The sequence below is a fragment of the Lissotriton helveticus genome, chromosome 6 (assembly GCF_964261635.1).
Source record: "Lissotriton helveticus chromosome 6, aLisHel1.1, whole genome shotgun sequence".
In the NCBI taxonomy this organism is placed as follows: Eukaryota; Metazoa; Chordata; class Amphibia; order Caudata; family Salamandridae; genus Lissotriton; species Lissotriton helveticus.
The window spans coordinates 410,421,178-410,493,266 of NC_136067.1; positions in this window are offsets into that span (position 1 = coordinate 410,421,178).

Below are 72,089 nucleotides of genomic sequence, written 5' to 3' on the forward strand. Positions count from 1 at the left end.
GGTGGAGGGCAGCAGGTAGAGGGACAGATGGTGCAGTCAGAGAAAAGATGATGCAGAGAGAGGGTGAGATGGTTCAAACAGAGACACAGATAGTGGAAGCAGACACAGACATGGTACACACAGATTAAAATTGTACAACAGAGAAGAAATGCTGGAAACAGTGAGAGAAATGTTACATGCAGCGGCTAATTGGAGCACACAGAGAGGGAGATAGTGAAGACAGAGATAAAATGGTGCACGCAGAGAGTGCGAGACTACAGTCAGAGAAGGAAAAGATTTTACATGGTAGCGCTCTGTAATAGACACCAGCAACCATATCATAATAGCCCTCTGCAGATAAACATGAGAGGGTGCAGGCAGAGGGTGCAGGCAGAGGGTGCAGGCAGAGGGAGAGGGATGGTGCAGACAGAAACTGAGATAATGCAAGCAGAGACTAAACTGGTACAGGCAGAGGATAGATGGTGCAGTGCTGCATGCAGAGAAACATATGCTGCAGTCAGAGAAAAGAGGGTGCACACAGAGAGTGAGATGGTTCAAGCAGAGACACAGATAGTGGAAGCAGACACAGACATGGTACACACAGAGGATAACATGGTACAACAGAGAAGACATGCGGGAAACAGTGAGACAAATACTACATGCATAGGCAAATTGGAGCACACAGAGGGGGAGATAGTGAAAACAAAGATAAAATGGTACACGCAGAGGGTGCGAGATTACAGGCAGAGAAGGAAAAGATTTAACATGGTAGCGCTGTCTAATACACACCAGCAGCCATATCATAATAGGCCTATGCAGATGCACATGAGAGGGTGCAGGCAGAGGGTGCAGGCAGAGGGAGGGGGATAGTGCAGACAGAAAATACATTTCCAAATTACAGCACTATCTCTATACTAGCATTTAATCAAAACACGAGACACAATATCAAAACAAAGAGTACCCTATAAGCAGAGAGATGCAAACTGTGAGGAGACACAGGTGACATTATAGAAAAAGGTGCAAATACAATTCTTTAATTTACACAGACACTCAGTGTGATCCTAGTCAAAAATGTTAAAACCATACATTTTACCAAAACACATATACCACAGTACATCGTTTAAGAGACAGAACACAGCCCATGTAAATGAGCACTACATTACAGTGCAGAAACCTGACTCATTTCCAAAATACATTTCCAATATGGACCATTAGATTTTTACCAGCATTACATCCAAACATGAGCCACAATGCAAAAAGAAAGAGGCCCAATATGCTTTTTAATCTGCCCAAGAGTGTATACAGCACTCTATCTATATTAAGTGAACCATTGCTAAGAGGAGGTGTAATAAAACAGAGAGTATTATGAAGAAAGCAGAGGAGGGAGTACGAAAATAAAGGGAAACATTAGGGGACAGTAAAGACAACCACAACAGAGAGAACACAAGAAACAGTTAAAAAAATAGCACTCTAAAAAATAAGGAAAGAGTGCAAATTTCAGAAAACAAAGGACAGTATAAGCAGAGAGAGGTAGACTGTGAGGACAGACAGGGGAAATTGTAGAAAAAGATCAAAATGTAATTCTTTCATGTAGACAGACACTCAGTGTGATCCTGGACCATAAATTTAAAACCATACATTACAACCAAAAACAATATATGATGCAGGGCTGCAGGCAGTTGCTGCAGACAGAGGGCAGATAAAACAGAGACAGGGTAACATGGTTCACACAGAGAGACACACTGTGCACACAGACACAGAGATAATGCACACAAAGGGATAACATAGTACAGCAAGAAAGAAATGCTGCAAACAAAGAAAGAAATGTTACATGCAGTGGGGAGATGAAACACACAGAGAGGGAGATAACATACAGAGAGAAAATGGTACAGAAAGAGGGTGAAAAGCTACAGGCAGAAAGACAAAAATAAATTATTATGCCAGAATCTTCTAAAATTAATACTGACTCACACTGTCATCTTAGACACATAACAGAAATCCTCGCAATTCAGTCAAATGATTACTACAGTGAAGGGGGGGGGTTCCTAGTAGTGTTGTATAAAGAGAGCAAGGGTGAGGAAGAGAGAAAGAGGGAATAAATCAGATGGAGAGAGGGAGTTAGAAAAGAGGAGTAAAGGAAAGGGATAATGACAGTGAGGAAAGAGATATGAGGGTAAGGAAAAGAGAGTGAGGGAAATAAAAAGCATATTAAGAAAAAGGATAAAGGAGTAAGTGAAACAGAAGGATTTATAGAAAAAGAGAGGAAGGAAAAAGAACAGTGGTGGAGAGAAAGGAAGACAGTGAGAGAGAGTGAAAAAGAGGGAAAGTGAGTAACTTCCACATTAGAACACATTTTTATTATTAACTTATAGTGCACAACATATATCCCCTTACAAATTAATAACTCACCTTTAGAAATGCTTTTAAAGATTTAGAACAGTGTCAATCACACACCAGATTTTCTTAAGCAGAATCTCTGAAATGTACCGCAGACATTGCAACCACAAAATGGCCCTGATTCCCTCTCATTTTTCACACATATCCCTGTACATAACCAATTAAAATTCTTCCCACACAAATTCAAAACCAAACTAACATTTTAATTGTTTGTACATTTCAACACTATCAACCTTCCCCAACTGCTCTCTCTGCCTGTTACCATGGTAACTCTCCATAGAACACCTAACTGAACTCAAAAGGTTAAAAGTTCATCTCTCAATGTTGCAAACCAAAGCAGCAAGTGTGTTTGACTTCTCAATATTCCAGCTTATCGTGTGCAATGTTCTTTTCAATTACTTTTTCTAAACCAATAGTATTATTCCTTTTAAAAACCAGTAGTATGCACCCTAGTTTTCAATGTTAAATTATCAGAAACCACCAATCATTTCTTTGTTTTTCAAGTGCACTGAATCTCATCCACATTTTTTTCTAAAGTCCAAGATTTCAAACTACCATTTCATTTCCAGAGCCCAACCAGATCTGCCTTCAAGATGCTTAGAGTGTGGATTGTAGGACACAGTATAATATTCTGGAGTGAAAGGTATGCAGCAAATAGATGCTTTCTCAACCTTGATTTACCAAATGTGGATATTGTGTGGATTGGCCAGAGAGGATTGAGATGTCACCAATTGATGCCATCGGTAAAATCCTTTTTGCATCTCCCACACCCTGACCCCATAATTGTGCAATGTGGTGGAAATGACCTGTGCACTTTGACTGGGGTAGGTCTGGAAATGCTTTTAAAGGACACCTTTGGGCAATTGATGTCACTTTTTTCACAAACTGCATTTGTATATTCTAATAAATGCCAAAGGCAAAAATGGAACTGGTCCAACCAAAATTGTCCGCAGATTGAGAAAGCAAGGAAACATGTGAATAAGTCTGTTTCTGCTTTCCTCAGAGACTATGGTATGGGTTCTATATACCACAACAACTTACGTTACAACATGCAAGGCATCTATAGGAGAGATGGTGTACATTTCACAGATGAGGGGAACAGAGTCTTCCTTTTAAACTTTAGACTCTGCATCGGTACTTACTTGTAGGTACAAAAAACACTCAATAAACACAAGAGCTCTTTTTAGAGCCAACCAACATCTAAACACTCAAACTTATTATTTAAGTTTTTTTCCACCGTGCGCGGCTAGGGGGTCAGGGAGACTCTACCCTGACCCCTTTTCACGTTTTCCACTTTCGTTTTTCACTCTCTTCTGAAAGTACACAAAATGGCAGCTGAAGGGTGCGCGCAACGTGCGCGCACCTCGCAAAGTTTTTTTGCCCTTTGGGGTCCTTCAGGGACCCCCTGAGAAGGCCTAGGGGGGTCAGAGAGTCCCTACCATAACCCCTTTTCACATTCTCCACTTTTGTTTTTCACTCTCGCGAGCCTCGAGGGTGCGTGCACCGTGCGCGCACCTCGTGATTTAAAAAATAAATAATAATTATTACTTTGGCATTCGGGGTCCTTCAGGGACCCTCTGAGAAAGCCTAGGGGGTCACGGACTCTCTACCCTGCCCCCTTTTCATGTTCTTCACTTTTATTTTGCCCTCTTTTCAGCCTCACACTGACAAAATGGCGGCCAACACTTCCTGGTTACCACCGAATCGAATGTTCACAGACGTCTAACAGCGAATCAGAATTACCCTGGCGCACGCCCAGTGCGCGCACGGTTCGCGCATAAAGATATATACATTATTTCACATTTGATTTTCTCAACAACTACTGAAGGGATTTACACCATTTAAACAAAAGGGCAATCTGTGAATCAGACTCTACCATTTTGCCAAATTTCTTGTAATTCCGCTCAGCCATTCGGGCTGTAGCCATGTCTAATCGCCCTATGGAAAATAACATGGGGAAAACATGTTTTGGGACCCCCTTTTTTCTCAGCCCCCACTTCACGAATCCCCCCAAAACTTTCAGGAAGGAGCGGAGCAGAGCGGGCCATCTTCTTTGAGAAATTCACAAAGATTCATCAACCGGCGCCAAAGTTATTCCCAATAGAATGTTGTGGATTCCCTATGGAAACTAGGTCCTAACTATAACTACCTACTGGCGACCGCCAGTAGGTAAAATCTATATCTATATCTATAAATATATATATATATATTTGTACATTTTTATATCATTTTAAATTATAAAAGAAATTAAAATTAACGGTTTAATAGCTGTTTTAAAGTACATATATGTGAATTATTATGTATGTGTGTTTAACTTTTTTAATTAAGTTTATTTATTATAATTTTACAATTTATATTAAAGCTACTTTATTTTTTTATATTAATTTTATTACTTAACATATTTATTATTATTTTTTTATTTTATATATATTTATACAATACTATATTTGGTACAACTATATTTTTAACATCAATATTTTTTTCTCAATATTTTTTTACTTACCCGTTTAACCCCTTCACTGCGGGGTTAAATCCCTCACGTCGTGGGAGGAGGGAGGGGCAGCAGCGCTTCGGTGCTCGGGACAAGCCCAGCTCATCATGAGGCACAGTGGAGCTGTGCTCATGACGAGCTGGGCTCATCACGACTCCACACACTGATTGATTCTACCGCACATGCAGGGAATCAATTGTGCATGGGAGTGCCGCGGCCGTTATGACGAGCGCAGCTCATCATGAGCACAGCTCCACTGTGCCTCATGAAGAGCTGGGATTCTCATAAGCATGGAAGGGGTTTAAGCATAGGTAGTCGATATTTATGAATTCTATATTTTTGCATATATATTTTGTACTTCTATATTTTTAACATAGATTTTTTGGCAGTGAACCATGTGTAACCTGTACAAACTTGTGCACATGTGTGCTCATAAAAAAGGTGAACGGCGCAAGGTGACAAGTGAAACAGCAGAAAACGGTTCAAGGGAAAAAATAATGTCAAAATATACAGACAAATTATTTTTAGTGGTTCAGATTTATTTACAAGGATTTAAGGGAGGTAGGTTATTTGATGAACCACAGAGATTGTCCCAAATAAATGAGCTGGGTGGTTGACAGTGTTTCGACCTTTAGTCAGTTCAGGTGTTCTTCAGGACCAGGTTACAGATTTATAAGTGCTGAGGAGAAAGAGAGAAAGGGAAACTATAGAGTACAAAGTAGTGAAAGGGCCACTATGGCCAAATAGGTAATGGGGGTAAGACTAGGATACCTGCGTAATGGCTGGAGGACAATTCCAAAGGGGGCATCGAGAATAGGATCCAGTAGTGGTGTGCTAGGGGACGAGGCAGACTAGACGCCTGTGAAGGTTCTCACAAGGAAACCTGCAAAGGGAAAGAATTCTATTAGTGAGGGGACTGCTGAGGGAGTCCAAACAATTAAAGACCTGATATCAAGAAAGTGTAGGTAACTGAGCCACCTGATGAATGCCAGGGCAGTCCACTTAAAACAGAGTCAGCGGAGGAACAGGGTCAACTGGCCGGTCAACAATCTGTAACTGGGGTTTGGGGCACTGTGGATATAGAGAACTCACCAGTGTGGTCCAGACATGTACATTTGTGCTGGCAAATTGGTTCAGGAGAAGGCTAGGATAGTCACCGGATTGTCTGGAACAAGTGGAAGTACACCAATGAAAGTGGACCACCGTAATCTTGGGACCAGCATTGTGAGGAGGATGACGGGTGATGGAGACTGAATGGGGGAAAAGGGGGAAGGTCCGCATGAAGGGGACAGTATGGCGCAATTAATGACTCAGTGGAAGTCGCCTGATGACAGCCGCACACACCTTACAAAGCGTTCTGTGGGGGTTTATATTTACGGAATGGAGTTCAGCCAGGGTGACAGGCTCCTCTAGGTGCCTCAATCACTTTGGCATAATTCCGAGAGGAGCCGGTATGCTCAATCTGCTAAAGAGAGCAGGGACAATGGGATAACAACATGATGGCATGAGTGCACATCATCAATGGGACGGGGCAGTGGCATGTTAAATAATGAATATGCCAACAACTAGTTGGGTTCTCCAACAGTAAAAGGAGGACCGAGGTGGGGAGACATATAAAGCAAAACAACAGTCAGGAAATATGGTCATTACTATACATAACTGGTATTTTTTCATGCATAACCACAGTAAAGCATACACAAGGAGATGGTGGATGGAGTGCTAAAACTTTTCAGACACTCACCTCCAGTCACAGATCTGGCTTGAATCTATCAACATTCTTCAGATCACTTCACCACTCCAGTTTGGACCCAGCCATATGTAAATCAGGCTTGACCCTGTCCCTTATAGAAACAGTCCAGTCCAGGTCAGGTCCTCACTGGACTGGAAACTATCATCCTGGGACAAGTTTCGGGGTAAAACCCCTCATCAGCCAGGCTAGCTTGAATCCAGTGGCAAAATGAGCAAGGGACCTATGTCTGGGCATACCCTGCCAGCTTAGGGCAAACAAAGCAAACACAAGGAGAAGATGGATGGAGAGCTGAAACAGATCTGGGTTGAATCCATCATCATTCGCCACCTCAGTTTGGAACCAGCCATATGCAGATCAGTCTTGACCTTGTGCCTCATGGTAACAGTCCAGCCCCAACTGTCAGCCAGGTCCTCACTGGACAGGAAACAAGCATCGTAGGACCATTTTAGAGGTAACACTGGGGTGAATGTATGACATTTTTCTGCAATCTGTCCATCACTTGTTCTTTTTGCATTAACCACAGTAAAGGCATGCTGAGGTGTAAAGAAAAAAGGTTACTGGCAAACTGTTTCCTTTGTACCACTTTTAACTGCTTCACTTGTCACTTTGTGCTGTTCACCTTTTTCACAAGCACACATGTGCACAAGTTTGTACAGGTTACTCGTATATTCAATGTAATATGGTGCTGTCATCCCACTTTGTTTAAATACAGACTGCTCTTTGCTTTTATTGCAACAAACAATAATGCCTCCCTGTCTCCTTCTTCTTGCAACTGCTCTGCATGTTTTCTAAAAACTGCCTGTAAGTATTACCTGTTGAGACATTGTTATATACACTTATTACCCAGGTCTCAATTGGGTTTATGGGTAACCTCCTCTGGTCTGGTCTCATTGTCAAAAACAGGGACGTAATTGTATCCGATTATTCCCCCATTTTACATCGTCTGGCAGCCATTGAATACAATGTGTGCAATATCAAGCAACTGTCGTCTCCAGTTGGGCAGGCTCCAAGTTTGACCTCTAGGGTCGGTAAGGTGGGGACGGTGGCAGAGTCTCTTCCTCCGCTTCTAGAACCGGCTGATGCTACGGCTAAGAGCGAGGCTGCATGATTGTACTTTGACCAGGACTAATGTGACATTATTTTAATCTGGAATTATTTTAAAAACATAACGAAACCATTTTTGCTGAATGGTAATTTTAACTGCCTGACTGGTATTAATACCTCCCAAGGTGTCTGCGCTCGATCATTTGCCTGCACGCCTCGTTCCGACTCGGTGATTAGCACCGTTGAGCGGAGGGCGGACAGGCGAGAGCCAGACTCACTTCCGGTGTGAGAGCGGTCAGCGCTCTAGTTTACACAAGGGAGAGAGCCTTAAAGCCCCTCCTCTATCTCGAGCGCACAGTGATCGCGCGCAGCGATCACGCGCAGTGGATCACCTGCGAGATCGCCTAAGAGGAGCCAAAGAGTAGCCCGTCTGCGCCCGTCCGCGCCAGAACGGGCCAGGGGCCATGGGGGATTATTCATCTTTACCTCATGTACTCCCCCTGGAAATAACCACATACTCCTCTAAGGTACTGCAAAGCTTTAGCTTAAATACTCATTATGCGTCAGGTATAAGCTGCAACATGCAGACTGAGGTTGAAGGCCCTTTCTCATGTCGCATTTGTCACACTCAGTTCACTACGCAATTGAGTAATACAAATTGCGGAAGATGTCCTGATTCACTAACTCCCGCCACCTCACTGGTCGTGGATGACCTTTCAATGGGGAGGAAAAATATCTTATGCAATATCAGATCCCTCTCGAAACATACTGCGGAGGTCTGGGAACTAATCACCTCCAAACAACCCGATATATGCTATCTCACGGAAACGTGGCTTAAGCCACACTGTACTCCAGCTATAACTTTAGCCATTCCCTGTAATTACAAAATAGTTAGATTGGACCGCCCTTTGAAAACTGGCGGTGGAATTGCTATTGTACATAAGGAAGAGCTGGTAGTCCCAGTCCTGGAGGAATTTAGCTCTTCCGACATTGAAATCCTAGTTTTTAAAATACATATATCTTCTAAAGAAAACTATAAAGGCGCTTTAGTTTATCGACCACCTGGTCCCTATGGTAATTTCACAAATGTTTTGGTAGAATTACTAGCTCCTCACATTAATAATGATAGGGAGTTTATATTAGTTGGAGACTTCAATGTACATAGTGAGAGATCAGACTGTAATGAGGCACAATCTCTACTAATAGACCTATCATCCATGGGCTTAATATTAAGGAACCATGGACCTACACATCAGGCAGGTCATACCTTAGACCTGATTTTTTCGAATGCTCCACTTGTCTCCTGCCCACCCGCAATGCCGGTGAGCTGGACTGATCATTTTGTTTTGGAATTTAATACCTCTCTCCGAATACCCACTCCTTTATGCCCCAGCCTACTACCTTGCATTCGTAGACAGTGGCATAAAGTTACTAACCTGACCTTTGGTGAAAATTTTAATCCTCCCATCTTCCTACCTTTGGACAATATTGAAACTGCTCTCAAAAAATTTGATGAAGGAACTAAGGAAGTTATAGATAAAATTCCCCCATTAAAACATTTTAAATCTAGGCCAGCCAAAAAGCAAGAGATCTGGTTTTCTGATCATCTAAGAACACTTAAATTAGGGGCTAGGAAATTAGAAAAAAGATGGAGAACTTCCCATCTTCTAGAGGATAAGATCAAATATTGGGATGCATTGTCCTTCTATCATAAAGCGATTCGTATTGCTCGGAAAGCTTACATCGCATCACAAATACAAGAGGCAGGAAATTCCCCCAGTGTTCTCTTTCAAATTCTACAAACATTTGTTAAACCCACTGCCTGCGAAGCCCCTGACATATCTTCCCAACAGTTGTGTGATGAAATTTCTTGTTTTTTTACCAACAAAATTGATAAAATTGATGAGAAAATAGTGTGCTCGAACCAGGCTATATCTTCAAATGTAGAACCTTCCCCTAATTTTACTGAAATTATATCAGACAGACACTTTTTAGATACCTTTCCTCCCATTTCACTACAACAAACATCTAATTTGATAAAGCAAATTAAAAGCGGGAGTTCAGAGGACACTATTCCTGCCAGACTAATGCCTGAACTGGATGAACAATTATGTCCAACGATTACTGAACTGGTGAATCTTTCACTTATTTCAGGCGTCGTCCCTAAGGAGTGGAAGCGAGCTCTTGTCAGACCTATGAGGAAAAATACCACCATACCTTGGTCTGACCTAACTAACCTAAGACCTATCTCCCTATTACCATTCTTAGGGAAGCTCATAGAAAAGCATGTGATTCGCCTCCTATCCGGACATATCGAACTTGCCAATGTTCTGGATGATTCCCAGTCAGGATTTTGCCCCAAATATAGTACTGAATCCACTCTTTTATCTGTGACCGATGACCTCCACATGTACCAGGACAAGGGCTTTTCAGTCATCATCGTTCTTTTAGATTTGTCGGCAGCGTTCAACACCGTGTCTCATACCATCTTAATTCAACGGTTGTCGAACGCTGGCATTAAGAACAAAGCCCTTGACTGGTTGAAGAGTTTCCTTTCCGATCGCACCCAGAGAGTCACCATGGGTGCGTATCGCTCAGCTGAAACAGAGGTTTCTAAGGGGGTGCCACAGGGCTCATGTTTGAGCCCCACTCTTTTTAATATCTATGTGGCACCCCTAGCGGGAGTATTGCGTAGGTATGGCTTCATCCCCATATCATACGCAGATGATACACAGCTCCTTTTTCCTTTCAAAACCCTTTCTGCTGAGGTTACGAACTCTTTCTCTTCAGGAATGAGGGAAGTGGCAAAATGGATGTCTACCAACTATCTCCAATGTAACATCAGCAAAACTGAGGTCATGTTGTTTGGGGAGGCTAAAATACTATGGACGCCTGAGTGGTGGCCATCGGAATTAGGAGCAGTCCCTGAACCAAAACAAGTCGTGAAGAATCTGGGAATTCGGTTTGATCACGAACTGTCACTAAAACAACATATTAACTATATCTCAGGGATATGCTTCCATACCATCGGTATGCTCCGTAAAGTTTTTCCACTGATACCTGACTCGGTTAGGAAAACATTGGTTCAAGCATTGATCATCAGCAGGATCGATTACTGCAATGGCCTGCTGATTTCTGCAAATGAGGGAGTGCTGGCTAAGTTGCAGGTCATCCAGAACACGGCAGCCCGCCTTGTTCTGAATGTTCCTGCGAGAACCGCCTCTAAGCCTCTCTTGGAACAACTTCATTGGCTCCCAATTCGACAAAGAGCCAAATTTAAAGTATGCTGCTTGATCCATAAGTGCTTGAATGGACAGGGGCCGGTTTATCTTGAGCGGAAATTTGCCCCTTACATTCCAGCACGATCTCTTAGATCGAGCAATGATCTCCTTCTGGTAGTTTCTCGAGTTAAAAAAGCCAGACATGGAGATAGGGCCTTGTCCATCATCGGTCCCAAGTTATGGAATAAACTCCCTCTACATCTAAGACAATGTAAAAAACATCTTACTTTCCGGAAATTATTAAAAACTATTCTGTTCAAAAATGAAATCTAAAATGTCAGCCTCATATCATGCCTGCTAATTCACCAGTTCTAAAAAGCGCAGAGATACTCCAGCTGGAGTGGATTCAAGCGCTATACAAACCAATAAATAAAATAAATAAAATAAATAAAGGGTCAATAAGGTCCCTAGTTAATGTAACCTGATGTGTTCTGTTGGGCCTGTGTTACCAGCCAGATCCACAACTCTTCAAATTCAATTTCAAATCGGCCTCGGAACTATTCCTGTCTGCCTTTATGCTCATTACAAGGCGAGAAAGGAATCTGTCAGGAAGGCCATAGGCACGATGAAGCAGCCTCCTTGGAGAAGACTGTGGTCAATGGATCTCCCGCATATTGCCCCTATGTGGAAATATTGGCTGGAAGTCCTTCTTTGCGCAAGGATCAAAGGGGATCACAGGAAGAATTAACTTACAACATATTGAATTGACTAGTATGGTGCAGGAACTTTCCTTTTCTTCTGGCAAACAATATTCCATTGACTCGCAAGGTGGGAGGGATTGGATCAGGGCTGGTAGATCACCCTGTGTTACTATTAATTTAAAAATCACCTTTCTAGTGCGAAGCCTGCTTTTTGGAGATTTGAGTAAAAAGCTACCTGAGTCAAACATTGATTTGTCACAACTGGGTTATTTCTATAAACCAAGATACCTGCCCCACTTGAATCCTACCTTGCAGAACCAAGGAGTTTGTATAACGCAAGTGAATGATCATGAACTTATGCTTCTTGAGTAACTCTGATGTATATAATGTCCCTGTTTCCTACCGCTTTGATGCTCTAGCAGTTGTGGATTGGCTCACTAATGAGGAGGAATCTCCTGGTTCTAGCAACATGGGAAGTTATGAGGGTGGATTTACTTACAAGGTCATGCAAACCTTCAGGCCTGACCTTACATGTATGACTACATGTGTAACCTCGGTGTTCACACATTGTCATCAATCAAATATGCATGTTAATTCAGTCATACCTAACCCCCTGTATATACCTGGAAGTCAACCATCAGGCCTGTGAAGTATTATGCAATTGTATTACCTGGAATGTGTGTGGGCTTCAAAACAGGCTAAATTCCCCAGATTGGCTTCTTGTCACCTCTTGCTCTGATGTAATATGCATTCAGGAGGCCTGGTGTTTAGACCCAATCTACAGTGAAGGGTTCTATTCCTATTTTCTGGGTGCCATACCATCCACAGCCAAAAGGGCTAAAGGGAGTTTTCAGAATTTAATATCAAATCTGTCAGCATTAGAAGGGCATTTTATGTCCCAGCTCACCCTCAACTTCTCTGGTTATCACTTAAAGGTGGGCAACAATTTGAAGTCAGGAAGGCTCCCTTGGGGCAATGCTAACTCTAGGTAACTGCATAGCTGAATTTAAACTCCTCCAAACAAGGCTTATTGAGTGGTACACAGGAAAGCATTGATGGCCTTCCAATTTGCTGACCTATAGAGATCATTTTATCGGTACACTCTTCAGACTTGAGAAACCCTTTATGGGCTCTTCTTCAAGCTGTGCTTCTTGGCTCATGAGAAACCTCATGAATACCTTTCCCAGTGTGAGGCTTAGTGCCTTTCTCTGAACTTGAGCAGTAATGGTTGGATCAGGGTGAAAGCGGGTACCATACGGTGTGATGCACGCACAAGAACTTCCCCAGTGTCTACCCCCACCGCCCCCTCTAAGGGGCATATTCTCAAGGTGGTATTGGCGCGTTAGTGGCACTTTTCTGCCGCTAAAGCAGCAATATTTTTATCAGCGTATTCTCAAGCGGTCGCTAACAGCCGTTAGCGACTTCTTTCAGGCGATAGCTGCCACTAATAACATCGCCACCGATGTTAGCAACATCTAACGCTAATCATATGCAGTGTAGGCTTTCCCGTGTTAAAACGCATGCTAATCCCACTTCACAATATTTCTCACCTGAGCACGTCACAATGTGACTGTCCTTAGCAATCATATATCAGTTTAAAATGACCCCAAGCATAGCACATGTAAATTAAAAACTCTACACACATACCCCGTGTGATATGTCACCTCTGAACAGAGATGCTGTTTAGGATGACATTTGTCCTAATCTAGACATGTTAGGGTGTCAAACGCTGTACGAAATTCTACTGTTCAGCATGTCATATTTTGATAAAAATTACATATAGGGTGTCAATAGTGGTAAACTATGAATATCAGGGTGTGAATTGGGCTCAATCATGTAATTAACTGTGTCATTCGGGGTCAATTATGAAAATGAGGGTGTCATTTGTGGTCAATTATGAAATGAAGGGTGTCATTTGCGGTCAATTATGAAAATAAGGGTGTCATTCGGGTTCAAATATTAAATGAAGGGTGTCATTTGGGGTCAATTATGAGGTTAAGGGTGTTATTTTGGATCAATTATGGAATTAAGAGTGTAATTTGGGGTCAATTATGAAATTACAGGTGTCATTTGGGGTCAAATGAAGCTTTTCATGGTGTTCTCTGGGCCAAGAAATGAAATTTCATCTAAGACTGTTCATCTGTGTAAGAACTTGCACTTAGCGTGAAAAACTGCTCGCAATTCCGAAAATGCGATGTATTTTCCATATCAACGATAGAAAATACATTGCTAAACACATTGAACTATACAAAATGTTACCCCAAAGCCTTTTTGCATGCAGATTTTCATCGCTATGTCAAAAACAGGCCGCAAACACACAGGAAGTGGTGTTTGCATGCTTCCTGTTTACTGGAGGCGTGCTGTGCATTTTCACTTTCTCTTTTGAGCACATTGCTGGTGATTGTGGAGAGTGCTGGAGATGTTAGGTGGTGTGTGCTGCAGATTGGTGATTTGGAGAGTGTTGCTGTGTCCTATGTTCTGTCGATAGTGTCCCTTTGAAGTGTGGTGTACTTGTTTTGACATATTTTATAGTCTCTTGTCCTCAATCTTGTCGGGTGTTTGTCTTGGGGTAGTTAACTTACTTTGCAGTTGTTGGGTCTGTTATATTGGGATCTGATTTGTTACAGTGGGTTTGGGTGTGTGAAGGGAGATGGTGGGTGTGGGTGTGGGCAGGGAGGGCAGGATGTCCAAGGGGGTATTGGGGGACTTCTTCTGGCTGATACATTTTTTCCTACTACTGATGGTGGAGATGGGAGGCCGTATCCTCTCCAGATATGACGTAAGGGTGCGAAAGGTCAGATGGGAGCATGTGCGGGTGCAGATGCTCCATGTCTTTGGGGTGGAAAGGACTGTGCCCCAATTGAAGCACCGCTAGCAGGATTGCCTTGCCTGTGAGAGTGACCTGCTGGACCACCTTGGGGTTATCGTTGGCCTACAATTTGGTACATTGAAGTCCAAATTTGATAATGAACACTGTAATGTAAAGCCAGGATTTACTTGTGTGAGACACTGGTGCCCAAGTGCAAAAATGTGGCAGAGTGAGGCGGGAGACCGAATGCATTTACATCTACCGTTGGCACATCAGAAACACAATGCTGCATTCTATTGACAAGTATAGGGTGCAGGTTGGTGTTATCGACTGAGCTTGCTCAACACTTAGCACTGTAGTGCTAAGGCTGGCACCATTGTGCAATACTGCATGCAGGACAAAGATCGTTTGTGCACAGGAAGTATGACTGTACATGAACAATCCAAGGCATTGATTCGCAGACCTACGTGCTGCACAAAAGTAAGTGTAAAAATCCTGTGCACATGAATATTGGCATGTTTGTTATGCTTCAGTTGTACATAGGCTACGTTTGACAATGTTTGGAACATGTACAATAGATCAAAGGTAAAAGGACATCACCAGAGTGTCATACACCACCAACACGTGTGAAACAGCCTTGTGCGATCTGCAGCTAAGCAATCATACACAGAGCATGCATAACATCATGTTGTGTGTAGAAATGGGGCATTGTATTTTGTCACAGAACTAGTATGCGCAGGTTTGATAGCATTGTCGTCGTATTTGGCCCGACTCAGCATTCACAGGTCTTGTGAGAATGGCAGGCAAAGTAGACCCAATCATTTAGCAAACATATTACGCTACTGTACAGTTACGGAGCATTGTCTGTAATGGTGATGATATGTAAGATAAATATGACACGTGTAATTTCACGTCTGATACCAACACATAATGGGTTTTCTGTCTCCTAGCTGGACGACCTCCCAGCACGCAGAGGGAAATCGACAAGTACAAGGACCCACATCCCACTGGTGAGTTTAAACATCATATATTGGCATAGTGCAGTGTCATGTATGGCTGACTAAAACATGAGATGGCGTAGTATGCAGTATGGGTGTGTATCACATGAACCTTGCCTACAGTATGATTATGTTTTATTGAAGTCTTAAGTGTGTATGAATCAGTAGGTTAAGATGAAGCTGGGCATTTGTCTTCCAGTTGTAACTTTGCACATCCCCAGTCAGTGATACACATGTGAATTAGGTCTATGGGTTCTGTCACTACAGCACATGCATGTGGATGACAGACCACATTGATAGGATAGGAGACATGCTTGTGGTGTGGATGATGAGTAACAGCAGACATGGAAACATGTTCATCCTTGACTGAGATGACTGTGCAAGTGTGACCAATCATGCACAAGGAGGCTGCGGTTTTCAGGACGTGCGTTAATGTTAATGTTAATGTTAAAAATGTCTTCTAAAGCGCAGGTACACCAGGCAGTTTCATGGTGCGCGCATGATGCAGCACAGATTAAAGTGTAAGTGGGGCTACCCAGTACTGCTCCTGTGCCGGTAGAGTAACATTCTTACACATTAACAAGCCACCCTGCACACATACACCCTTGCACTCTTGTACAAGAATGCCTGTGTTTGCAAAGACTTGATGCACTGCACACAGTCGCTGGGGGACACATAGGGCTGCACATGAGCATCGTACATATGATGCTGCACTGTGTTGCAGGAGAGGATGAGAGTGGCGCTACACATGGAGGGAAAATGCCTCCTTCCTCCCATTCCTTGTACATGTCACCCTCAGTTAGGGTATGTTACAGCACCATTATTTTACAGTGACAGTCTCATTTGGTTGTGACTATATATGTCCCATGCCATGCACTGGCATGTCAGTCTCCCCAGCATGTAGTGACTGATCCTGGATTCAAGATTTTGTTGTGTGGGCCACTCTCTGAATACACAGTTATGTCAGAGTGTAGGCTCGCCATTTTTGAGTGATCACGTATGCCAGATTTGTATGGTGAACTTTGCCATAGTCCAAAGGACTCACAAATTTCCATTGTTCATATTTTACAGACAACATGATGCCAGAGGAGTCTCAGGCCTTCCAGGTGAGGAAGGACCGGTACCTCAACTTAAAGAAGGTCACGAAAGGGTACCCCAACATGGAATGGAGGTACCAGAAAGACAAGGGCGCTGGCACTTGGAAGTTGGTGCCCGAGGTAGCAACACAAGGGAGAAAAAGTGCCACACAGACCATCCCAGGACCCTCTGGCGTTAGCGGTGGGTCCCAGCATGGACAGACAGAGCCCTATCCCCCTTCAACCGCACACACACAAGAGACAATGCCACCTGCACCTGCCGATCAGGTTGTGACTTTCACTTTGCTGTACAGGAGGACTCTGTTGGACAACAATAATGCTGGCAGAGATTAGGAGGGAGATGTCCGAGCAGACCAGGCTCAAGGAGGGCATGAGGAAAGCCCTGGGACTCCCACGATGCCTGCCCATGTAGAGTCCCATCACCCTCTTCTCCCTTCCCCCAATGTTTTATCTGGGAAACAACCATCACAATGCAACTTTTACAACGCATTACCATTACAACGCAACTTTTACAACGCAAGATCTATTTCTACGCATGCTTTTACAACGCATGCCATTATAATGCAGATGTCATTACAACACATGCCTTTACAAAGTATATATGGGTAAGTATTTATTTTATTTTAAAACGTTTAGATTATATTAATTATTTTTTATTTACCCTATAATTTTTTTTATAAAACAGTTTAGCTTTAATTAATTTTATTATATTAAGTAGATAATATACCCATAACAAACTTTTTCATGACTTGATTAATTTGTGAGTATTATTTTTAATACATGAGTATGTATGAGTATTAATTTTAATACTATGGAATTTAATAAATTATTAAAAGTAAATAAAGTATGAAATAATAAGTTATTTTTAAAGTAAAAAACACGTTTTTATAAGAATTAAAAATATAAAAATGTATTATATTTACTCTAAAATTATTTTGAAAAAAGTTTTGGTAAAATTTATTTTAAAAAACATCTAGAAAGTTAATTACATTTAATTTTTATGAGCTGAATAATACATGAGTATTCATTTAAATACTCAAGTACTTATTTAATTATTTAATGTCTTGATTATTTTTCTAGTATTATTTTTGACTCGAGTATTAAAATAAAACAATAGACATTTTTTTAAGAAAAATAATTTTGAGTAATTTTAACTCATCTACTTTCCAACACTTACTCTCATTTTACACTCCCCGTGGAGTAAGAATATTAATTTATACTCCTCCACTATCCAACACTTACCCTACTATTACACCCTCCTGGAGTTAGAATTCGTAATTTAAACCCCTCCACTATCCAACATTTACCCTCCATTTACACCCACCTGGAGTTAGAATAGTAATTTGAACCCCTCCACTATCGAACACTTACCTTCCTTTAACACCCCCCCTGGAGTTAGAATAGTAATGTATACCCCTCTACTATCCTACACTTATCCTACTATTACACTCCCCTGGAGTTAGAATAGTAACTTTTTACTCCTCCAATATCCAACACTTACCCTCCATTTACACCCACCTGGAGTTAGAATAGCAAATTGAACCCCTCCACTATCCAGCACTTACCCTCCATTTACACCCCCTGGAGTTAGGATGGTAATTTATACCCCTCCACTTTCCAACACTTACCTTACTATTACACCCCCCTGGAGTTAGAATATAAATTTATACCCCACCACTATCCAACACCTACCCTCCATTTACACCCCCCTGGAGTCCTAAACTTACTCTCCATTTACACCCCCCTGGAGTTAGAATATAAATTTATACCCCACCAAAATCCAACACTTACCCTCCATTTACACCCCCCTGGAATTAGAATAGTAATTTATACCCCTCCACTATCCAACACTTCCCCTCATTTACACCCCCCTGGAGTAAGAATAGTAATTTATACCCCTCCACTATCCAACTCTTACCCATCATTTACACTCCCACGGAGTAAGAACAGTAATTTATACGCCTCCACTGTCCAATTCTTACCCTCATATACACCCCCCTGGAATTAGAATAGTAATTTATACCCCTCCACTATCCAACACTTCCCCTCATTTACACCCCCCTGGAGTAAGAATAGTAATTTATACCCCTCCACTATCCAACTCTTACCCATCATTTACACTCCCCTGGAGTAAGAACAGTAATTTATACGCCTCCACTGTCCAATTCTTACCCTCATTTACACCCCCCTGGAGTAAGAATAGTAATTTATACCCCTCCTCTATCCAACTCTTACACTACTATTACACTCCCCTGAATTTAGAATAGTAATTGAAACCCCTCCACTATCCAACAATTACCCTCCATTTACACCCTCCTGGAGTTAGAATAGTAATTTAAACCCCTCCACTATCCAACACTTATCCTCCTTTAGTACCCCCCCCGGTGTTAGAATAGCAATTGGAACCCCTCTACTATCCTACACTTAACATACTATTACACCCCCCAGGAGTTAGAATAGTAATTTATGCCCCTCCACTATCCAACATTTACCCTACTATTACACCCCCCTGGAGTTAGAATAGTAATTTTTACCCCTACACCATCCAAAACTTACCCTCCATTTACACACCTCTTAAAAAATGTATTAAATTGTTTAATATTAAATGGTAAATTAAAAACATTTTTAGGAAACATTTCTTTACTAATTGATTAATTTTAGCTTAAAATGCTGTCTGGAAAAAATTGTATAAATTAATTTAATATTAGTTCCCACGGTTATACATTGCTTTCAATATAAAGTTATCTCCTTCTTTTATTTCCATATCTGACTACTTGAATGTCGCGTCTATGAAATAGGAAGCTTGTTGGAGAGTAACGGGGGTTGGAACACAAGGAAAAGGGAGCATGCTGAAGGTAAGAATAATATTTTATAAAGATATACTTTTGTAAAATTAAATTTGAACATTGTATATTTAAAATTAATGTATTAAAAAATGGAATACGACACAGTTTTTGTGAGTTTAATTAAAACAATATTTATTTAATAAAAGAAAACATTTTTATTATTTTTTGAACATTTTGAAAAAAAATTTCAATACTGTCTTAAATTATAACAAATATTTTTAATATACTATTTTAATACATAAAGTAAAAAACAAAATGTGTCCTTTGTCTTTGTTTGCAGCTTGAGATGACGTATACGCCTGAACGTCAATTGCATAGGCAGCCATATTGAGGAGCGTCGCTGGACAGAGCAGAAGCAAGGAGACCTGCGCTCAGGTAGGAAAGTTTTAAAACATGTTATGTTAAGTAATACATGCATAGAGTGATATTTATTGCAAGGAGAGAAGAGGGAGTTTTAGATTAGTGAAATTAAAGTTTTGAATTATTTTTCAGCAAGTCCCAGATCATATTGTCAGTTTATGTCCACGTTGGATCACATGTTTATTTCACTATCATTTGTAAAAAAAAGGAATGTTTGTTTTTATTTACTTAAAAATTAGTTAAACAATGCTTTTTGGATGTATTATTGGAACATTGTTTACTTTTGAAAAATCGGACACAGAAGAAGATCGATTTACGAACATTGGATTTGGAGAGGACAAAATGGATCGTTTTTCGTGGAGTCATTTTGGAATCGAGGAACACATCTATGGAATGTTTTTTGGGTTGTTTTATAAGATGGATACCAATCTTAGTATATGTTTTTTGAAGGATTGCTGATTTCGAGTACAGGAATAGGATGGATTGTGTTATCGATTTTTTGGCAGTAGAAGATAGTTTCGATTTGGAGAAGAATTACTTTCTTGGCTTTGGTGTTGTAAATCGATCTTTTCAAAAAGAGGACTTTTTTCTGGAATGGGTTTAAAAAAAAGATTTTGAAAAAGAAGATTTTTTTATAGTTTTTTTTGTACTGGATTCTAAAATTGGAATAAAAATCAAGCATGGCTTTGGATTGGATTACAGAAGAAAATGGAAGAAAAAAGAAGACATCTAAGGTAAGGTGACCTGACTTTAAATTAAAAAAAAATGTTTTTAAAAATGCCAATTTTAATATGTGGAAATGTAATGTAGGGCAAAACAGGAAAGTAATAGTGTAGGGTGTATTAGTAATGGAGTATGTGTGCAACATTATCCAGGCAGTCGGAAACAACACACAACGAAAATTGTTGTAATGCAGCCAATAGTCGTTCAGACATTTCTTTTGATCTTTTAGAGATGTGTGGGTTCAGATTACCTGATAATGCTTGTGACATTCTCATTTCTTGATAACTTTGCTCCTTCCTCAAAGTTTCTAAAAAATGATAACAGTTAGGGTGTGGTTTTCCAATGGTGTGGTTGAAGGAGTTGTGTCATCCCTCTATGACATTGTTTGTCTTTGCCTCTCCTTCTAAGCATCTCATATAGCAGTTCCACCACTCCACATGGAAACGTGGCTTCCTCCTGCGACCCGACCTGCTTAGATGTCCAATCCATGTGTCTTCAAAATAATTTAACAGTGGTGCCTATTTTTCTTCATTTGTTGTAAAAAAATCAGATTCTGTAATTGCAGTGTAGTACTCGTCTACACTATCAGGAGGAACAAAGCAAAGAGCTGTTAGTTTTTTTAATTCGAATTGCAGTTTGCTATCTGATCCGTAATCTACAACTAGGGATGTTTTTTGTATCTCACGCCAAAATGCCTGGGAAAAATTTAAAAAACATCCCTGAATTTGGGTATCCGTGTACGTTTTGGTAATAACATTTATCATTGCGAATTCAAAATCAATAATAATTTTCCTACGACTTTTATTCAATGTTTTAGATTTAACCACTGTTAAAAGTTCAGTGTAGGTTGTGGATTGTTTATCAGGTAGCAAACTGTAAACTAGGGGCACTACTGTATGGTTCATTTTAGCATGGATAGTGTATATTTGGGTGAAAGGATGGGGCGTGCTTTTAAACGTCCCATCCATCATCCAAATATCATTATTCTCTAACTTGGCTAGGTTACGGGGTGTGCTAAAGATAATTATTCGTTTTTGAGGGTTTTGGTTGTCATGCAGGATGAAAGGTTTGTTAGAAATAGAAAGAGAGAGTTCAGGAGGAATTAGAATGTCAGAGAATGTTTGTGGTGTAACTCTTTGTGGGTTACTTGCCTGTTTTTTATGTTGAATAATTCGTCCCAGATTAGGTATAATGGACATACTGCTAGCAACGTGACTAGGGACATGCTGAGCAACCTCTCTCAAAATAGAACCAAAGGAGTCATTGGAGGTGCTTGCAGAGGCAGAGTGGTTATGCTCAGATGTTTTAACAACTGTGTCACCCAGAGTCACCGCTCTGCCTTTGCAATGGGATGAGTAGTATTGCACGCACCTCCAATGTCTCCTTGGTTCTGAAATTCTCTCCTTGCAATAAATATACCCTGCATGCTGTAGGAGACGGTTTCCTTTGCTGATGGATATGTATTTGGCTGCTTTATCAGTTGACATGTTCTGAAATGAAAAAAAACTAATGGAAAAGATGTTGAAATTAATTACTGTTTCAATTTTATCAATATTGTGCAATTTCATTTGATTGATTAGTTTACATTTACTCTATCTGTAGAAAAAGGGTATGATTTGTTTGAAAAACATGGCTCTATTATATTTACCTTGTTCTTTAACTTTAAGTTGTCTTTATGATGGAGGTTGTTCTTTGGATAGTTTGTTGTCTGTAGGTTGTTTTTGAAGATATCTGTAGTAGAATAAGAAAAATATAGGCTGTTGTTTTATACATTATTAATTCCCTTTTTTATGGAATTTAAAAAGTGCTTCATTTCATGGTTAGTATGCATGACAGTTTTGTGATGAAAAAATTTTTTGACAAGAAAATCTTATTTTTCTTTTCAAACACAAAAGGCAGTTCAAAGTTCAATTAAAGGTTTTATTCTATCTAGTGAAAAACAGTTCCTTTTCTAACATTTGTTTTTACAAAATATTTTTACCTCTACCTGTGCTTATTCGATGTCTTAGTGCTGGGACTTTTATTTATGAAGGTGTTCTTCTGGTTTAGCTTTGATGTGTTAGGAAGATATCTGTGGTAAGAAAAAATATATACACTGTTGATTTTCTATTTAAAAATTCCCTATTTTTTGCAATGAAAAAGGTGCTTTTTTATGGATATATTGCTTGACAGTTTTGTTATTAATTGACTTTTTATTTCAAAATTGTTTGTCTTATATTTTTATTATCCAAAATGCAGTACATATTTTATCGACAGGTGTTGCACTTTCTGGAGAATATGGGTTACATTACATTTAAAAAGTTTTCAGAAATATATTTACCTTAAGGTATGGTCTTTGGAAGTATGGAAGATGGTTTTTTGTGTAGAAAGAAATCTTCTGCTGCTTTTTCTTCACGGTCAATTTGCAGGTGATCTTTCTTTCCAATTTCTGTTACAGAATATACGAAATATAGGTCGTTATTTTTTTAAATATTATTCCTTTATTTGTTGGTTTTGTTAAAAACATGTTTTAATGCTTATTTTGCTTGATAAATCTTTTTAATACAGAGTCTCAATTGGTTTAGTACATTTCTTTTATTGTTTTTCAGTATCATATTTTTTAAAAATGGTTTATTTCTTTTGTTTATTTATGGTAATGTGGTTTATAATTTGTTTTCCGATTCAACATTTTTCTGAAATATTATACTGAAAACAATCGTTTTTTTAATGTGACTTTGTTTTAGCCAAAAATTATTCGAAAATATAATTTTACATATTTATTCACTTACTATAAATGTTTTCTTGTGCTTTGATATGTTCAGCTCTTAAATTATTTCACTCCCAAGTTTGTCTAAAACTGCACAAATAATTTTTGTGTATTAGTATATTTGATAAAAGTAGTTTTTTTTGTTATAATAATAAAACTTAAGTATATCTTACTTACTTGTTTTTTGTAATAAGTTGAAAGGAAATCGCTCTCTGGTATTTCTGTGGTAACGTTAGCAGTGGTGTAAAATGAGTCTGCTCTCGCCTGTAGTCATCGGACCAATGACTTCAAAATGGTGGATCAGCTGTATTTATATTTTTTGGTGTGTAAAATCATTATTTACATAAAAATACTCATTTTAATTGCTTTTTTAGGAGATTTATTTGATGTGAGAAGGTATAATTTAATTTATTGGTTAAAACGTGTTTGTATCATGTGTTCTTTTGAGATGAGTCCTCCATTTTGTTTGCAGAGGGTTCGATTTTGTTTCATGCAAACTGTTGTAGGACTCCGGCATCTGCAAGGTTAGAAAATGGTGGTTCGTTTTTTCTCTCGTTTGTTTATTATGAAAGATGGAGTATTTTATGTCTTTTTTTATTTACTGTACTTTAATGGAACTTTATGTGCTCTGTTTCTGTCTTAAAAATATTATGTTTACTTTTTTTGTTACTTAATTTTTATTAGAGTATTAATTGTAATACCCGAGTATTAATTTTAAAACCCAAGTATTAATTATGCTTTCAATGCTTGTTTTATTAAAAGTATATGCTCAGTTGGGTTTACCGTTTTAATACACTTCCCCACCCAAAACCCCTATTTCCCCTGCATCCCGTGCCAGGTTTAAGGTATGCGGAGTATTGTCTTGCATTGTGATGCCACTTTTATAGTGTTTTATTTATTTTGAGTTGTAATGGTATGCGTAGTAAAGGTATGCGTTGTAATGGTATTTGCGTTGTAAAAAATGCGTTGTGATGGTTGCGTTGTAGAAGTATGAGTTGTAACATCATACATTCGTTTTATCTAGTATTTTAGGTAGTTTAAGGTAAGTATTTTAAGTGTTAGTTAGAGTAGTTTTAGTGTAGGCATAGGTAATGTTAGATTTTAAGGTACTTTTAGAATATTACTGTTTTATAGTATTTGGGGATAAGTTTCCTTTTTCTTTGGGTGGGGGGTTAATGTCTTTGTTATTTAAAAATAAATTAAAAAAATATATCTTTGTGTAGGTTACGTGTGTAGTTAGTTTGTGTATAGCTTTATGTCTTTGTCCTGTCTCATGATGTGCCTTAAGGGAGGGAGGGTGTTGATGTCTTAGATATGTTGTTGCATGTTTAGGATTAGTTAGGGTAGAGAGTTCAGGTACTTTTTCACTTTATTATAGTTATTTTAGATTAGTAGTAGTTAAGATTATTGGTAGTTTAAATAAATAACATTTTGTAATTTTATAATAAAGGGTTACTAGTTTTCATTTTGGCTTTCATTTATGTCAGGGTTGATGTGGTGGAGTGTGGCTTTTCACCTTGTATGCATCTCATATGATCACTGGACACTCCAATGTGTAAGTGTAGTAATGGCATGTTACTTAGCAGGATGGATTGTGGCAGGATACCGTAGATGTGAGCACAGTAAACTTGCATGGATAACAGGGAGGCAAGAAGGATTTACGATCTAGTCTAGGGGCAGTCCTTTGTGAAGTTATTCATCTTACGTGTGACTCACAGAGATGGACAGCACATTGTTACCCATTTACAACACTACTTAGGGACATGGCATTGAGAGGATATTGCAGTAGCTACTGTTATCCATCATGGAGATGGATGTATGCGCCGGGTACCACAGATTGCGTCATAGCCCTGCATCTCACAGGCGCCTGGCGCTGAGTTCATCTACATTGCACAGATCTTGGCACACGTGCTGCGTCGTGCTAGTGTGTCAGATTCAGGTGCATTATATGCCCCTGTGCATGGAGGCTGAACCTCCGGGCCATGCAAGTATTAGTCTTTCTGTGGGCCCATTGAGAACTACATATGGCAGAACAGTGGGCCTGATTCACATAAGTCATCTGAGAGTACGTCATGAGTTTACGTTTTCCGGTATTCACAACTAGCATTTAGGAGTATTACAGTTAGATGTACTGACTTCACTTTTCCTAAATGCATTTTGTGAATCACCTTAGTTGGAAAGTAATGATTTTGTCACCTTTAACGTTTTTTGTTCAAGCACACAGTTCAGCTGCACACAAAAGGTGAAATGTTGCATTTCTCCTTCTTGTGCCAGTATCATTGCAACATCTCCCAGCTGTTACATTTTGCATTGGCTAATAGTGATGCCACCCTTGAAATGGTAAATGCCATCAGGCAGGATAGTTTGACTCAAGAGGCATGGAGAGCACGGGACCCACGTCTGGGCATACCCGTTCCACTCGGGGTGACAAATGCAAAAAGAACAATTGATGGGCAGAATGCAGAACAATGTCATACATTCACCCCAGTACAGAGATCTGGGCCTAAATCCATTGTTTTTTTGCTCACCATGCCATTCCAGTTTGGACCCAGCCATATTCCAATCAGTCTCGACCCTGCGCCCAATGGGAACAGTCCAGCCCGAACTGCCAAGCTAGGTCATCCCTGGACAGGAAACAAGCATCCTAGGACCGGGTTTTGGGCATTCAGCCCTCATCAGCCAGGATAGCTCGACTCCAGTGACATGGAGAGCACGGGACCCAAGTCTGGGCATACCCATCCCACTCAAGGTGACAAATGCAAAAAGAACAATTGATGGACAGAATGCAGAACAATGTCATACATTCAACCCAGTACAGAGATCTGGCCCTAAATCCATAGTTTTTTTGCTCACCATGCCATTTCAGTTTGGACCCAGCCATATGCAAATCAGTCTCGACCCTGCGCCCAATGGGAACAGTCAAGCCTGAACTGCCAGGCCAGGTCCTTCCTGGACTGGAAACAAGCATCCTAGGACCGCCAAGTTTGTGATGCAGTAAGCGCAAGGTAAATAGTTAGAATTGTTTATATCCTTACCTAACTACAGCCCGTCGTGTTTCCAACTCCACTACCCCCATCCTGCTCCTCCACGTCCCGCACCACCACCCACAGCATTACCACTGCGAGACCCCAGTGTGTACACAGGAGTGCAGCTCATGGACAAGCAGGCGGACACGTTTACTGGAGATGTGGCAGGATGTCTACATGGCCACCTTGCCTCAACAGCACTCATATACGAATCTTCTGCACAGGGCTGCATCTGTCTGATACTAAATATGAGGATGCACTGTGTGTGTGACTGTTTATGTGCATGAGTGGCATGCCACCACCAATGTCAGTAGACATGCAGCAGTGTGCCTGTGTGTCTGCTTTGTTTGCAAGATTGTATATGTGCAGTTGTGTCACCCTTGATGCACATACACATTCTTGCACACAACTTAGACATACAGGCACATGCGTATGTGTGGTGTTGAGGCACGGGTGCCATTTAGACAGTCTGTCGCATCTCCAGTCAATGTGGGCCTTTGCTCTTTCACTTAGCCCTTATTTTGTGGTCTGATATGATACTTGGACTATATTTGTTTGACTTTTCTGTGCACATTACCTGGCCTGTGACCCCACCAATATGTGTCTGGCAATGTATTAGTTGAGTAGGGTGATATGTGTCTATGCCACCAGGGCCAAGGGGATCCGGGACATAATCTGCAGTCATTGTGGGTGTGCACTGTGATATATTTAATTGTGCATGAGTGCCATTGGGTCCATCTCCCCCATCACCCCAGTCCCTGGTTGGTATTCACCCTGTTGCTGTTGTGTCTGGTCATTTTTAGCAGTATCCTGTCCCGGAACTCCAACAACCGTTTCCTGGCTGATGACTTGGGACACCTGTTCCTCCAACGCATACAGCTCCTCGTGTGGCACTGGACTCCCACCTCCAGTCTGCATTGCTGCTTTCAGGTAGTCTGCAAGTTTATGCTTGGTCTTGCGCTTCGCAACATGCCAGTGCTTCTTGCGCTGTCCACTGTCCTCATCACCTCTCCGACAGCATTCACCTTGGCCACGATGGACTGTAATATTGCATTTTTGGTTGCCAATGACACAGTGGAGCTGACAAAAAGTTGTTGATGGTGTTTTGTCACCTCCCCAATCAGGACCTGGTTTTCCTGCTGACTGAACAGCATCTTCCTCTTCCTCTTCTCCTTGCCCTTCCCCATGGTCTCTGGCCGATCCTCCTGGGTGATTGTGGGGTTGTTGTTGCACTCCATGCTGGGTCCAGCTTTCTCCATGGTTTGTCACAGATGTTTCTTCTTTTACTTCTATTTTTTTGAGTTTGGGCGGCAAAGCGGGAGATTTATAGTCATTTTTTAGGATCACTGAAATATTATCGACGGGCAAAATATCGAGTTGCCAAAATATAGTTGACTAATTATCGACTACAAAAATATCGAGTTTATATACTTATTTAAGTAACTACAAAAATATCGAGTAAATAATATCGAGTCTATAAAATATCGACTTCAATAATATAGACAAAAAATATATCGAATACAAATATATTGTTTGTAACCTAAATAACCCTAACACTACAAAAATATCGACTACCAATATATAGACTACAAAAATATCGTTTTTTGTGATTTATTGACTTAAGATTATACACATTATATATGTAAAATGATACACAAATCTTCTTGTAAAATACATTACACAATCCTAATTATATATTATATATTAAAATACATTTTTATAACACATTTAAAGGTGAAAACATTTTTCCTACATATCATGAATACTTAGAAAATAATATATACATTTTTCGAATTTTTTCTAAATATATTATCACATTATTAGTACATATATTTAAAAAGATTTAATTAACTAACCTGCTTTAATGCAAAACTCTTCACAAACGACCATTTCCACTTCAACAAACAAACCAATTAATTGTGAAAAAATTCAAAGTACCCAATAAAATGCTCTCTTTCTTAAAACATCCAATGACATTAGAGAACACAAAAAATACACACTATAAAAGGACTACATGCCTACTACCATTTGTTGCTAAACAAGCTATAGAAAACAGAAGGCAACTCTTTGATCAACTAGTTCCTGATAAATCGAGATTACTATTCAAGATTGCTACAAAATTAATCAAGTAAGTGAAAATTAATTATTATAATACACAAGTACTAGGCTAAAATTGTATGTATTTCTCCTAACAGTTTAAATTACATTTATTTTTCTCTTTTAACATTTGATTTATAGACATATCCTAAACACATCAAAATATGTGCTCCTAGTGATTTACCACTAAATACTATTTGTAAGTATATGTAAATGTTGTCTAATACACCAACTGCTGTTCTTATTAACTATTTTCTAATATCCTTTCTTTATTTATTCTATCTTCTAAACAGAATTTCTGATAACATCCGCATTCTACTCAACGAAATATAAAGACTACACAATTTAAACAAGTAAGTATATGTGTTCAGTTCTAAAAGGCACAGAAATACTATAACTATTTTCTAAAAACAATTTCTTGTTTATTCTATCTTCCTTACAGATATTCTAAACACATCCTACATCTACTAGACTAAAGGCAAAGACTACACAATTTAAAAACGTAAGTATATGTGTAAAATTCCTCAAAGGCCCTAAAAAGTTAAAGCTATATTCTAAACATCATTTGTTTTTTCTTCTATCTTCTCTACAAATATTCAGAAAACATCCGACATCTCCTCTACCTTAAGCTAACACTACAGAATTAAAACAAGTAAGTATATTTATTAACTTCCTCGAAGTCCCAAAACTTATAAATCTATGTACTAATAATCATTTCTTGTCTATTATATCTTCTCTACAGATAATCACATTACATCCTTCATCTACTCCACCAAAGACAAACAGTGATCACTTTTAAAAAGTAAGTATCTCTAATAATGTCCTAAAATTGCCTAAAATGCGAAATATAATACTGCTTTCTCCAAAAAAAATAGAAACACTTATAAAAAATGGCTTATAATTTTTTACTTTGCCTACCAACAGGAAAACAAGAAGAACGTACTAGAAATAAATTGAACATAACAGTTTCAGAATTTTTCAACACCAGATTTACTAACTGTAAGTATAAACAGTGAAATATAAATGTGTAAAACACTACCAATAATATTTTACATTTAAACATGTTTCTTTCTAATCTTTCCTAGAACAATTAATACAAAATGACTGAAGGTGCAGAATTTGTTATGTCACAGAAAAATAAATTGTTGTTATGTTATATGGGGTATGTTTATAATCAAGAAAGACAAACAGGAAGAAAAGTATTCTGGAAATGTACCAAATACTATTCTAACAAATGCTATGGTAGGGCTACTACTGAAGACACAAATGTATTATCTACCAGAGAACATAATCACCCCCCCAATGTCACAGAGATAGAGATAAGGGATGCTTTAGAAACTACAAAAACAGCTAGCACAGGGAGTGACAAACCTACCACACAAATCCTAAAAGAAGAACTGTTAAAAATTCCTGCCCATGCTTCAGGGCAGCTACCCTCAATTGACTCCCTTAAACGCACAATAGCACGCACTAAAATATTAACTACTACTACTCAACCTAACCCTACATCTTTTGAAGAAATAATAATTTCCCCAGAAATGAGCGTAACACACAGTAATGATAATTTTTTACTTTTTGACAACGAAAGCCCCACCAACAGAATTATCATGTTTGCAACAGCAACAAATTTAAGAAAAATCCAACAATGCGACCAATGGATGATGGATGGGACTTTTAAACCATGTCCCAAACCATTTTATCAACTATATACCATTCATGGATTATATCATCACTACAATATCCCTTTCATTTACTGTTTGTTACCTAACAAACAACAAAATACATATATAGAATTATTAAATGTTATCAAAAATGAAATCAATAATTATTTTCCCCCAAAAATAATTATTGATTTCGAAATTGCTATGATCAATAGCATTTTGAAAACATTTCCCCACACAGCTATCCAAGGTTGCTACTATCACTTTAACCAAAGTATATGGAGACATCTCCAAAAATCAACGTTAAGCATTCAATACTCAACTGATAGCAACTTTGCATATCAAGTTAAAAAATTAATAGCACTAGCCTATGTTCCAGTTACTGATGTAGCGGAACACTATGACTTACTTATTAACAGCACATACTACAAAAAGTATGAAGACAAACTAGCCCCACTACTGGACTATTTTGAGGATACTTGGGTGGGAAGGTTACATAGATCTGGGCACCGACGCCAACCTAAATTCCACATACCTTGGTGGAATGTATATCTAAGTACATTAAACCAAGAGGCAAAAACAATTAACAGTGTGGAAGGATGGCACAATGCATTCCAAGCTACCACTAACAGAGCCAAACCCACCTTCCTAAATCTAATACAATCTTTAAAAAAAGAACAAAGCTACCAAGAACTAAGGATAGAACAATCTGTTACACAAATTGGCCCTAAACTAACAAAACAAACAAAACAAATGTTCAGACTCCTGCAAAGCCAAGTGACTCTATATCCTTCAACCAGAGGTTTAGAATACCTATCACTGATAGCTAAAAGCCTACTATAATGTATCATACCAAAACTAACAACAACTTCTGATAATTTCATAAATTGTGCAATCAATAACAATTTTCATTTAATCATAAATAATACACATTTGTTAAATTTTGTTAAATTATAAAAAAGATTTATTTAACAAATATGCAATATTTATAATATTAAACATTGCAATGACATTTAAATCGACATTTCCCACCCAAATAAAATAAATGTGAAAAAGTTACAATTTATGTAGCAGAAGAAGAGGTCATCCAGCCACGTATAATCCATACAATACCTTACAATCCAGTACAAATCCAAATCCGGAAACCCTCAAAAAGCCGAAAATAATAAAAAATTTGTGAAAAACGCTCCAGGAAATCCCGATAATACAAGTGTGGACACTTTATTATTTAAAGTGATATACACACACCTTGTAAAAATTAACTTACGCATATTCTTCTCCCAATGCAATGCGACACCCTACAAATATCCCGAAAATTAGTAAAAGATTAAAAAAATCGCTCCAGTAAACGTGGAGTAAACAAAGTGTGTAAAAATCATTTAAAAATGAACATACACACACTTAGTTAAAAAAAAAAAGCACTATGGGCTCGATTCCGATCCGGTAAAAAAACCGGCTTACGATTCGTATTCGTAGCCGATTCCGTACGATTGGGAAACTACCGTCCGACCAGCGAATTCCGATCCGTTACCGTTGATTTCCGTACGATTTTCTAAGATCCGTACGATTGACATTCGTATACCCGTACGAATAAGCCTCGGGCAGACCACCGTACGATTCGTAATCAGTCCGTACAAACTCACTATTCCGATTCGGAACGACATGCCTGAGCGAGATACGTACGGGCCTAAGTATTCACGCTTCAACATTCAGTCGTATGGGACATTCGCCTCACTGCAAGCTCCACCAATACATACTACACGCACACCCCTCGGCCAAGCCTACGCGAACACCCCCACCCGCCAACGGCCCGTACTACTCACTCGCACGCACAAGTACGACACGCACACCCCTCGGCCAAGCCTACGCGAACACCCCCACCCGCCAACGGCCCGTACTACTCACTCGCACGCACAAGTACGACACGCACACCCCTCGGCCAAGCCTACGCGAACACCCCCACCCGCCAACGGCCCATACTACTCACTCGCACGCACAAGTACGACACGCACACCCCTCGGCCAAGCCTACGCGAACACCCCCACCCGCCAACGGCCCGTACTACTCACTCGCACGCACAAGTACGACACGCACACCCCTCGGCCAAGCCTACGCGAACACCCCCACCCGCCAACGGCCCGTACTACTCACTCGCACGCACAAGTACGACACGCACACCCCTCGGCCAAGCCTACGCGAACACCCCCACCCGCCAACGGCCCGTACTACTCACTCGCACGCACAAGTACGACACGCACACCCCTCGGCCAAGCCTACGCGAACACCCCCACCCGCCAACGGCCCGTACTACTCACTCGCACGCACAAGTACGACACGCACACCCCTCGGCCAAGCCTACGCGAACACCCCCACCCGCCAACGGCCCGTACTACTCACTCGCACGCACAAGTACGACACGCACACCCCTCGGCCAAGCCTACGCGAACACCCCCACCCGCCAACGGCCCGTACTACTCACTCGCACGCACAAGTACGACACGCACACCCCTCGGCCAAGCCTACGCGAACACCCCCACCCGCCAACGGCCCGTACTACTCACTCGCACGCACAAGTACGACACGCACACCCCTCGGCCAAGCCTACGCGAACACCCCCACCCGCCAACGGCCCGTACTACTCACTCGCACGCACAAGTACGACACGCACACCCCTCGGCCAAGCCTACGCGAACACCCCCACCCGCCAACGGCCCGTACTACTCACTCGCACGCACAAGTACTGCAAGCACACATAACGCCAACACCAAAACGACCACAAGGACCTTGCTAACAAGTCGCACTACCACACTGAACATGTCTCCTGTGTACACACCTTTGACAATCAATGTCCTGGTCACAGCCAAGCAGCCAAACAGAGGACAAAGCCAACACCCACCCCATATAACACCCACACAAAAAATTCAAATTAAGCCACACCCACGATTTGACCAATAAAAGGGACCACACATACAACCCATCATCCTTTGCAACATACCCATGCTTGCGAGGAAACAGAGAGCACACCAACAATTCCAGCCACATACCTTCACACATACACCCTATCACATCTACACCAACACCACCTCCTTCACTATCACAAACACACACCCTAATCCATACACACCATCACACCCTCAATCACATACACCTCACACCATGAGCACACCCAAGAATCCAAAATTCACCAACCCGGAGATGGAGATACTTACTGATGAAGTCATCAGAGTCGACCCACAGCTGTTTGGCGCATTGGTCAGACAGACCAGCATGGCAGAAAGAACACGCCTGTGGGAGAGGATTGTAGACCGGGTCAATGCTGTTGCACCCATCAGGCGCACCAGGGAAGAATGCCAGGCCAGGTGGTACGATCTGCGGAGGATGGTGAAGAAGAAGATGGCACAGGATTACGCCAATGCACACCACACTGGAGGCGGTGGTCCCCGCAGACCTCCTGTATACCAGCCCTGGGAGGAGAAGGTCATGGTCCTACTGCCAGCGGTGGGAGTACATGGAATAGAAGGAGCCATTGAGTCTGGTGAGTGTACAAAAAACACAACTTACATGGGTAGACTAACAACAGTGCCCAGCAGCATGGGGTGGGTGGCCATGACTCCAAGCAGTACACAACCAAATGGTGGGAGTTGCTAGGGGGAGGCACATAGGGTGCAATGTGTAGGGTAAGAGGCTGCTCTCATGCCATATGTCCCAGGGACACACACAAGCATAATGCCCAATGCACAGGGATAGGTAAAGATCACACAAGATACTAGACCACAGCTGCTAAATATTAAAATTTTGCTGACACACCTTTCAGAGATGCATCATTTTGTGACAAAGTAAGGCAGTGTAGCAAGAGAGCAAGCACAATCTACCTGTCTCCATCCCTGTCTCGCCCTCTGTCTCTGTCGCCCTCTCCCTCTGTGGCCCTCTCCCTCTGTCTCCCTCTGTCGCCCTCTCCCTCTGTCGCCCTCTCCCTCTGTCTCCCTCTGTCGCCCTCTCCCTCTGTCTCCCTCTGTCGCCCTCTCCCTCTGTCTCCCTCTCCCTCTGTCTCCCTCTGTCTCCCTCTGTGGCCCTCTCCCTCCCTCTCCCTCTGTCTCCCTCTGTCTCCCTCTGTGGCCCTCTCCCTCCCTCTCCCTCTGTCGCCCTCTGTCTCCCTCTGTGGCCCTCTCCCTCTGTGGCCCTCTCCCTCTGTCGCCCTCTCCCTCTGTCTCCCTCTGTCGCCCTCTCCCTCTGTGGCCCTCTCCCTCTGTCTCCCTCTGTCGCCCTCTCCCTCTGTCGCCCTCTCCCTCTGTCTCCCTCTGTCGCCCTCTCCCTCTGTCGCCCTCTCCCTCTGTCTCCCTCTGTCGCCCTCTCCCTCTGTCTCCCTCTCCCTCTGTCTCCCTCTGTCTCCCTCTGTGGCCCTCTCCCTCCCTCTCCCTCTGTCTCCCTCTGTCTCCCTCTGTGGCCCTCTCCCTCCCTCTCCCTCTGTCGCCCTCTGTCTCCCTCTGTCTCCCTCTGTGGCCCTCTCCCTCCCTCTCCCTCTGTCTCCCTCTGTCTCCCTCTGTGGCCCTCTCCCTCCCTCTCCCTCTGTCGCCCTCTGTCTCCCTCTGTCTCCCTCTGTGGCCCTCTCCCTCCCTCTCCCTCTGTCTCCCTCTGTCGCCCTCTCCCTCTGTCTCCCTCTCCCTCTGTCTCCCTCTGTCTCCCTCTGTGGCCCTCTCCCTCCCTCTCCCTCTGTCGCCCTCTGTCTCCCTCTGTCTCCCTCTGTGGCCCTCTCCCTCCCTCTCCCTCTGTCTCCCTCTGTCTCCCTCTGTGGCCCTCTCCCTCCCTCTCCCTCTGTCGCCCTCTGTCTCCCTCTGTCTCCCTCTGTCGCCCTCTCCCTCTGTCTCCCTCTGTCGCCCTCTCCCTCTGTCGCCCTCTCCCTCTGTCTCCCTCTGTCGCCCTCTCCCTCTGTCTCCCTCTCCCTCTGTCGCCCTCTGTCTCCCTCTGTGGCCCTCTCCCTCTGTGGCCCTCTCCCTCTGTCGCCCTCTCCCTCTGTCTCCCTCTGTGGCCCTCTCCCTCTGTGGCCCTCTCCCTCTGTCTCCATCAGTCAGTGTTTGTCCCTCGGTCACCTCAACGCACATCCCTGAGGCACACACACAGTTGCACACAAGCACTGCACAGGCCTCACAAACTCCATAGAGCTGAATGTTAAGGGATGTCTCACAAGTACCAGCAAGCATCTGCCATGTGCCTGTAAGACAGCCACCATTTCCTGTCAACACTGTACTGTGTCAGGACACACATCTCAGAAAGCTCAATAGTACACAATGGGCACAGGTGTAGGCAGCACAAGTCCCTCCTGTGCTCATTGCCAACACAAACATCAGGACAAGGTCACACATGCTGTGCATAAACACAAATCCAACATAATGGCAGCATGCCACATGAGGGGACAGCCAAAACATGAACAATGGACGCTTGCAATTTGCAAACAAAGTAATAGCATGGCGTGTTGTACACACCCCTTACATAAACTCATCCCCGGGAGACAGGCGTTGTATTGCAACACTGTCCCAATTGCCATGTACCACAACAAAACACGTACTCATATGAATATGCATACAACTCTTACATGCACATAACAGAAGCTCCAGTCCATTGTGGCCCTCTAAAAAAGCTAGTGCCCCATCTCATTACCTTTGTGGATGTACATAAGCACCAACATGGACATGGGTATTGACAAGGTGATGCGTCTCAGAGAAGTGCCAAGTTCTAAAGCCATGATCTCCAAGTGGGTGTACAGGTCCAGCGGTGTTGCCATTGTTTGGCCAGTATGGAACAGCAAAAGACATCCAAAGTAGTAGCTGACATGCTAAATAATGATGCTCTGTCTCTTACATCAACATGCTGCATCTAAACTCTGTGCATGCTTGCCGCACACATAAGATTTTTCACCACATCCAGGATGTTGCGTGAAACTTACAAATTCTTTACACGTGTGGTGCCGGCAACACAAGACACAGCAATGGCTGTGTCAGTCATTGTCAAGAGATTGGAAGAATGTATATACCCCATCGTACTATTGTGTTTTTCTACCACTAAATACACAACTGTACAATGTCAACTATGTATAGCTTGTGGAACAGTGATGCTGATAATGGATAACAAAACCACATGTCACTTGATATAGCCCTAACAGTGTCTCTCTCTCTCCCACACACAGGGCAACGTGCGGATCGCCCCCCCAGCCAGGGGGGCCAAGGATCCCAGTCCCAGGCTCAGCAGGACCCAGACCCCACCGCCAGCGCCGTCCCTCAACGCACTGTGGATGACCCCAACCAACCTGGCTCCTCTGGATCCCAAACCCCTGCAGCAACTATACCAGCTACATCTCTGCCAACCACCGGACCTATTCCCACCACATCCCAGCAGACAGGTCAGAGCCCTGCCCATGATTCACAAGAGAGCCAGTCTGAAAATGAGGGACACCCTTTGTCGGGCGCCCCTGAGGTTGGTGACAACCTCCACCCTCCCAGCACTCGGGGGGCCCGTCGATCGGATGTGCCCACAAGCGCAGGCCGTGCTCATGTGGGTCAGGGTGGTGGGAGTGGCGCAAGGCGGAGGCGAGAATCTGGCCAGTCAGCTGCAGGGACCGGTATGGCTGAACTCGATAACATCCTTGAGGCATACCGGCGGGACACCAGTGAGGTAAACCAGCTTGCGGAGACCCTCAACCAGCTCAAAGAACAGCAGGCAGAGCAAATAGCCAGGCAAGACCTGCATTATGGACGGGTGGAGGCACACCAGGCTCAGCTCTTGATGGTGCATAGGGACATTGTCCATGTGCTACGTCAGATGGCTGCCAACATGCAGCCCCCTCCCTGTGTCACAAGGCCAGCAACATCACGGCAAAGTGCAACACCAGCCACAGGGAGGGAGGAGAGGGAGGAGGTTGAACCCTCTGACGTAGCGTCCCATGCACCGTCCATGCCTGCACATGAGGGTCCCCCAAGGAAGGCGGGTCGTCCACGCCGAAGGCGTTGAGGGCCTGTGGCCCATGGACTTCTCCCAGGACACTGGACCTGGCATATAGCCCCTGGGTGCAACAGCATCCCCTACGAGACTCTCCCACAAGGACTTGCTGGTCACAGTCTGCCCAATGATGTCAGGCACTGTGGGCTGGACTCTGTTGACTGAAACAGTAAGCCATCTCATCTCCAGCAGTGAATTTCGGATTCCCCCCCCTTTCTGTACAGCACCTATTCACGTTTCATGCACTAGAGCACCCAATAAAAAATTTAAACATCATACGCATTTGGTGAGTAATCTTTGAAACAGCATACATGTATATGTGTCAGCAAATGTCATAAATGCAAGGTATACAACAAACAGCAGTCATCCACACACTTGGATCAGAATCTGAGTGAGGACACACATTGGTCAGAAATTTCCACAAACTACATACATGGATGGTAAGACACACCTGTGTGGGACAGTCAATGCTGGAGGGGGGAATGAATCCCAAACAGCTAGCACAGGCAGGCCCAGGAGAGTCACTTTGAGGAGTACATGTCAGTGTCACAAAAGTAGTAGTCCATGTAGGGAGTACCTACAACTGTGTCCTCAGGTATGTGAGCTACCATCAGCATGATGCATTACTGTGTATGTGATTAATGCCGCACAGGATGACGGTGGCAGGACAGACTGTGGGCAATGGGCTGGAGCACTCTACACAGGCACACCTGATTAGGTGACCTACCCCTATGGAGCTACAAGTACTATACTACTGTAATGGGAACAACGCATACAGAAAAACAACACACACCAGACAAATACCAACCCCGGAACCGCCAAATCACACCACACCCAAGAGACAGGGTCATGGTGTGTGTCCCATGTGCCAACTTGACTGACTGTGACAGCAATGTTGAAGTGGTGTGAGCATGTTGTGTTCTGGCACGTGACTGTAAGCTAACAGTTTTCGGATCTAGTGGTGTTGACAAGCTAACACTCTACAATAGTGTGCCAATGTAAGGTGTGTGTGTGTTGGACACGCCACATGACCTGGTGGTACGTAGACCCAATGTCATGTGAATCTGCATAGTTGTGCCAGTATGTGTTGCACACACACGCATAGCAGCAGCTATGACTGAGTACACAGCATTTTCATAGCACGAGGGTGAATGTCTGGTGTTGTCTGTGTGTAGGGTGGCCGGAGCATGCTCTATTAATGGATGGAAGGAGGGTCATCCTGTAGGTGTCTGTGTTCCTGGATAGTGTGCGCTGCATGTTGGCTGTGTATGCAGCTGCAGCAATGAGTGAATAAATGACGGCAGGAGGGGTGTGACTAATTGCTAAACAAACACATAACACAAGGGCAGCCGCAATGCGCAAAGTGACATGTGGATGTGAAGGCAGGAGTGTCTGCCTCACTCAGGATCACTGACTACTAAATGGCACAGTAAACACCACACATCACAGTCAGTGGATCAGGGCCCTTACGGTCAAGTGGGGCACAAGACACACAGCGTCTGCAGGTGTATACAAGAGCTAGTGTGTTCAAATCCAAACTGCACCAACAAAGACATCTACCTCACACACAACATAGTATTATAGCCTTCACCCACCCCATGTGTGTGGACAATACACAGTTACACACCTAACAAGCATGAGGTAACTAATTTGAAAATAGTATATGTGCACATTAGACGGACATGTGTGTAGAGACACAAGCAGGCACTAGATTCTGTAGGAGTCAGACGTCATGCACAACATGATAATCTACATTGTGAGCCCATGGAGCTATCACAATCATACATGTGCATTGTCAATAAGTCCAATTTACACTAATCATGATGTCACCTGTAATGCCGCTTTACGAATACCTACAAGGCTGTCAACGACTGGCCGTACCTTTCTTCATCAGACTGGTGTGATGCTCTAAGGGTTCCACCTCCAAATAGCCCATTGGTCTGAGTACAAACAACAGACACAAAAGGGTGATCAGGCGAGGGAAGGAGAGGATGGGAACTGCTGGGAGGGAGACCTGAAACAGAGGCAATTAAGCATTAGGACAACATTCTCATGTCACAGACACTTCAAAAACCTCATTAGCTACACTCTACCAGTCACACCTGTGAAGTGTACTGTCTGGTGACAAATAATGATGATTAATCATGCCATCACATCAGATTCGATGCTGTGACACAGACACATAAAAACTGGGACAGTCTGTCATCCATTAGAGTCATGTGTAACGCTCACAAGTGAGCACCCATGCAAAAAGATCTATGTAGTATAAACACATTCCCAGGCACAGATGAGGTAGACATCAGTAACAAATGGAAACATATGGAAATCAAACTACCGCTAACTCTAAAGTCTGTATGTGATATTGGTAAGCCATAAGGGCCCTGTAAGCTAACTTGAGCAAATCCACTCCAGCTGTTAGTATCACATATGACGAGGAAGTTAATGATCGACATGCAATGAAGGCACTCTGTAGCCAGTCTTTTGGTGTGGCAAGTATGCATCACAATGCTAAACATGATATGCATGTACAACAAATATTAAGTGCAAGTGATGTCCATCCAAGCTACATAATCAGACCCTACCATAGCACAGTCATGGTGCCGGCGACCAGAGATTCATGTGAATGACCGCACTCCACTGGTGCTACACAGAAATTCACATATGCATCTTTCACACTTTTTACTTTGTCATGCTAAACATACATGGCATCATGTGCATCTAAACATCACGGCTACTCACTGTGAAGGCTGGCGTTGCAGTATTCTCAACCTGCACTGAGGTAACGACATGACAGTGACATGATATACTGCTGCAAGGGGCAATGCATCCATGTTAACTGATTCACGGGACAGTTGTCTTAAGATGTGGAACATACACTGGGCAACACCAACACCACATGCTTTCATGGTACTCACACTGGACTGGCCCACAAGCTGGAGGTGAGGATCCAGTCACATTCTAATGCACACAGTGAGGCTGCAATCCCCCACAGAGTCCGTGGTTGTGACCTCTGACACAATGTCATGCCATGGTATGTGCAATGTTGCTGTGGCAATGTCTCCACACATTGATGCATTCACCAGAGTATCAAAGTACAACAGATGACAGAAGGGGTGACTATCCTGTCATGGGAGTGGCCATACATGTCATGAGGTACATAATGGAGTAGCATGTATGCAAGATGACACCACATGCACATGAACATGTACCACACATTTCTACACATACCAATGCTAAACAGCCTCATATGAGTCCTTACCCAAATTGACTCCTCCACATGTTCAAGCATGCTCCGTTGATGTGGCTGACGGTGCAATCATAATGAGCAGTAGCAGGATGACCACGATGTACCCCAACGGACAACAGGCAGGGCGAGCTGTGGATGAGAGTGGCACACAAGGGGTCACGGTCGGTATAATGTCATTTTGACAATGTCTGTTGAATAGCCAGATGTAGTATGACACCTGTACATTCCGAGTGCACTCATAGCACGTATGTGTGTAGCATTCCAACTGAACATGTGACACAGCACAACACACATCCAATTGATCTTGCTTACAGTCTGTTGCATACATAGCATGCTACCCATGCTACTCTATAGTCCATCTTTTACTGAAAAGATGAAAGGACTCACCATCATGAAAAGAAGTTGCGGATGAGGTGACCGCGGATATCATCTTCACCCTCCTCATCACTGGCATCCTGGCCAAGGCCTTCATCCTCAACGGGCGGATGTTCCAGCTCATCAGGATCCAGGTAGAGTGGCACAGCCTTCTCCACTGCCATGTTGTGTAGCATGCAGCACACGGTGAAGATGTCACACACCTTGCGTGGGCTGTATTGGAGGGCTCCGCCTGTCTTGTCCAGGCACCTGAAGCGGCTCTTCAGGAGTCCAAAGGTCCGTTCGATCACCTGCCTGGTCTTCACATGTGCATTGTTGTAACGCTGGTCTGCAGCTGTCCTGGGGTTGCGTAGCGGAGTCATTAGCCATGGCATGTTTGGATATCCAGCGTCTCCTGCAATTTGACAACATGTACAAGAGTCAATCATATGATGCAGATCATGAAGTTGTGACATACTGACATACAGAGCTCACAGTGTATACTCACCAACTAGACATGCCCGGTGGTTGTGCAGCTGCAGCATCATCTGTGGTACCCTGCTACGCCTCATGATGAAAGCATCGTGGCACGATCCTGGATAACGTGCACAAACATGTGAGATAATCATGTTGGCAAGACACACCACCAGGGCATTTATCGAGTGGTAGTGTTTCCTGTTGCGATACGCTTGCTCCTGAGCCTGTGGTGGGACAAGAGTAACATGTGTACCATCAATTGCACCAATTACATGTGGCATACGGCCCAGGCCATAGAATTGCCCCTTGACATCTGTCAACTCTTCTGGAGTAGGGAATGTAATGAAATCATCAAGGTGGAGCAACATTGCTCCCAAAACATCACTCAATACCCGGCTAAACATGGTCTGAGACATCCCTCTCACATCAGCTATGGTAAATTGGAAGGTACCTGTGGCAAAGAAATGGAGGGCTGCCATCACCTTCACCTTGGGTGTCAGTGCACTTGGATACCTGTGGCGTGGTTGTAGGTGAGCCTCAAGCCTGCCCGTCAGGTCCTTGATCAACTGTCGGCCGAAGCGATATCGACGGATGCAGTTGCGCTCCCTCATGGCTTCCAAGTCAGGCAACGGCCTTTCCAGAGGGGGTGCCCTGCAAGACACAATTTTAAGGAAATGTCTACAACTGTCTGACTAAGACTATAACAATGTACATGGCACAAGCAACACCTCTTCAAATGATGTAGACAATTTGGAGTGTGGTGTGGGATACACACAGATGCCAGCTCCCACACACTCCTCCGTGGCGAAGGTAAATACCTGTAGTGTGTGGAATGGATGTGACATGCATACAAGCCTTCAGATGTACAGGTCTAAGTGACCATGACAATGTATCATGTCAGTGAGACACGTCATGTCAATGTCAGTAGGAGGTTGCACACCCAGAGGGCAGACTGCAATACACACACACACCACATGTGCAATCATTTGCACTGTTCAGCCTTAGTCATGTCGCGGTGTGTACTTTCAGTGAGAATTACATGACCATCATCATACATCATGATAATTACATTTGTCACTGACGGTCTGTAATGCCATCACACATGTGAACGGGTCATTTACACACGTGGCATGGTGTGTGTACATTAGTCACCCTGCCATCACAGCAAGGACACAACATATATGCTCCTACAGCAGATGCACAGTACTTTCAAGGACTAGTTACTTACCTTTTGTGAACCAATATCTGTAAGGAACAGTAGGCAGTAGCAAAGTGTCACATTTCTATACATACATAGCTTAGGACTAATTAGCCTCTCTGGGTGTCATTGATCTGACCAGTGAGTGGTGGCTATCCAGGCCACACCGGAACAAAAGTAGTGTTGTTGATTGGCATCCGACAAGGGCGTGGCCACGTTTTGGCTGTACCTACAACGCATACACTGGCAGCTGTTACACAAACATATCCCACAGAGAGTGTGGGTAGCAGGCAAAGATGCATGTCAAGTAGCTAAACATCACTCCCAGAGTCAGGGAGGATGATGACATCTTTGCGTAGTGCCTGTACCTCTTGGATACCCTCTACAGCGTAGGTAACGTGAATGTGTTCTGTGGTTTTGAGGGCTGCATGCAGATGCTTCCTGGGATGGGGTGGTAGGACAGGGAACATGGTCAGTCCGGGTAGGGCAGTGGGGGTCTGACAACGTGCCTATGTACAGACAAACATGCTGCGTGGCTGTACAAGCTTGCAAAAATACATACAGTACTCTCATCAAGATGAGCCTGCAGAGGCTCAGCGTAGCGTTAGTGTAGTTGAAGGACCTGAGTGACAAGTTGGTCCTCACCGCAACAACAGGGAGATGAAGGGCCATGGTTACAACCGCCCACATAAACACTACACTGAACGTTGCCAAATCATCCAAATACATCTTTTGAGTTGAGACATCACCTGTGTCTGGCTAGGTGTCCACAACACTCGCATCCCCCAGTCCACCTGTCCTGTGGTGTTGGGACTGACACTCACGTGCCAGTGGGTCTTCTTGACCCTCCCAATACTCATTAGCGCCAATTGTAATGAGGTGTGGCCAGCTCATTGATGTTTACATTCCCATGCAGCATTAAGAGCGGTGTTCTGCCACACAGTTACCACGGCGGAGCCGTACAGTGTGTGTTATCGGGGCCAGCACCACCCCAGAATGGCGCCACGGCTGACACCTGGGGGAGATCTGGCAGTGAGGTTGTGAGTTGCACCAGCGGGGACCTGGATGAACATTCCGATCATGTCTGTCACAGCGGTTCTGGGACGTATGCACCGCCTGCGTCCGTCACTCAGCGAATGATGGCGTCAGGGGCATATCAACTGAGGCGCAACTGCCCCCTGACGGGTACGGTGGGCCAGAAGCTGATGCAGAGTCACTGGCCGGGGTGAAGGACATCATGGACATGAGGAAGTGCAGTTACTCCTCCTGTGTCACATGCAGGGCTGGGACCGTAGGTCGTGGTGCTGGCTACGATGGCTGCTGTTCTGATGGAGCCGTGTGGTCGCCGTCACCCTAATCCCATGCAGCATTGCACTTGCATCATGGTTATTTGTCAATGCAATTACACATCTCTGACTTTTGTTGTTTACCTGACGAGTGTCGCCTGGGGAATGATGTACTAATGAGGGGCTCACATGTCTCCACACCCACACACATGCACTGGTCCTACATCCCAACCATGAGCTATTGTGCTGCTGTGCCAACTGCTGGAGTCTAAGTGGCTTGTGGGACATATCACACCTGGATTCATATGTCAGCTCCCCGCAATTGGAGCAGCTCTTGTTGTTGTGCCTGACGTGAAAACCGTGGAGACACAGACGGTGAGGGTCACTCACCAACATGAGGCCTTTTCATTCCTCACAGGCTTTGTAAGTGACATCCCTATTGGCACGGTCTTGAGTATGACAATAAAAGGTAAATGTTCTGAAGTGTTAGTACAATGATTTAGGGTACAAAATGTGTAAGCTTTAACTTAGACCGGAGCTGCGTTGGTGTTGAGAAACAAACAGAGGACCTGACGTGTGGACGCAGAGGTGACATATGACTACTCAGATAACGTCATCAGGGCAGACACAACGCCAAGGATACTTGCAGAGCCAGAGGAATTACACACCAACACACAAGTGTACGGTATTACGGAAATTGCCATGTCCAGGATGACATGTGTGGATATTCTGAGGTGAGTAATACTTTACTGACCTCTTCATGGCATATGCTAACAGCATGCACAATGTAGCACAAGGCACACACATGACGTGGTCACACAGGGTCATGCTGTGCGGCTATGACACCTCTGTGACAGTGGGCATGTTCCTGTCATCATGTGGCAGTTCCCTGTACTGAATTGTGGCCCATTCGAGTGTTCATGTGCCACGCTACATGTTGCAGACGTCAATCGTGTTGAAATTGTTGAATGCATGTGATGCACATGTGCATCATGAATGATGACATGTTGTGCAAGCTATTTACACATCAACTGAGGCACACGGTCACAATCCCTGTGCTTCTTCAATGTCTGCCAAACCTGGCACATACTGATGTATGTGTGCCATGCTGATGTATGCATCCACATGGTTGACATGAGTGTAGACTACATCCCTGCTGTGTGATTTCCTAGTGTGACTCTGCCAATGGTGACATGAAGGTGGACAGGGACGCAGCCTACACAATCGTTCACTTGACCATGTCTGACTCAATGTACCCCAATGGTAGGGGCCTGTGTACGCATCGTTTCCCTATCGCCTTTAGGCTCTACGCGAGCTGAGCGTACCCCAATGGTACGGGCCTGTGTACGCATCGTTTCCCTATCGCCTTTAGGCTCTACGCGAGCTGAGCGTACCCCAATGGTAGGGGCCTGTGTACGCATCGTTTCCCTATCACCTTTAGGCTCTACGCGAGCTGAGCGTACCCCAATGGTACGGGCCTGTGTACGCATCGTTTCCCTATCGCCTTTAGGCTCTACGCGAGCTGAGCGTACCCCAATGGTACGGGCCTGTGTACGCATCGTTTCCCTATCGCCTTTAGGCTCTACTGAGCGTACCCCAATGGTACGGGCCTGTGTACGCATCGTTTCCCTATCGCCTTTAGGCTCTACGCGAGCTGAGCGTACCCCAATGGTAGGGGCCTGTGTACGCATCGTTTCCCTATCGCCTTTAGGCTCTACGCGAGCTGAGCGTACCCCAATGGTACGGGCCTGTGTACGCATCGTTTCCCTATCGCCTTTAGGCTCTACGCGAGCTGAGCGTACCCCAATGGTACGGGCCTGTGTACGCATCGTTTCCCTATCGCCTTTAGGCTCTACGCGAGCTGAGCGTACCCCAATGGTACGGGCCTGTGTACGCATCGTTTCCCTATCGCCTTTAGGCTCTACTGAGCGTACCCCAATGGTACGGGCCTGTGTACGCATCGTTTCCCTATCGCCTTTAGGCTCTACGCGAGCTGAGCGTACCCCAATGGTAGGGGCCTGTGTACGCATCGTTTCCCTATCGCCTTTAGGCTCTACGCGAGCTGAGCGTACCCCAATGGTACGGGCCTGTGTACGCATCGTTTCCCTATCGCCTTTAGGCTCTACGCGAGCTGAGCATACCCCAATGGTACGGGCCTGTGTACGCATCGTTTCCCTATCGCCTTTAGGCTCTACGCGAGCTGAGCGTACCCCAATGGTACGGGCCTGTGTACGCATCGTTTCCCTATCGCCTTTAGGCTCTACTGAGCGTACCCCAATGGTACGGGCCTGTGTACGCATCGTTTCCCTATCGCCTTTAGGCTCTACGCGAGCTGAGCGTACCCCAATGGTAGGGGCCTGTGTACGCATCGTTTCCCTATCGCCTTTAGGCTCTACGCGAGCTGAGCGTACCCCAATGGTACGGGCCTGTGTACGCATCGTTTCCCTATCGCCTTTAGGCTCTACGCGAGCTGAGCGTACCCCAATGGTACGGGCCTGTGTACGCATCGTTTCCCTATCGCCTTTAGGCTCTACGCGAGCTGAGCGTACCCCAATGGTACGGGCCTGTGTACGCATCGTTTCCCTATCGCCTTTAGGCTCTACGCGAGCTGAGCGTACCCCAATGGTACGGGCCTGTGTACGCATCGTTTCCCTATCGCCTTTAGGCTCTACGCGAGCTGAGCGTACCCCAATGGTAGGGGCCTGTGTACGCATCGTTTCCCTATCGCCTTTAGGCTCTACGCGAGCTGAGCGTACCCCAATGGTAGGGGCCTGTGTACGCATCGTTTCCCTATCGCCTTTAGGCTCTACGCGAGCTGAGCGTACCCCAATGGTAGGGGCCTGTGTATGCATCGTTTCCCTATCGCCTTTAGGCTCTACGCGAGCTGAGCGTACCCCAATGGTACGGGCCTGTGTACGCATCGTTTCCCTATCGCCTTTAGGCTCTACTGAGCGTACCCCAATGGTACGGGCCTGTGTACGCATCGTTACACCATTCAATGTGTAGCAATGGCAATGTCACCGTACTTGTGTGTGGATTTTTAAAATTTCATAGGGAACAACTAAGGAAACAGTGTACTGTTCCAAATGCAACCAGGTTGTCATGGATACGGAGTTTTTTACACTCCTACAGGTGTCCTGGAAGATTCAGTTAGGAAAAAGTATACAATGTTGCGAAAGTTGTTGTTCAGCTCTGGCTCTATTTTCAAACCATGCATATGTGTGTAATGGGCTTAGGTGTGATGTGATTGGATGGAACATAGGATGCAAATTATGGTGGCCTATCACACACTACTCCTTGGACTCACAGACCCTCTGCAGCACAGATATAAGGCAGCATGTGGCTGTGGGAGGGCACTTGCCTGCACAACATTGGTGTGCTAACCACAGCTGCTGTCTCTGAATCCTCTGGCCCTGATTAGCTGAACATGGAGAGGGCACCTGCATTCACTGATGGTGAGAACAAGGCCCTTCTGGATGCCCTCCTGCCCAACTTCAGCAAGCTGTATGGGAGACCAGGGGATCAGGTGAGTGATGTGTGCAATACCTTGGAGTGTGCACCTGTTGTGTGTGTGACATCATAGCCACTGTGTAGTAATACTGGATAGATGCAATGTTGTTGTGAGTGAGTGCCAGGGTGCACAGTGTTGTTAGAAGAGAGTTATTTGTTGTAGTGTGGTGTGTGACAGCATGTCACGTGCTGCATTGCACCCAGATATAGCATGTCTTGTTCAGTGAGTGTCATGCTCAAAGAGTGTTTTACAGCCCTCATGTGATCTGTAGATTTACAATGTAATGCTAAGCAGTTTTGTTAGCACACAGGCCACATACTCCTGGACAATGATGCTAATGTGTGTGCCATAAGTTTCCCTATTGTCATCATGTATTTTGTGGACATATGGGTGTCTTGGGAACATGCACCAGGTATACTGATGTTCTGTAACTTTACATTTGTGACAGGTATCTGCCTATGAGAAGGGTGAAATCTGGGTGGACATCACCAGGGCTGTCCGGAGCGAGGGGGGGCCTCGCAGGAGGCTTCGAAACATAAAGAAGAGGTGGCAGGACATCCGGTGCTGGAGCCGCCGCATCGCCCGAGTCCAGCTGAAGCTGGAAGCTCCACGCCGGCATGGCGGCAGCCGGCAACTCACCCCCAACATGCTCCGGGTCCTGGAAGTGGTGTTCCCAGACCTCCATAGGCAGTTGCAGGAGGGACAGCAGCACGAAGGGGGTAGGTACATGTCTGTTTGTAGTCATGTGTGTGAGAAATGGTACCTGAAGAGCTCTACGGCATGGTCACACTCCCATAGTTTGAGTGGTGTAGTCAGACAGGCAGTTCATGCATTGGAATTCGATTGTCCCTCTGTCAGCAGCTGCTTCTTTACATGCCTTGCCCTACTCCACAGTAGAGGTTTGCTTTGGCTAATGCTTGTTTTTGACATGTACTCCTATGGTGCAGTGTCTCAAGTTGCATCTTCCTTTGCACATCTTCATGTTGTAGGGGGGTATGTCACACCTGTTCGTACCTTAAATGTAGCACCACATGTGCACTATGTCTGCCCTTCTTCATATTGTGGCACTGTTCTTGAGTCTCAACAAGTGTTTTGTGCACAAGTCAGCCTCAGTGGCCTTTGTCCATGGTACACTTTCTAATTATCTTGTGTTAGCTGCAGGTGCACAATGTACATGTGCTATATTTTGGACTTCTGCATACTCACACTGGGCAGTGCGTGTGTGCATATTCTCTCCATCTGTGGCATGTTCTTTGTACATGGTATTGATGGTTTGCCACACAATGTGACTTTGGATGTACAAAGCGGTGATGGCAGTGTGAGGTGATGGAAGACTTGTTTCAGGTCCCAGGACGGCATCACATGGCAGTTTGCCCAGGACTTTTCTAATGTGGCACAGAGTCAAAGCTAATCAAACATGACCAGGTCTTGATTTGGGTGGCAGGGTTGGGTAATGAACTGTTATGCATCATCAGCTATCCTGTTGTCAGGCAGTGGATCATGATTGTGTCTCTCATACAAGTATTTTCCTTGCCTATACCTTGTCTCCTACCTTACATTGAGCTGTGTGTCTCTGACATTTCTCCACAAGTAGAATTGTCATTATGAAGAGTTATGTGTCATGTGACTCATGATGCATGCCATGTTGACGAAAGAGGCCATATGATTTGCAGCTGATTTGTCTGATGTGTACAGGTGACTGATATGTTTTCATTCTTCTCCTTGCTCACAGCATCATCATCTGAATCTGGAGGAGACAGAGGCGCGGACCAGGCGGAGGGACACACCGACAGTGCCACCTGCTGGGAGGTGTCAGAGGGAGGCAGTGGCACAGAGTGGGAGGAGAGTCTACAGGCCGCACGACATGTGACTGACACATCGTACCATGCCGACGAATCCGAGACAGACTCTCAGGAGGGGGGGGAATATGCAGCAATGGTCACTCATACATCTTTGGCTGCCCTCCCCTCCTCCAGTCCCATCTCCAACCTCCCACTCCTTGGTGTGCCTAGGGTCCGTGCTAGCCCCCGTGTCTCCTTTGTTCCCGGCACCGCAGCCCCTGCCCCTGTGTCCCCTGCTGCCCTCAGTGCTGAGACAGTGGACCTACTCCGGCAGATTGCAGTAGGTCAGGCATCCATGCTGTCTGTCCTCCATGGACATACACAACTGATTACACAGGTGGTGTCGTTCATGGAGGGCATGTCATCAGCCATGTCTGATCTGCGTCGGAGTGTGGCTGCCATTGAATCAACGCTGACGGCAGCTATGTACACCCAGCAGCATCTGTCCCCCCCCCATCCTTCCGAGCCATCCACCTCTGCCTCTCACATACCTACACAGCATACACGCACACGCCACAGGTCAGACACACCCAGCGCACACACACAGCATAAGAAGCTCAAAGCTCCACGCACACAGTCTCAAGGGCAAGTAGGCACACCCACAGGGAGAGGGGAGACACCTCACACACACATCCACACACCCAGTAGGACTGACTCACAGCCCTGTACCTCCACCCCCAATGTGTCCCCGGGTTCTGGTGGTAGTTTTTCCGCCCTGGCTGAGGTGTGCAGCCAGGTTTTTGAATCTACTTTCGGCGATGCCCCAACCAGTGTGGATGAATCCACTACACCTGCACCCACTCCACCTGTCCTTCCCTCTCCTGTCCATGCGGTGCCGGAGGATTCCACAGATGGTGCCCCCATAGTCAGCACAGCTGATTAAACGCCATGTGCAGGCATGTTTGGGTGAGATGACACCCATGGAGGCACAAGCTATTGCTGAGACTCTATTGGACTGGCCATTGCCCTTTAATGAGCGAGGACTCTCATTTGCTTTTCTTTTGTGATTCCGCTGAATAAAGCTGATTTTTTCTTTTCAGATTTGTAGTTTGTGTGATGATGTCTGTGACTGCTGGGTGCCTGGGAGCTGGTGTGATGTTCACATTTAGGTCTACTAAAATGTGTCTATCTCCTGAGGGTAATGAGGTTGACAATGGTATGTTTATGATGTACGAGCTGGGCAGTGGTGGGCACTCTGATGCTGGGCACTCTGATGCTGGGCAGTGGTGGGCACTCTGATGCTGGGCAGTGGTGGGCACTCTGATGCTGGGCACTCTGATGCTGGGCAGTGGTGGGCACTCTGATGCTGGGCAGTGGTGGGCACTCTGATGCTGGGCACTCTGATGCTGGGCAGTGGTGGGGACTCTGATGCTGGGCAGTGGTGGGCACTCTGATGCTGGGCACTTTGATGCTGGGCAGTGGTGGGGACTCTGATGCTGGGCAGTGGTGGGCACTCTGATGCTGGGCACTCTGATGCTGGGCACTCTGATGCTGGGCACTCTGATGCTGGGCAGTGGTGGGCACTCTGATGCTGGGCACTCTGATGCTGGGCAGTGGTGGGCACTCTGATGCTGGGCAGTGGTGGGCACTCTGATGCTGGGCACTCTGATGCTGGGCAGTGGTGGGCACTCTGATGCTGGGCAGTGGTGGGCACTCTGATGCTGGGCACTCTGATGCTGGGCAGTGGTGGGCACTCTGATGCTGGGCAGTGGTGGGCACTCTGATGCTGGGCACTCTGATGCTGGGCAGTGGTGGGGACTCTGATGCTGGGCAGTGGTGGGCACTCTGATGCTGGGCACTCTGATGCTGGGCACTCTGATGCTGGGCAGTGGTGGGCACTCTGATGCTGGGCAGTGGTGGGCACTCTGATGCTGGGCACTCTGATGCTGGGCAGTGGTGGGCACTCTGATGCTGGGCAGTGGTGGGCACTCTGATGCTGGGCACTCTGATGCTGGGCAGTGGTGGGCACTCTGATGCTGGGCAGTGGTGGGCACTCTGATGCTGGGCACTCTGATGCTGGGCAGTGGTGGGCACTCTGATGCTGGGCAGTGGTGGGCACTCTGATGCTGGGCACTCTGATGCTGGGCAGTGGTGGGCACTCTGATGCTGGGCAGTGGTGGGCACTCTGATGCTGGGCACTCTGATGCTGGGCACTCTGATGCTGGGCAGTGGTGGGCACTCTGATGCTGGGCACTCTGATGCTGGGCAGTGGTGGGCACTCTGATGCTGGGCACTCTGATGCTGGGCACTCTGATGCTGGGCAGTGGTGGGCACTCTGATGCTGGGCACTCTGATGCTGGGCAGTGGTGGGCACTCTGATGCTGGGCAGTGGTGGGCACTCTGATGCTGGGCACTCTGATGCTGGGCAGTGGTGGGCACTCTGATGCTGGGCACTCTGATGCTGGGCAGTGGTGGGCACTCTGATGCTGGGCAGTGGTGGGCACTCTGATGCTGGGCACTCTGATGCTGGGCAGTGGTGGGGACTCTGATGCTGGGCAGTGGTGGGCACTCTGATGCTGGGCACTCTGATGCTGGGCACTCTGATGCTGGGCAGTGGTGGGCACTCTGATGCTGGGCACTCTGATGCTGGGCAGTGGTGGGCACTCTGATGCTGGGCACTCTGATGCTGGGCAGTGGTGGGCACTCTGATGCTGGGCACTCTGATGCTGGGCACTCTGATGCTGGGCACTCTGATGCTGGGCAGTGGTGGGCACTCTGATGCTGGGCACTCTGATGCTGGGCAGTGGTGGGGACTCTGATGCTGGGCAGTGGTGGGCACTCTGATGCTGGGCACTCTGATGCTGGGCAGTGGTGGGCACTCTGATGCTGGGCAGTGGTGGGCACTCTGATGCTGGGCAGTGGTGGGCACTCTGATGCTGGGCACTCTGATGCTGGGCAGTGGTGGGCACTCTGATGCTGGGCAGTGGTGGGCACTCTGATGCTGGGCACTCTGATGCTGGGCAGTGGTGGGCACTCTGATGCTGGGCAGTGGTGGGCACTCTGATGCTGGGCACTCTGATGCTGGGCAGTGGTGGGCACTCTGATGCTGGGCAGTGGTGGGCACTCTGATGCTGGGCACTCTGATGCTGGGCAGTGGTGGGGACTCTGATGCTGGGCAGTGGTGGGCACTCTGATGCTGGGCACTCTGATGCTGGGCACTCTGATGCTGGGCAGTGGTGGGCACTCTGATGCTGGGCACTCTGATGCTGGGCAGTGGTGGGCACTCTGATGCTGGGCACTCTGATGCTGGGCAGTGGTGGGCACTCTGATGCTGGGCACTCTGATGCTGGGCACTCTGATGCTGGGCACTCTGATACTGGGCAGTGGTGGGCACTCTGATGCTGGGCACTCTGATGCTGGGCAGTGGTGGGCACTCTGATGCTGGGCAGTGGTGGGCACTCTGATGCTGGGCACTCTGATGCTGGGCAGTGGTGGGCACTCTGATGCTGGGCACTCTGATGCTGGGCAGTGGTGGGCACTCTGATGCTGGGCAGTGGTGGGCACTCTGATGCTGGGCACTCTGATGCTGGGCAGTGGTGGGGACTCTGATGCTGGGCAGTGGTGGGCACTCTGATGCTGGGCACTCTGATGCTGGGCACTCTGATGCTGGGCAGTGGTGGGCACTCTGATGCTGGGCACTCTGATGCTGGGCAGTGGTGGGCACTCTGATGCTGGGCACTCTGATGCTGGGCAGTGGTGGGCACTCTGATGCTGGGCACTCTGATGCTGGGCACTCTGATGCTGGGCACTCTGATGCTGGGCAGTGGTGGGCACTCTGATGCTGGGCACTCTGATGCTGGGCACTCTGATGCTGGGCACTCTGATGCTGGGCAGTGGTGGGCACTCTGATGCTGGGCACTCTGATGCTGGGCAGTGGTGGGGACTCTGATGCTGGGCAGTGGTGGGCACTCTTATGCTGGGCAGTGGTGGGCACTCTGATGCTGGGCACTCTGATGCTGGGCACTCTGATGCTGGGCACAGGTGGCCAGGGGGGGGTGTCTCAGACACACACTCTCATACTTACACATACAATTACTTAGCAGACGTATGTCCCACACGTCTATTGCACTGGTGTTGTGCGGTGAGCTGGATGACGTACATCGAGCTCGATGACGTACATGCAGCACGTATAACACTGGTGTTGTGCGGTGACGTACCGTACCCCGAGCTGGATGACGTACATGCGGCACGTATAACACTGGTGGAGTGCGGTGACGTACCGTACCCCGAAGTCGATGACGTAGGTGCGGTACGTCTCCGTATGACACTGGTGTTGTGCGGTGACGTACCGTACCCCGAGCTGGATGACGTACATGCGGCACGTATAACACTGGTGGAGTGCGGTGACGTACCGTACCCCGAAGTCGATGACGTAGGTGCGGTACGTCTCCGTATGACACTGGTGTTGTGCGGTGACGTACCGTACCCCGAGCTGGATGACGTACATGCGGCACGTATAACACTGGTGGAGTGCGGTGACGTACCGTACCCCGAAGTCGATGACGTAGGTACGGTACGTCTCCGTATGACACTGGTGTTGTGCGGTGACGTACCGTACCCCGAGCTGGATGACGTACATGCGGCACGTATAACACTGGTGGAGTGCGGTGACGTACCGTACCCCGAAGTCGATGACGTAGGTGCGGTACGTCTCCGTATGACACTGGTGTTGTGCGGTGACGTACCGTACCCCGAGCTGGATGACGTACATGCGGCACGTATAACACTGGTGGAGTGCGGTGACGTACCGTACCCCGAAGTCGATGACGTAGGTGCGGTACGTCTCCGTATGACACTGGTGTTGTGCGGTGACGTACCGTACCCCGAGCTGGATGACGTACATGCGGCACGTATAACACTGGTGGAGTGCGGTGACGTACCGTACCCCGAAGTCGATGACGTAGGTACGGTACGTCTCCGTATGACACTGGTGTTGTGCGGTGACGTACCGTACCCCGAGCTGGATGACGTACATGCGGCACGTATAACACTGGTGGAGTGCGGTGACGTACCGTACCCCGAAGTCGATGACGTAGGTGCGGTACGTCTCCGTATGACACTGGTGTTGTGCGGTGACGTACCGTACCCCGAGCTGGATGACGTACATGCGGCACGTATAACACTGGTGGAGTGCGGTGACGTTCCGTACCCCGAAGTCGATGACGTAGGTGCGGTACGTCTCCGTATGACACTGGTGTTGTGCGGGATTGTGTGGTGCAACGTACCCAGACATGACAGTCGTGCAATGGAGATGTGCTCGTATGGCAACACGTACAGGTATGTTGGTGTTCGTTGTACTCACCTTCTGCGCCGTCGTCGGTTTCTATATACGAGGTGGTGGGCGTACAGGATAGGGATGACACGGACGATGGCGTTCATGTCTTGCTTGTCGTGTACCGGGTGCCGGGTTTGACGGAGTGTGGGTTTACGGTAGTTTAGAGCTCTCGTAGCAAAAGAGCCGTACGGTGTGTGTTCGACACGGATCGTACTTCCTGGGTCGGAAGGCGCGGTCTATTTACGTACGGACGCTGCGTGGTGCGTCAGCCGACTGCAAATCGTACGGATTTTCGATTTGTACGGTGTTTTGTACGAGTCGTACGGAGCCACGCATTTATTTGTGATCGTACTTGCTGAATCGTACGGGGACGCCTACGGGTGCTATTCGTACGGGGAAAAACGCTCCGAACTGCAATTCGGAGCGCTTTTTACCGGATCGGAATCGACACCCATGTTATCGTAATCCATTCCAAATCAACAACCATAAAAACCCAAAAAATCGTGTAAAAGATTAAAAATCGCTCCAGGAAATCACGAAAAAAGGAGATAGATGTTAAAATATTACATTAATTTGTAATACAATCTTATCTCCCAAAAAAAACGCATCCTTCCATGGAATAATACTGCGAAGTTCCGGTACCTGTAAAAAAACATACATTAAGTAACCCACCCACACAAACACCCAAAGATTCCAAAATACACATTAAAATTTATGTAAAACATGTTCAAACACATATCCTAAGCATAAAAAAACACTAGGCCTCTAACATACACGACGCCTCGGTAAATACGAAGTTTCACCTAAAACATACCAAAACGACGACTTCATACATACAATAACTCTAAAAACGTCGAATATAGTCTCAAACACTACTACTCTCTACGAAATATTAGTTAAAATTCCCCTTACCTTTCTCAACGCGAAGCAGCTTCCAACCGCGCTCTTCTCCAGTCCTGAATGAAGCAAAATAACCTTACGCGGTCAAAAAGTAGTCCCCTTAAAGTATATTAGAAATGTAAAAATAATAAATACAATGTTCTAATAAGAAATAAAATACATACACAAACTTATAATTTCTAATAAAAATGTGTAACACTAATGACCATTTATTTAGTTTAGATATCGGTTTTTAATTAATATTAAATAATATTTATAGAATATTATTTAATATTAATATTACTTAAAATATATAAACTTTATAATACATATCTTTTAAATGTTTAATGTTAAATGATATTTATTATAAAAAAAATTCCTTTATTAAAGTAAATGTAGCAATTTATTTCATTTGTAAATTAATAGTATAAATAAATACTTATTGTTATTTATTTATATTAAGAATATAATTTAAATACATCATTGGAAATAAATACTATGACAACTCTAAAATTGAATTACTATTTTCAGAATGTATATATTTATTTTGTAACAAATGTTATAATTATTGTAAAATTGTAAATTAATTTTAATAATTAATATAATATATTAATTATTATTATGAATTATCCCAACAATGTATGTAAATTAAAAACATTTATTTTTAAACATTATATCCAACCAAGTCATTGTTTTAATAATTCATATAGTATTGGGAATAATGTTTTTCTCCTAAATATTTGTATATATATATAACAAGAATAAAAAAATGTTTATTGTTTATTAAAAACATTGTATGTAATATCTATCAAAGTATTTTACAATGTATTTTGTATAATATCTTTAAAACATATATTGACTATTGTATTTTTTATAATAATCTATATATCAAACATGTATATTTAATAATATTAATATATAATATATTAACATTAATAAATTAATAATAAACAGTCTGTGAATAAAAATGATTATAATTTGTTCTCAATATTACAATTTGTCACCCAAATATAAATATGTTACAAATTATTATGTTTTGTATAAATACAGTACAAAAGATATGTATAAAAAATGTATATTTATAAATTACAATAAAGGTAAATGAACACATCCTTTTTTCCTAACTACTTATATAGAATATTAATTGTTTTGACTATTGTACTGTACATATTATAAAAACAAATTGACAATAAAATTATTAAAAACATCCATGTGTACTTATTTTCCTAAGATTATAACACAGTCATGTAAATTTTTCTGTGAGGGTGCTGAACACTGACCAATTATATTTTACTATTCCTAGTCCAGTCAGACAAATATCAGGGAAGGTGCTGAACACTGACCAATTATAATTTACTATTCCAACTCCAGTCAGACAAATATCAGGGAAGGTGCTGGACACTGACCAATTATAATAGATGTATTACGTTACAACGCATACTTTTACAACGCATACCTTTACAAAAAAATATTTCGAAGACAAAAACAATTACAACGCATGTAATTGAAATTAATATAATTTAATTTAATGTAATGTAATTAAATTTAATCAAAATTATTTAATATAATTTAGATGTAATTTAATGTCATTTTTACCCTGTTCCCATAACCCAAACACCCAAAACTAACCTGGCCTGAACCCTAAAAATACCCCTTTAGCCAAAAACCCAAAACTGACCCTGAACCCTTAAAATACCCCTTTAGCCAAAAACAAAAAACTGACCCTGAACCCTAAAAATAGCCCTTTACCCAAAAAATAAAAACTGACCCTGAACCCTACAAATACCCCTTTACCCAAAAACTGAAAACTGACCCAGAACCCTAAAAATATCACTTTACCCAAAAACTGAAAACTGACCCTGACCCCTAAAAATACCCCTTTACCCAAAAACTAAAAACTGACCCTGACCCCTAAAAATACCCCTTTACCCAAAAACTGAAAACTGACCCTGAACCCTAAAAATATCCCTTTACCCAAAAACTGAAAACTGACCCTGACCCCTAAAAATACCCCTTTACCCAAAAACTAAAAACTGACCCTGACCCCTAAAAATACCCCTTTACCCAAAAACTGAAAACTGACCCTGAACCCTAAAAATATCCCTTTACCCAAAAACTGAAAACTGACCCTGACCCCTAAAAATACTTCTTTACCCAAAAACTAAAAATTGACCCTGAACCCTATAAATACCCCTTTACCCAAAAACTGAAAACTGACCCTGAACCTTAAAAATATCCCTTTACCCAAAAACTGAAAACTGACCCTGAACTCTAAAAATACCCCTTTACCCAAAAACTAAAAACTGACCCAGAACACTAAAAATACCCCTTTACCCAAAAACTAAAAACTGACCCTGAACCCTAAAAATACCCCTTTACCCAAAAACCCCAAACTGACCCAGAACCCTAAAAATACCCCTTAAAAAACCCAAACATATTACATTTAAAATAGAATTATATACTTACCAATACTTAAGTTGTAATGTTATGCGTTGTAAAGGTACCTACGTAGTAAAAACATGCGTTGTAAATACATGCGTTGTAATTGTTTTTGTGTAGTAAAATTGTTGTTGTAATGGTAGTAACTTGTAAAACTTGCGTTGTAAAGCTTGTTTCCCATTATAATTAACTATTCAAACTCCAGTCAGACAAATATCAGGGAAGGTGCTGGACACTGACCAATTATAATTTACTATTCCAACTCCAGTCAGGCATATATCAGAGTAGGTGTTGGACACTGATTCTAAATAAATTTGTCCACATATTATTTGTGATTTACACTATATATAATATATTTGATCATTTAGTATTTTTAATATACAAATTTTTATTTTTGATAATGATTTATTGTAAAAATATTACTTGTAATTAATAATTTTATTCTAAATGTTTTAAATTTCTGTGCAAAAGATTATATTTTATAACATATTTTGGTAATTTTTTTCCACAAATTAAATTATATATATTGTGTTATAAAAGAATATTTATGTTATTTTCAGATATATTTTATGTGTATTTTTATCCGTATACATTTTTTATAATCTTTTTTTTAAAGTATCAGTATATTGTTCTAAAATTAAATTAATTTAAGTATTTCATACATATTTTATGATATTAATTATGAATTGTTTTTTCTTATTTTATGAGCAAAAATTAGTAGAAAATAATATTTGATAAATTAATAAATAATAAAAATTAAATAATAAATTTATTTTTTAATATTTGAAAAACAATTATTAAATATTTATAAATATTAAAATAATTTATAGTAATTGGTAAAAATGTTAATACATATTTATAAATATTAAAATGTATTATAGTATTTGATAAAATTATTCATATTATTTTGAAAATATTAAAAAAATATTAAAAATATTTTTAAAAATTAAAAAAAAAATTGTTATTTTTTTTAGTTATTTAACATATATTATCCCAAAATTTTATTTTTTCCTATAAATTTAAATATTTTTATATAAAAAAAATTATTTTTAAAAAATATTTTATGTAAAAAAATTATATTTATAAACTTATTTTAATTTTATTTTATAATACATTTATAGATTTTTACACTTTTTATTACATATTTTTAAATTACTCCCCACCCTTATCCCCTATCAACCCAACATCCCGCTCCTAAACATTAACATTATTTTCTATATTTATATAAATATATATAGGGTATTTTTAAATAATTATTTATATATTTTTTACATTTTTCCCAATTTTTCAGTAGATTTTTGTTATTTTTTTTTAAATAAAAAAATATTTTTTTGTATAAATTTTTTTTTAAATAAATTATTACAAAATATACAAATATTTTATAGATTTTTACACTTTTTATAACATATTTTTAAATTACTCCCCACCCTTATCCCCTATTAACCCAACATCCCGCTCCTAAACATTAACATACATTTATATATTTATATAAATATATATATTATTTTTTAAATATATTAATAATATTTTATTAACATTTTATCTATACTTTTTCGATATTTTTTACTATTACTACATATCGATATTAATATTACTCGATATTTTTGACTCGATATTTTTGTACTCGATATTATTTTCACATTAAATGATACCATATTTTCTACTTCGATATTCTTTTTTACGATATTTTCCTATACTCGATATTTTTGACTCGATATTTTGTCCATTCGATATGTTGGAGTCGATATTATGACTAGTTACCCATTTTTCCCACTGAACGTGAAAAAAGGTGTGCTGGCGCTAATTAGCATGCCGTTCCTGGCCGCTAATTGGCCCATTGTCATTTTTTTCACATTAGGGTCATGATTTTTATCACCGTGCCGCAAATCTTATCACCAGACATTTCACCGGGTAGGGGAAACTATCACCTGTTTGCAGCGTGTTGTGAATACGCCCCTAACACGGCAATAAATTCCCACGGCACACGGCGATAAGAAAGCGCACGCTAACGTTTTCGCCAATTGTTGACAATATCCCCCTAAGTTTGGCCAGTAACCACTGGGTCTGAAGACCGATGTCAGGTCTCCCCCCCTCCTTACCTATGGGGACAGCAAACGTTGTATATCAAAAATTGACTAGCTTCAAACTAAAATCCATGATGTAGAGCTTAATTAATACTAAATATAAACTCCTCAGTCATTTACTGTCCACAGTAAACGTTGCACACCGCAAAAAACTGCAATAAAGACCGATTACCCAAATAAATATTTGCAATACTCATGCTAAAATCTCACAATAAACAGTATATGGCATCTAGAGGTAGTCATCACTAAGTGACATTTTCCCTATTTCATCTCGTGTATTTATTTCTAAAGGGTACGAAATGAGAGCTATTCCACTACGGAGAGTTCCTTTAATACAACTTCAGAGTTCTTAACTGCCAGTTTTCAGCTTCGAATATATACCTATCGGTGCATTATTCCTCCTCTTTACGTGTAATGTGAAATCCGTCCTTCCCTTTGCTCAGTACTGAAGTAAAAAAAAGTTATGCATTTGTAACTTTGTCGTTTACATGTACAATAAGATGACACGCGTGTGATGAAATGGTAAGACAACATCCATTAATAACGTGCTGTGTTTTCTTACATTTCAAACTTACACAAAGAAGATAGAAATTGGCTCTTTCATTAACAAAATTCACTGGATATTACAAAAGTAAGGTTCGTATGCATCTAATTATACAAAGCTATTTAGCAGATCAATAAATGTACACACGGTTGATTTCATTAGGGGGGGGGGGGTATTTGTTTGTTCAATTATCTGTAGACAACGTAGTGTGATTGATTGCTAAATAACCTACCACTTTACGTTGTTGAAGTGCCGTAAGCAGTCAGGCGTTTTTAAGACTGGTGTTTTTAGTGTGTTTACTAAAAGTACAATATGCCACAGCAGTCACAAAGCAACAACTTCTAAAGTGCATTATTGTTTCAAGTCAAAACTACTGGCTTCAAGTGAGGACTTTTTAAAAAAAATAGCAGCCCTGTCCCTCTGCCACTTGCTGATAGACTTTGATGAATATTGCTTCACTTTAAAAAGAAATGAACGATGCAAAGAGAATGCAATATGTTGCGGCTGTCTGCCATGTTCTATCTTTTGGTTGATAATGATGCTCAGATCGCCTCTCTTTATCCCACATTCTTGGAAATCCATATCAAAACCGCTTGATATTGGGCTCACGTATTCTTGCACTGGTAACAGTGTGGAAATGAAAAATGAACTAGTAATTCTATTTTGTCTCCATTGAAAGGGAAAAGGGAAGACAGGCTACACACACATTCTCACACTCCCTCCCTGATCATTTTATGTTGGATTGCTGGCCTTTAGATGAACTCAAATTCCCTCATTACAGAACAACTGCATTTCAGAGGAGTTGCAGTCCTATGCTAGCCTTTTCAGACCCTGCGACCTGACTGTTGCAGACACTGCAAACAAAAAGTGAGGTTAGATTAGAAAAAATATATATAGGACCATTAGTTTGAAATTATTAGTATCATTAGATACCGTGAAGGTTTCTCTCATCTCAATTATAATCTTACAGGATATGATCTATGGGCCTCATTTATGAGGCCTTGCGTCAGTTTTGCGCTTCCGATGCATCACTTTTTGTGACGCATTGGCGGCGTAAAACATGCCTCCTGTTGCGCACTATTTACAAAGTGACGCATCTAAGCAGATGCGTCACTTTGTAAACCCCTGCGCTACATTATACCTGCGTCAGGTATAATGTATGCAGGGGGGGGCGTTCCCCCGCAAAAAGCTTTATAGAAGTGACGTAGTGAAATCTATGAGAATTCACTGCGTCACTTCTAGGACGCCGTTGCATCAAAATCTTGCACCTGCCTCACAGCAGGCATAAGACTGACGTAGGCCGTTTCTCATGGTGTTTGCCCCATGTGAAAGGATGCATTGCTGGAGTTGTGTCACTTTTGTGACACACTCCAGCATTGCGTCACTTTTGCGCTTACAGATACGTCAGAAATACTGACGTATCTGTAACTCCTTGCGACATGATGCGTCATACATTAAATATGACGCATCATGTATGTCGCAAGGAGGGCGCACTGAGAAGTGACGCATCGCTGCTTTCACGCAGCGATGCGTCATTTCTCATAAATGATGGTACAAAAGGGGGTGGTGATGGACGGAGCATCTGAACCAATCAAACACTCACACCCAGTCCAAAGATCTGGGTTTGATCCATCACTGTTCTTTAGCCCACTCTGCCACCCCAGTTCAGACATGGCTATATGCAAATCAGTCTGACCCTGTGCCTCATGTGAACAGTCCAGCCCGAACTGCCAAGCCATGCCTTCCCTGGACCGGAAACAAGCTTACGAGGACCGGTTTCTGGCATTCCAGCCGTCTTCAGCCCGGCTTGCTTGAATCCAGTGGCAAAGTGAGCAAGGGACTCACGTCTGAGCATACCCTGCCACACTTATGGCAGCCAAAGCGGTACAAAAGGGGGTGGTGATGGACGAAGCATCTGAACCAATCAAACACTCACACCCAGTCAAAAGATCTGGGTTTGATCCATCACCGTTCTTTAGCCCACTCTGCCACCCCAGTTCAGACATGTCTATATGCAAATCAGTCTTACCCTGTGCCTCATGGGAACAGTCCAGCCCGAACTGCCAAGCCATGCCTTCTCTGGACCGGAAACAAGCTTCCGAGGACCGGTTTTTGGCATTCCAGCCGTCTTCAGCCCGGCTTGCTTGAATCCGGTGGCAAAGTGAGCAAGGGACTCACGTCTGAGCATACCCTGCCACACTTATGGCGGCCAAATATTTTTATTATACACATGTAAAGTGGAAAAGTACCAAAGTCCGCGTCTCTGTCCATAAAAAAACACCCGAAGTATTGAAAAAAAGAATATACGCAACAGTGGAGGAAGGTTTAAAGTAGACATACCACAAAGATGCAGGGACAGCTAAAAAGTGAACAGCATAATGAAAAATGTAGGAGAATGCACATGTAATAAATTGAAGATAAATTGGAATTGACAGGTATTAAAGAAACATTTTTACAAAAAGGGGGTACATCACGTAAATCTCTGACACTCCCAACAGCCTCAACAGCCTATCTGTTCAAGGTTCCTTGCTCAGAAAACTGTCAGCCCATAAGGAAAACTGAGGGGGATATGTCCAAGAAAGTGGTGGAGCGTGCCGTTAGCCTCCTGGGCTTAACGATGCGCTCCACCAGTCCCGGTAAACGCAAGCCTGCACCATATTTACAAGAATGTGGTGAAGTCTTGCATTTCCCCCTCGATGGCGCTAAGTTTAACAACTTTGGAGCAGATTTACAAGGAACTGACTTATCTGCACAGATGTGTCGGTTTCCTTGCGCCGGCGCCAAATGTTGCACCACCGTGGATGCGCTGTATTTACAATACCGTGCTCCAAGGTGCAAGGATTAACAGGTGCGTCAGCAATTCTGATGCATCTCTTGGCCCAAAAGTGACGCATTGCTGGAGTTGCTCATGAAAGTGACGCAACTCCTGCAATGTGCCACAACAGATAGTTGAGTCCCATTCAAAATCCCTGTGTCATTCCTTACGTCTGGTCTGAGCAGGCGTAGGGATTTTGACGCAGTGAAGGCGTAGAGTGACGCAGTGAAATGTTGTAAATTTCACTACGTCAGTTCTACATGGCTTTTTGCGCCCAATCAATAGTAGAGCCCGCTACTTACCCGTGAGGGTCTCAAGGTGCTTGGGGGGGGGGAGCTGATACTGCTCGAAGAGCCAGGTCTTGAGGAGCCTTCTGAAGGTGAGCAGGTCTTGGGTCTGTCATAGATGGGTGGGGAGGGTGTTACAGGTCTTGGCGGAGAGGAAGGAGAAGGATCTGCCACCGTACGTTGTTTGTTGGATGCGTGGGACGCCGGCGAGGGCGAGGCTGGGGGAGCAGAGTTGGCGGGCGGGGGTGTAGAAGTTGAGTCTGTTGTTCAGGTAGGCTGGTCCGGTGTTGTGGAGTGCTTTGTGTGCGTGGGTGAGGAGCTTGAAGGTGATCCTCTTGTTGACGGGGAGCCAGTGCAGGTCTCTTAGGTGGGAGGTGATGTGGCTGCGGCGGGGGACGTTGAGGATCAGGAGGATCAGTCATGCGGAGGCATTTTGGATGCGTTGTAGTCATCGTAGGTGTTTGTCCGGGATTCCTGCGTAGAGTTTGTTGCTGTAGTCCAGCCTGCTGCAGACTTGGGCTTGGGTCACTGTTCTACTGGTTTCGGTCGGGATCCACTTGTAGATCCTGCGAAGCATGCGGAGGGTGTTGAAGCAGCAGGAGGAGGAGATGGCATTGAGCTGCTTAGACTTGGAGAGGGAGGAGTCGAGGATGAATCCTAGGTTGCGTGCGTGGTCCGGCGGTGTTGGAGCTGTTTCCAGTGTGGTCGGCCACCAGGAGTTGCCCCACGCAGAAGGGGTGGGGCCGAGGATGAGGACCTCCGTCTTGTCTGAGTTCAGCTTCAGGCGGCTGTTCCTCATCCACTCGGCGATGGCCTTTGTGGTAAATAAAATATTACCCTGGCATAATTTCTAGGCATTAACAATTAGCATGTATCAAATGAGAGGCAGAGAGTCCGTGGTGTCCAAGTTAAAAGGGCTTTATTCCAATAACTCGAGTTAAGGGAGAATCTGTTCCATCACCACTGAGGTTCAGGAAGGGTCTTCTAACATTATTTACAGAGAACAACACATATATACATTTTTCCTTGTACATAGGGAGGAGCGCTCCAGGCAGAGCATGAAAGAAAGAGATAAGAGCATGTGGGCGTGCATGAGGGTGTACACTTGATGAGTCACAGGTGGGTGATAGGTGGGTGGCTACATAGAGGAGGAGTTATATGGCAAGCTGGAACTTTGCCCTACTTGTGCACGCAATTTGAGCATGACGTGTAATTGACGTGTAACTGGGAGGAGAGCTGACTTTCAGTCTAGTAGAGAGATCTTTAGTGTCAAGGCGAACAGCACGTCTGGTACTAACTGATATCTTAAGTCAGGGGATGTATTATCTGAAGCAAAGGTTGCAAAGGTTGCTCGTCACTAGGAATCAGAAAAAGCATATATTTCTCCGTTCATTGCGTGGGGCTGTGAGCTTTCTATGGATGCAAGCACTGTGATTTACTTCAATGGAGACAGAGAGGCTAGGCCCTATCTTCCGCGGACGGGTTCTGTTTACCTTCCTCACTGGGCAGGAATGTGACTCTGTACAGCAGGCAGATAACAGTTATTCATAATACTATCTTGGCAACCCTTGCTGGGTCTCTTTCGGCTGAGCTAGAAGTATGCGAGGTCAGAGATACGTAACTGCAGCTTGCAGTGTGTCAGGAGTCATGAAAACCCTAATTCAGAAAGTGGCTCAGACTGAACCACAAAAAGGGTTCATTACGATATTTATTTAAAAGTGCACAATGCAAATACATGCGCCTTCATGTTAGCTTAACGTTTGGGAAACTTGATGACAGGCACCTTAATGCAGGACGTGATTGCAGAGGCCTTGTGATTCAAGCCACTAAGAGAAATATGCATGGGTGACATGCACATACATGTAACATAGGGTACACGTAGGGGGCATCTTGGTCAGGCAAAATTTCATTTTCCTCACCTTCAATCCCTCGTGGAGGTTGGTTTTGGCGGTGTGTGGGTCCTTGGTGAGGGAGAGGATGAGCTGGGTGTTGTCGTCGTAGGAGATGATGTTCAGATTGTGCTGGCGGGCCACCTGTGCGAGGGGGGCCATGTAGACGTTGAACAGGGTCGGGCTGCATACATAATACCTGGCGCAGGTATAATATGATGCAGGACTTTACAACGTGATGCATTTCCCTAGATGCGTCACGTTGTAAATTTGCTGCATTGTTTGCACCTCCGTTGCGTCAAAAATAGTATTGTAATGGCAGTGCAAGGAGGTGCAAGGGCCTTGTCAATATGCCCCTGAGCGCCAATGCAGGCACCCTGTGTGCAAGGGAGAATTGGTTATGTGCAGAAAGGTGTCCTTTCGTGCACATACACAATCCTAAAAGGCCATTTTGGAACTTTCATGTGTGCTGCTTCATGCAGCACACATGAAAGGTACAAAATTGCATTACAAAAAAGGATTGTTTATCTACAGGAAGGGGCACCTTCCTGTACATAAGCATACCATGGTATTTTGCTTTTTCCATGTGTGCTGCACAAGGCAGCACACATGGGAAAAGCAAAAACGAGGAGAAATAATGCATTTCTCCTTTTTTCGCCAACTTAAGACCAGGATTTTCCTGATCTTAATTTTGGCGCTGCCTCCTATGTACGCCACCCTTGTCCCTAGGGGGCAGCGTCAAATACAGTGGGTGTTGTGGTGGAACGCCCACCACAACACCCACTGCACGCCCCTTTCACTCTAACCATAGCGTGAAAGGGGGTCTTATGTACAAGGCAGCGTTAAGCCACGTTAAGTGCAAGGAAAGGCCCCTATCGCCACAGGAACATCTCAAAAAGTGATGTTCCCATGGTGATAGGTGCTTGTACATATGCCCCCTACACCACTGATCAAGATGTTGCCAATTCCACTCCTTGTTATATCTATGGCCTTATTAACAGAGGTTTGCCGGCCTAAGTGGCACAGGAGAAAATCTCTTAAAATAAGACCCCTTGATTCTGAACAATATAATTAAAGGATTTGTTGTGACACACAAAGTCGACTTGGGGCACCAGCAATTGCATCAGTTATGTGGATAAATAGGTATTATAGATTTAGTATTCGGGTCACGAAAGGGGTCAGTATGAGAAGATGTTCATACAAAATGTAGTCATCACTAGGCCACAAACTCATAAATTCATACACATTTACAAATATTGACAGTCATGGAATCATAAGTACAATGATACTAGTTATAATAACCCTTCCATGATTGGCAAGAAAATAAGTACCCATATTTCTTGAGAGTGGAAGTGAAATACACAAATGTCTTCCTCATTGGAAACGTTTAAGGCCATCACAGCGGACCAAGTCCACTCGTTTCTGGCTCACCAAAAATGTGTTTCCTCTCTCAACGTGACTCCCATTTTCATCATTACAGCATTGACCTCGGCTCTAGAAGCCCCCGTTGCTGAATTATGTAATCAATCTCAAATCACAGCCACCTTCCCTCAGAAATGGCACAGAATGACACAGACAAATTAGGCAAAAAGTTAGAAATAGAAGAGATAAAGAATAGAGACCATCAGCGGAAGCGAAATCCCTGCCGCGAATGTTAGTCGTTTGCAAACGTTTGGGTTAAAAATAATGTGCAGAGTACAGAATTACCAATTAAATATGTTAAATGCAAACAGTGTAGTAGACACCCATACTTATAAGCCTATAACATTGAAAAAAAGCACAGGTTCTTAACTTGACATAACAGTTGATGTCATTAATTAATGAGAAAATATAATAATACTAAAAGGCTTGTTTTTCCCATTAAATGACTGTTACACAAGATGTTCTTTTTCCTGATGCAGATGTTCCAATTTCAGAAGCTATTGTTTATGAGCTAGTGAATAGACACTTCATTTGTATCATACAACTGATCATATGGTTCTCACTGCAAAAGAAGCAGATGACATGCGAAGAAGTTTTGGAGAACAAGCAAGGATGTGCCACAATATTCAAGGACACATGGCTAAAAGATGATTGTACTTTGGTGAGAAGATGGGAATTAAACCTGTCATCAGGAGCGTGCTGAAATCTTTATCAGTATGAATAAGAAAGTCTGTTCATTTTGCATCATAGCAAATGTGTACTTATATTAGTGAATGTTCCTAGACTTGCTGTAGGCAGATATACTGAGATGTTCAATTATCCTTTTTCTTAGACTGGGAGCAACTTCTCATTCTGTTCCTCGTTTCCCTCATCTCTCTGAAAGGAAACTTTTCATTAAGTTCCTTGGATTTATTTCATGAGAAAATATCTTGGTCTGCTGGTATTTGAGCTGAGAATACTTTCCAGCTTATTATTCTAAAGCTTCATGCTTATGCTTTATTCTCTCATCAGAAACCTTCAAGGGTGTGTAAATTGACACCTTTTTCCTTCTTGCATTTAGTTTTGATTTGTTTAGAATAGGGGAGCTTCTCTATGGAACACCCGTGTTGCATTATTATCATATTGATTCCATTATTGATTAACATAAATATTTACCTCATTAGCTAAGAAAGATTGATTGATTACAATTACCTTTGATGATGAGACTTTGAAAATAATACTTTAATGACGACGACAAAATAAAGGATCTAAAATAAAACACAAGAGGCCAGATGTAGGTAATCCAGATTTACCGATTCTAAAATACCGAATTTTACCGATTCGGTATTTTAGATTCGGTAAATGGGATGTAGGTATTAATTTGGTAAGTATTAGGAATGAATGGGAATTACTGAATCGGTAAATACCGATTCGGTAAAAGGGGGAACACATTGAAGGGTGACAGGGTCTGCCACATGGCACTGTAATAATTTGCAAAAAATTGCTTCTTTTGGGGTTTTCGATATTTACCACCAACTTGTAGTTGGTGGTAAATACCAAATCCTAAAATGGGAAAAGCACTCATTTAAGTGCTCCCTACATTAAGGATTCGGTAATTTACCGAATCGGTATTTAAGAAATCGGTAATTTACCGATTCCATAAATTACCGATTCTGTAAATTACCGAATCCTTAAATTAGGCCCCTACATCTGAAAAGCCTAATACCCGTTGGTAACGGCCGAAATTCGGTCATTTCGGCCGTTACCGACCGGAATTAGACTACCTACATCAGGCCCTAAATCTCTTTATTTACTGAATTGGGAGAAATGATAATTGATACCATTTTATATCAATACAGCACCTTACATCTTTTTCGACATCAGAGATCCATTGACCTGTAGTGTGGGGGGTATCATTGATGAGTATGAGAGAGAGAAACCCTGTGATCCAACAGTACTGACAAATATTCCACTCCACAGAATGCACCCACGTAATGCTTGTGGGGTGAAATCTCAAGGGAGGATGTGTCCCCTCGATAGTTCATCGCACTACTGGTGTATAGAGTCTTTACCTTCGATTAAATTACCTAGTTGTGTGATATTTAATTTCAACATTAATGAATCTTCCTGACTGACTGTAGATGTTTTTTCTTGGCTGTAAGTCGAAAATACAGAAATTAAAGAAATAGATAGTTAAACCTTTGTTTCTTAAAAAAATCTTATTCTGTTTGAATTCTAGTTTGCATAATAATAAATGCAAGCAAGCAGGGCTGGATTGGGAACCAAAACCGACCCGGCAAAGGGCTCGGCCGGCCTTCCAGGGGGAGGTTGGGGGTGCGACCGAGCTCTTTGCCGGGGCCGGTTTTCGGCCGATTTTGTTACAGGGCCGATTTTGCAGCCTTGCTGCATAAACGGCCCTGTAACAAAAACAGCCCCGAGGGGCCCAACACCGGCCCCCCAAACCTTGCGGCACACCAGGGGATTGCCCGGTGCCCGCAACGGCCAGTCTGGCCCTGCAAGCAAGTTATTACAGTGGCACACATCAACATTTCACAAGCTTCAGAATTAATGTGAATAGTGTTAATCATATGAGTGGCAAAGAGGGTTGTAAAATAAGATTTTAAATTACAATCCTGTTAGACCACATACCAGGACTAAATGGAACCCCTTAAAACATAGCAGACAATGTAAGAGTCAGTGCAATTTTGAGAGCCAGGGAGAGAGAAAGAAAAAAGCAAACGTAAAACTTTATTTAGTTAGAACATCTTTATTATGGGCTGTTCAATTATTCCATTCCTGGAAAATGTGTTTTTAAATCATTCTATGCTCTTGTTTTATAGGAGATGGAATAGTGCATTTCGCTTTAATTCATTACATATTCAACACTGTTAGTGGTCTATTTTTGTCAGACTTACTTTCCCCAAATTATTTGAGATTGCTTTCTTAGAAAACCAATTAAGATTTAAGATGAATTCTTGGTTAGCCTAGAAATGGTTCCAAAGCAGGAAGAATTCAAACGACTCTTTGTGCTGCATACACATCCCAATCTACAGAATTTGTAAAAACAGCATGCTATTTTATTAAATAATAGTGTTTTGTCACATTGATTTGAAATGTATATATATATATTTTTATAATTAGCTAAGTCATAATATTTCACTTCTGGACACTGTGCATCGATTTCAAAGTTGAGAAACTCTCTTCTACTCATTGGTTATTCTGTTTCCAACCAGATACCAACCCCTTCAAATCTTTCAGGGCTTGGATTGTTCAGTGCCTAACACACTAAGGAAAAAAAGGCTGTCATCCAATAGACATTCAAAAATCGTTATGGCCATGCATAAAGTAGTCCCTGTAGCAGTGTTCAATCAAGGCAACACCAAGTCATTGGTGCTCACTGCTCCATTTATGCGACTGCAATACATCCACAAAAATGTATCGGACAAAAACAGTGATTACAACACATTATACAATGTGAACAGATACAGCCTATTGCAATTACTAGACATTTAAGGTTTTAAAGCTTATAAAGGGTTTTAGGGTTCAGGCACAGGTAGTTGAAAGAAATTGGGTTGTTAGTTAAGGTGACTGAGTACCTAACTGAAGCAATACCCTTGTCAGGTTGAACCCTCAGAGTCACTAAATTAACCTTAGCGCAAACCCGTGGCAGGTATGGTACAGAGCAGGCAGGCTTAACTTAAAAGCAATGTGTAAAGTATTGTAGTAGTGCCAAAACTGTAATAAAGTCAGAACACAATAAAAGAAAAACCCGAAATCAAACTAGAAAACTAGAGTACATTTTTATTAATAAAAAAAACAGCAACATGATAACAATCTAATGAGGGAATCCAGAGTAATGAATTTTTAAAGTTTAAGGTCCATAACAGTGTTAAAAAGTGCTAAGTGCCGCTTGCAGTCATCTGGTTATGCTTGACCAGTAACTAGGAGCACGTTGAGGCAGATCAAAATGGAGCTTGGGTTGAAGTTTTACCTTCTGACTTAAATTCTATAATTGAATTTGGAAATCCTCAGGAGGGCAGGTCTCAGTTAAACCACTTCCTTTTGATGGGAAAGCTTCGAGCAGTAGAAATTGAAATTTTGTGCCCACAAAAGTTCCCATACTGGCCAGATACATTTGGCACCCCTGCCAGTTGAAAATTAGTTACTTTTTTGAAGCCCAGATTCTTCCAATGAAGCAAGGTTGCAGGCGGTAGCCAAAGAGGGCTCCATGAGCCTGGAGGCCTTCACTGCAAGGCCATGATAAATCAGATTTGCAGCTGTGGAAAATCTCAGAGTGAGATTAACCAGTATCTATGGCTCAGAGGCAATGCAACTGAGTAGGTTTGGCTTGGCAGTTTGTTCCTGGTCATACAGAGGTCTTTGGTGCCAAGAAGTGTCTAAGTCCCAGTGCTCGACTTGGCGCTCTCTACTCTCCGATTCTTCAGAATTTGTTTTTGTTGGCCTTAGCACTTGAAGGCACTTCACCAATACTAACCAGTGTTAAAGTGCTTGTGCTTAACGCAGAGAACATTGTAAAATTGGTTTATACTTGATTGGCATATTTAATTGACTTATAATTCTCTAGTAAAGTGATAAACAATAAACCCAGGGCCTGTTATATAAATGCAACTAGTGTGTCTGTGGCACTTATGGTGCCGGCCACTAAGCCGCCCCTCAGAATATGCACCAGGAGGGGCGTGGCCTGCAGCCAAGGAAGATGGCAGCACACTAGGGGAGCAGCGCTGCATATCCTGTCATTACACCCCTAATCCGGCATAATCCGAAGCTTTTTGTGGCACCTACCGCCGTCGGAAGTGGTAGAGAAGCGGCGGGCGGCGTCCATCCACGGCTTGGACCCCGTTCTGAAATCCTGTAACGGCCACGGGGGACGCGGCTGAGGAGCTCGGTGGTGACAAAATGGCGTTTGCGGTGGCGTAGCTCTGAGACTAAGGCCCCGCGCCGCGGGTGAGCAGTGAGGAGGCGGACGCTTGTCGGGGTGCTCCTGATCTTCCCCTTCCAGGCACGGAGTGAACAGCGGCGGGATCCGGGCTGATTGATTGGTGGCCGCGTGAGAGCCGTCGGCTGGCCCGCCATCTGCGTGGAGACTGCAGATGCGGCGGTGAGAAGGCGTGGGCAGCAGTACACTGGGCACAGAGCCAAGAGGAGAGCAGCGGCTGGTCCCGGGCTGGTCCCAGCAGCGGCGGTGATTCTGGTGGATGCACTTCAACCTGCCCTGAGTTACGTAATCACCAGCGGTGAGGGCGGACGGAGATCATCAAGGCCTGCACAGTGGGGCCTGGACAGACAGCAATGGGCCAGGTGAGGGAGCCAGGAGGGCCCTGGGCCCCATCAGCGGCAGCGCGGGGAGGGGTGAGGCCCCCCAGGAGCCAGCACTAGTCTGTAGAGAGGCCAGGAGTGACAGACGGCATAGAGCTGGTGGAGGCCAGGCGGGTCGGGACAGGTTGGAGGCTAGTGGGCTGGTGGCTCGGCCGAGCCTAGTGTGTTACGTCAGCAGGCCCACCACAACAAGTCAAACTGGACAAGCAGAAGCCCGCAGCGGTGAGAGTGGGGCCTGGAACGTGGAACAGTGGTTTGTGGGCACGGAGTGCTGGACGGCCGGGCATGG